Genomic DNA, 72,089 nt, shown 5'->3' on the forward strand with positions numbered 1-72,089 from the left:
TTTTAGTAATTTGATTGGATAATATTAGATTGATTTTAGTGCTTAGCCAATCAAAATTGAAGTATCTACTAAAATTTGGATTTTATCTTTAGTTAAGATTTCGAGAAACAGGGCCGTGGAGGAGGTGGACGTAAACCTTTAGGAACGAACAAACGACTATTTTTTTTTACGCTTCACTAAACATAAATCTCGATTTTTATCTATATCTCACGTGGCCATGATGATACTTATTATTATGGTTATCGAGTATATCTTTTACGTATATATCTCCCTGTGGCTGGATATGAAACATGACATATCTCTTAAGTATATAATTAAAGCGGGGGTTTAGACAAATCATGTTTCTCATTTTGTTTGCCAAATAATATTGAAATAAAATCCACATAGAGGTAGGTGGTAGAGTCACATGTACGGAGCCACGGTGGCTCAGTGAGTAGGACGTTGGATCGCTAACCTGGAGGTCACGTTTTCGGTCCCTGCGTTGGCCGAGAAAGTTCATCAGGATTTTCTAGCCTGGTTCCCCCCTAGTGGGGTAGGACGGAGGGCCAAGCTGTCTCTCAATATATATATATATACAACAATGATTGTATTACCAAAATGTTGATTATCTGAAAAGCTTAATAAAATAAGCGAAAGTGCTATCGACCAAATAATGTAGTTCTTTTTTCAAAAACTTTTATATTTTTTTATTTATTTATGCATTTATCTACCGTAAACAAAGAACTACTTGTACTTTATTTACTTTAATATATATATATATATATATATATATATATATATATATATATATATATATATATATATATATATATTATTCTCTTGGTCTAGGTACGGACACGGACATTACAAATCGTAGATAGTAATTAATTTATCAATGAATATTACATTGTCATTGGTACGAAACATAATAACATATATTTTTTTTAAATATAGCCTACCTATCTTTCCTACATATTGTTACTTATTCAAACTCTAGCCGACCCATGTCCTTGCTATATATTACAGCTTATTCAAACGAAAGCCCATCCATTTCATTCCTACATATTACAGCTTATTCAAACTAAAGCCCACCCATATCATTCCTACATATTACAGCTTATTCAAACTATAGCCTACCCATATCTTTACTACATTACCGCTTATTCAAACTATAGCCGACCCATATCCGCTACATAATCATATTTTAATACAAAAATAAATGTATTTTTATGTAACTTGATCGATGAGAGATTACTTACTTTTTAAAAAAAAAATGAAACTGACAAATTAGACTAATAATTAATTAAAAACTAACCTTTGTAGCCTTGAAGGCAAGAACAAGAATAACTCCCGTTAGTGTTAGTACATGTACCGTTATTCTGACATATACTCTCTTCACATTCATCGATATCAACATTACAGCTTGATCCGGTCCAACCTGAAATTAACGTTTAACGTCCATTCAATTAGCTCATTTCCAGACTAACATGTGGTAATTTGTATTGCTCGTAGGGGTCTTTAGCACGAGAAGAGAACCGAACGACCCGGAGATACACACAGTTGGTAAATGTCAAACTACTTCTTGTCTCGTACAAGTGTGAGATCGAAACCACTTCATGATGTTCTAGGGGGCCTTATATTTACAGTTAGAATAGATTTACAAACATGCGTTGCTCAAGATGGGGTTTAAATTCCAATCGGCATATTTTGGAACAAAGATACAATTTAATTTCAATAATTCGTTTGTGCTTAGGGGTCTGTAGCATTGAGAGAAAACCCGGTGGACGCGGAAATACACGAGGTAGGTCAGACTACTCTACTCCATGTTACGTACAAACTTGGAACCGAAACCACGCAACATGACTCAACGAACCAACCTGTGATCTAATGAGCACGCGTAAGACCACTCACTTATTAATATAAGTAACTTACCTTGTTTACATATTTTTGCACCTGTATCTTGATTACAGGTATAATATCCATTAATAGCATCATCGCTAGGTTTACAGTATATAAAACAATCATGACGATAATAATGAGCATCACACGATACTCTAGCATCGATCTCTAAACTATAATCAATACAAAAAATAAAAAAAAATATTAACAACAAACTATAACACATATTTATGCAAAAACAGCTACTTATTTAATTAGGCGACGCTTCGAAGAGTATTTTCTCAACGTTTTCAAGATGTGGCAGTATCCATTAGCTTGATAACGTTGAGAGAATGCTCTTCAAAATGTCGCCTAAATAAATACTCTAGCATCAATCTCTAAACTATAATCAATATAAAAAAAACCAACAAAATGTTAACAAAAAACTTTAACACATACTTATGGAAAAAACAGCTACTTATTTATTTAGGCGACGTTTCGAAGATTTGGCAGTATCCATTAGCTTGATAACATTAAGAGAATACTCTTCAAAATGTCGCCTAAATAAATACTCTAGCATCAATCTCTAAACTATAATCAATATAAAAAAACCCAACAAAATGTTAACAAAAAACTTTAACACATACTTATGGAAAAAACAGCTACTTATTTATTTAGGCGACGTTTCGAAGATTTGGCAGTATCCATTAGCTTCATAACGTTGAGAGAATACTCTTCAAAGTGTCGCCTAAATAAATAAGTAGCTGTGTTGCCATAAGTATGTGTTATAGTTTATTGCTCTATCCAGTTACTAAATGCCTATCAAAGATTAAAATGTTAACAGTTTTACTGATATTGCCCAGAAGATGTTTGTCAACCACTGATCTCAAGACTGTAATCAATATAAAAACAACAAGTTAACAGTTTGACTAATATTGGTACAACGATGTTGTTCAAATACAATCACTCATTAGAGTGACTATTTTAAGTGATTGGGTAAATATTCCTGCTATCTTTTTATAAAGACTGGTTAATGTTTCTACACACCTGGTTCGTTGTTTAATTAGTTCGGCCGTATAACGTGGGGGGCGCGTGGGTGCTCGATTAATATGTCTTCTGATCGTATCAATATGATCATGACTATTTACGTCATCAACATCCACAATATCAACCTTTACCTTCACCACGCCCTAAATAGACATGAAAGAAAAAAAATAGAAATGAAATGGGGTTTAATGTCCTACGTTTCTTCACCAACTCAGCTCATGAAGACGGTCATCGTCATACAGTGAAATTTTGCCCAGGCAGTGGCGCTACGGTTTACCCTTATATCGAATTCCAACTGTCAAGTTTTTTTTTTAACTGCAAGCCAATGTGTACACGGTATCTCGAAACTTTGTGCCATCCGAACGAGTATACGTTTTCCCGCCATGCCCTCCGTCCTACAGCACTGACAAGGGGAAACCGCACTGGAAAATCCCAGAGAACTTTCTCGCCCAATGTCAAGGTCGAACCCCGAACGTACTGGTTAGCAAGACAGCACCTTACTCAGTGAGCCCCCCGTAGCTCCCGTATACATTACAGCACTATTAGCTGTATCAACATTGCTATTTTTATCGACCAATCAAAAAAATCGTTAAATCCATAAAAACTTACATACTAGGATCAAGGGTAGCTAATTTGAATACGTGTCTTCCCCATGGATGAACACAGGGTATAGTGGAGTAGAGCGGAATGAAACCACTGGGGATACCGAAGATGGAATACACATAGTTTGTCTATAGACATTCGATCATCAAAATGAAATGATATGAAATGGGGTTTAACGTCCTACTGTTCTGGTCTGAAATGCGCTAATAAAGATGGGCATACGCCATACAGTGTGCTATGAGGGCAATTTTGCCCGGACAGTGGCACTACGGCCTACTGTTATAGAATTCCATCTGCCAAAGCATCTTTTACGTGCGCGTCAATGTTTTTCGTCCCATCCGAACGACTAGATAGTTGTCCTTGTCAGGCCCTCCGTACTGCATCACTGACAAGGGGGAACCACGCCGGAAAATCTGGATGAATTTTCTCGGCCAATGCAGGGATCGAACACCCGACCACCAGGCTAGGGAACCAGCGTCAAAGACATTGGAAGTACTAAATGTACTAATTACAATATTGGCTACGTAAAGGAATACATACGGTCCATTGGGTGAATTTAAAGGGGAAGTAATTCCTCATTCCGCCAATATAATCACCAAATACTATGTGGTCTGTATCAATTGTATCCCCTGTTGTATATTTTCCAAACTGACAATCATTCATTGAATCGGATCTGTAAAAAAAAAACAAACATGAGAAACTTATGCTCATATATAAACACACGTACACACACACACACACTCCCCCCCCCCCTCTCTCTCTCTCTCTCTTCCAAGATATATATAAAAAATGATATAAATTATGAAAATTATTTAGATGTGATAAGAAATCGGAAACACAGAAAAGCACTAACAAATCTAAGAATAAGCGCACATAAATTGAAAATTGAAATAGCGAGATATTTAAAATTAGACGTAAACGATCGTTTGTGTAATATATGTCAGGAGGTAGAAGACGAAATTCATTTGATAACAAATTGTAAAAGACATGACGAAAAAAGAAAAGGACTGTTCAGATTAATTCTAGTTGACGAACCAAATTTTTATAAACTGAATGATTTACAACAATTTAAAATACTGATGATGAATAAAAATATAGAAATTTTAAAATGTTTATATTTCTATTATTTTATTTGTATATGCACATAACCTTGTAAGGTTTTTTATGCAATAAAGTTTCTTCTTCTTCTTCTGTAGACTACATCAATTAATAACAGTGGCATTCAGACCGCTGTTAACAGATAGACAAGATATAATTGTATTTTGTGATGCAATGGGGAGAATGCTACGTCTAGAAAATGGTTACCATCTTTCTACAGCTTTTTACTTACCCATATGCATTGTCAACACATATTGTAAACTTAGGATCGCATTTGGTTGGACAGATGAAAAATTTGCCATCACAGCAATGACCATTGGATCCATCACCATCTCCGTAAAACTTTAGAAGCTTTATTTCTAGAATACCGGACCCTACTGCACTCTGAAAAACAAAATGATTTCAGTCGTAATTAATTGTACAGTCTTCGAAAGCAACATGCAATGGTCGCCTGCCTAACTTCGTGTTTTCTGGTTTATATCGCTGCTAAAGATCACTGGGCAAACGGGAATAACTGAAAAATACACAACATATTAAATCAAACTGATCCGCAGTCAATATTCGCTAGGCCGCCCTTAGGGGTTAAATCGGGGCGAGTTAATGAGACCTTGATATTAAATTTTTACTTCTTTGTAAATAGGTTTAAAATGAGTAATAGTCGGACTAGTTTGTATTGCTGTGTCCGATGTTAATAACGCACGTGTTATGAACACCATATTGCAATGTTGGTGAACATTAGGATGTGGCGTCACACGTAGAACTATGCTGGACTTGACCTTAAATGTCACTCATCTTATACAGAGGTAAAAGAAGGCTTTGCAATACCGCTGTGAAACAATTTGATTACGGCTGTGTAACTGTTTGATACCGGATTATAAACTTCCCTTTCTTGTTTTCTTTATATTCGAAACACCTCGGTTTTTCGGAGTGGTTCCCCCTTTTCGGTGGTGCACGATGTATAGGGTGCTCAACATAGCCATAAATGAACTCTAATAACCTGATATTCTCAATACATCTATAAAATAATAAAACACTAAAATCTCTAACGGTAATGAGTAGAGAGAGGTCATCTCGGGACAAACATACGGTTCAATTTTATTTCAATAAGTTGCTTGCGCGTAGGGGTCTTTAGCAGTGGGAGAAAACTGGGGGACCCGGTGTAAACGACCCTTTTTAGTGGGTTGATTTTCCAGTTTGCTATTTTATCATATCAGGGCGGCAGATTTGGCTATTTCGAATTTTACGAAAATGTATCTAAAAGTAAATTTTTTAAACACTGAAAAATAAATCGAACATTATTAAAGGGTCAATACCACTCTTGTTGTAACTGAATAATATGTCCCAATCTTTATTCTGGTCAACAAATTGTACTATTTTACAATATTCCAATTAATTGATGATACAAACTTCATCTTAACACACCTAATTTAAAAAATTGGAAAAATTCAACTAAATGATTTGAAAAGCCTGACGTAAAGCTTTTCAAATGTGACTTGGATTTTAAAATATTTTTGAACCCTCTGGACAAGTAAAATAGGATTTAATGGATAATTTACACAACAGGTAGGACACTAACACATCTAGTACTTAGAATAAGGCTATTTTTTATTTTCTGGAGCTGTCAAGCCAGCAAGAGTCTTATTGTCCCTTTAAAGCATTAAACATAAAAAAAACTTTTGAATTAATTCCACCTACTTATTTTTAAAAATCTCTGTATTTTTAAAATTTCTTTAAGTATTTTAATAAATGTCATCTATTCAACGTACATTCTTGAGAAAGGGTAAACATAACGTCGTTCCCACGTCAACCGCTTGTGTTTATCGTTTAACGATAATTCAACATTTATTGACTTATTTCATGCTCTGATAATCTTGCTCTTTAGATGTATAAAGATACACACCAAACGCATAAAGTAGATTATTTATATTGCAGCATTATTATATACGACTATTATGAATAGCTATTCAATGATATTTGACTGGCCACTTCTAGAATACACACGTTTATCGAGAACAAATTTCCTCGTCAGCGGCTAACCCTGGCAAAGAACAGCGTCTAGCTAGGCGTTCAGATCGAACCACAAACTCAGATCCACCTCCACATTGGCGTACACGTGACAGGTATACAAATTCTCATCCCAAACATTGCACAAGTATCCATAAAATAATAACCATGTGTCAGTCTCAATACGACCGAGGTATTGTGTTGTCAATCAATCAATCAATTAAACACGTCCTAAGCATGGCAAGTATTCAAAATGTTCACTATGGCGGCCTATGAAAGGTTGCTGTTGTTGTTCTTAGTGTTTAACGTCGACTTCCATGGAAGGTGATATCATTTTCATTATCTTAGCGCACGCACGGGCTACATACCCTCACACCAGGGATCGAAACAACAACCGCAAGCCAGAGGTGACCGGTCAGCTAGATGTCGACGCGCAACACTCTAGCCCCCCCCCCCTCCCAACTATGAAAGGTTTTCCCAGCAACATATATTACCTATTAAACTACCTGGACCCCGTTTCACGAAATCTTAACTAAAGATAAAATCAAAATTTTAGTAGATACTTCAATATTATCCAGTCAAATTACTAAAATTTGGATTTTATCTTAGTTAAAATTTCGTGAAACAGACCCCAGATTGGCCACCAAGGTTTAAATAATAACACATGTTTACAGTGGACTGTAACAGACCAGTAACAATGTAGGTTATTTAGAAAGAGATTAATACATTCTAGATCAACACGAACTGGACTGTTTCAAAACAAATAATGTTACAATGAATTGTCTGGTTAGAGTGACAACGACATATATAGATCATGTCGCGTGTGATGCAGTTCACCAGCGACGTATGCAGGATTTTTGAAAGGGGCGAGAGAGAGAGAGCTACACACAATGTTTTGATTATTTTAAATTGATATTAAGTAATTTTATAATTTAAATATGCAATAATAGTCATATTTTATTCCGTTCATGAACGTGTTTGATAAAGTAAAAGTACAGTTTTACACCCCTTGTGGTGGTATTATCTATCTATACTAATATTTGTGACTAACGTTTGTCTGTTTGCTCGGGGTTGGCGGCTACAACTAGGGCTGTCCCGAGGCTGAAATTGGCTGGATAAGCGTATAGCTCAGACCGGGTATTAACATAGGCCGGTTTCGGAGTTAAGGAAACAACCCGGACAGCGCTAGGTTTGTGACAGTCATTTTTCTGTTCAAGGTTGGTGGCTACCACAGGGTTGCTCCGAGGATGGATTTCGGATATAACGGCAACTCGATCCGGGGGATGACATAGGCCTGGTGGCGTTGCACTATCACTTCCCGTTCAGTGATCTACCAGTGAATGCAACACCCGGTAAACAGCTAGTTAAACTATAGGTTTATCTATGATATCGGAGAGAGAGAGAGAGAGAGAGAGAGAGAGAGAGATGAGGTTTAACGTCCACTCGACACAAACTAGGTCATTTCGGAACTAACATATGGTTTAATTTTATTTCAATAATTCGCTTGGGCGTAGGGGTCTTTAGCAGTGGGAGAAAACCCACGAGGTTGGACAGGCGACCTTGTCACGTACAACCGGGGATTCGAAACCACGCCAGTTGACTCAATGACAGGCTTTATGATACAGCGCGCTCGTGCTAAAAATTCGGCCTTCCAACCCCCCTATGATATCAGAAGCCGGCGCGAATGGGGAGAATGCAACATCTAGAAACGATAATCTGCCCACCCTGTCTCTCGGATAATATGTTTACCAATAATCTCTCTCTCTCTCTGAACTAGTTATAATTACTTATATTTTTATTATACCGCAACCCAGTTATATTATTACAAACTACATCAATATATTTATTGGAATGTTACATGTGTATATATTGATTTGGCCTATATTACAGATGTTGTATAAACGATATTTCATCACACTTCAACTATTATAACTTTTCTATCTTTGCCAGGTCAACTAGAAATCCTTCCGTGTTTCTTACAACAATTGATATAATCTATCTTGGATTCGACGCGACCAAAATTCATACAATTATAAAAAGCGACTCCTAATATAAACTTATTCTTAAATATTAATTGTGTGGTGACATCCATTGAAAAATGTATGCTTGGTTGGTCTATTTTCTCACGGGACTTCACAAACTTGTATCATGTTATTCAAATTGTTATAGCCGCGTGTAGACGTTGGCTCGCTTACTTGTAGGTCCCCGTGTCCGATCCCTTTGTTGACAAAGCAAATTCATCGGGATTTTCCGGCGTGGTTCCCCCTTGTCGGTGGTGTTAAACGGAAGGAGTGGCAAGGGAAAGCGTATAGTCGTTCGCATGGGACGAAAAACAGAGGTCACATTTGCGTGAAGAAACCCGTTCATGAGGTCATTATGAGCCTCCATTTTGAAACAATGAGTGGTGTCATTACCATTTTCCCGCCTATTTCTCTTGCCTCATACTTTATTATAGAAATGTTCAAGAATGTCGGATTATGTGATCGTAAATCCACAAGTCTGGACATCTTTGGGACAGATGCATGACCGTGTGAACGGGGTTTTATCTAATATCAAACTTTATCATACAAATGTCAAAGAACGTCGCCGGATCCTGTGACCGTATATCCACAAGTATGGGATATCTTTAGGAAATTGCGCCATCGTGTGGACGGGGTTTTGGGTAATATCAAACTTTATCATATAAATGTCAATAATGGCGGGTCCTGTGGCCATAAATACACATCTTCGGACATCTTTGGGAAAAGGCATCATCGTGTAGACGGAGCTTTTGCTAATATCGGTTGCTACCACAGCAGTTGTTTATTTCAGTTATCTTACTTTAAATAAGGTAACCAAGACAACGTAAGAAAACAATGGGGTAATAATACTACTTTCTTGAGAAAAAATAAATTATGCAAATAAGGCATGTTTTGTTTTAGTTGAAAAAAGAAAAAGTTCAAAATAATGTGACAGATTTACGGTAACTGGTTTTATGAATTTAGTCATGGCAAACATGAAAGATACTAATACACGGTTTCTAAAAGGATAACTAGATTTATTTTAGTTGCAAAGTTCAGAGGTGAGACATGATGCAAAGAATATATTATATATAGATACGTATGGGCCTCGTCATAATTTTTGTTTCGAATCCCCGGTTATACGTCACAAGGATTAGGGTCGCCTGTCTAACCTCGTGGGTTTTCTCCCTAAAGACCCCTACGCGCAAGCGAAGTATTCATATAAAATTAAACCATATGTTAGTCCCGAAATGACCTAGTTTGTGTCGAGTGGACGTTAAACCCCATTTCTCTCTCTCTCTCTCAAAGTGGATTTGTAACCTGGGCGACCTTCGGTTATCGTGATTTCCTGACTATGGTCGAACTAACTGAATCCGAATTTATAATGCTTGAAACAACAAAATAAGAGAGAGAGAGAGAGAGAGAAGATAGAGAGAGAGAGAGAGAGGTATGATACTACGAGAATTGTCGAGTGCTAACTAGGTCATACCTGGCAGAACATATTGTATAAATTATATAAACACCCTTTCAAGTTTGTGTTTTTAGAAGTGGGCGGATACATGGATAGCCGAGAAATCCCACGAGATTAGAAAGACGATCCTACTCGTTGTAACATCCAAGAAGGCATTTAATCCGTAACTCGCATATACAACAGGTCTTGTGAGCTACAGCGAAGACGTTATAGTTAACTGGTTTAACTGGCGGGCAGTACCGAGTTTAAATGAAGAGAGGCCCTAGGTTATCCCACGTATGAAATGAAATGAAATGGGTATAACGTCCGACTGTTTTGCACCTACTGGAATAATGAAGACGTCCCTCACTATTCCACATCTTCACTACGAGAGAGAGAGAGAGAGAGAGAGAGTGAGAGAGAGATGGAGTTTAACGTCCACTCGACACAAACTAGGTCATTTCGGTACTAACACATGGTTCAATTTTTCATTTCAATAATTCGCTTGCGCGTAGGGGTCTTTAGCAGTGGGGGGGGGGGGGGCGGAGGACCCAGAGAAAATCCAAGATGTTGGACAGGCGACATTACTCCTTGTCACGTACAACCGGGGATTCGAAACCACTACTAGAGGAAGGAGAAAGTGTGTTTTAAACTATGTGTGTACGAAAGGCTCATGACATGTCAAAAACATTAAACACCTTGATCAGAGGCCCCCTGACTTCGGTATGCCAAGCCTACGGGTAACCGCGGCACTGCTGGCGGGTCGCGAAATTAAGTGTATCAGTTGAGCTGTCAGTCATTATGGAAAATTCGATACAGTCTATGTCAATAAAACCGGTCAATGTGATATATATATATATACCATCGGGCCTTATTAACTATAGCGTAGAGTATCTTTTCACTGGTCTGACTGGCGGGTCACGAAAACAAGTGTTAGGTTATGGAAAACTCCGTCCAAGATTTGATTTCTGCTCTTTCGGATCAGTCTATGGCAGTGGTTCTCAACCCTTTTTGGCCAACGGCACACCTTGGAACACATGAAAAAATAGCGGCACACCTGACTAAATATATGTGAAAAATATTTGACGGCATACAACCGTAGACACAGACTAGTCATAGACATATAGAATGGCTCAAACTAAATAAAGAAAAACACAGTTATGAACTTACTAGTAGACACCAGTGAATACTCAACTGGGATTACGTGTTTTTTCGCATTGTCTTAGTGTGCCGTTCAAAATTTCGCGGCCAACTTAGGAAGATCTCGCGGCACATTGGTTGAGAATAATTGGTCTATGTCAAGATAAATATAATAATAATTACAATCAGTGAGATAACTAGTATTTCCAGAGACTGGACCTCAGACTACAGCAGAAATATCCATTCTCAGAATAAAAAACCCTCTTCTAAAACCTCCAACTATTAACGCGCTCTTTCCTATGCTGAATCTTGTCCATGGAATAAGCTACCAAAGTCAATGACAGCAGAAATATCCGTTCTCAGAAAAAAAAACGTCTTCTAAAACCTCGAACTATTAACTTACACGTTGGAAAACACTCTTTCCTATGCTCGTCATTTTCCATGGAATAAACCGCCAAAGTCAATCAAACAATTAACCCCGATTTATAAATAATCAGTGAATATAACAACCAACACGGCATTAGAAATTATTCTAAAATGACGATATTATTACTGTTACTATTATTAGAAATCAGAACGTATTAATAATGTATGGCAATATAGACTTTCATTTCAAAGGACTGACCAAAACAAATGAAATGGAATGGGGTTTAACGTCCTACTGTTCTGCTCCGACTGAGCTAATGTAGACGGGCACAAGCCATACAATGTGCTACGAGGAAAATTTTGCCCGGGCAGCGGCACTATGGCCTACTCTTATATCGAATTCCAACTGCCAAGGGAACTTTTACGTGCATGCCAATATATACACGCGACCTCGGTTTTTCGTTCCAGCTGAACTGTCAAGAGAAACCACGTCGGAAAATCCCGATGAACTGTGACCAAAACAGAGAGGTGACCAAAACAAAGGGTTGACCAAATTAAAGACGTTATTTTTGGATCTGACTTGCTAACTATCTATTTTATTATAGAAAATAAACGGAAGAACAATCCACAAAGGTAATAAATACAGACAATAATTTGAGAAGAAGCCAATTATGACAGTTGAGGCTTTGTTCGTCCATATTTAGGTATGTAGGTCAATAAGGGGTGGATAACTGGTCAACATTCGAGTTTACACACCTAGATAAATATAGATTATCCTATTGTATCTTTACTGCTAGAATATCGCTTGCTAATAAGGTGCTAATGGACGAGTGTGTTTCAGTTCAGACAGGACAAATATGTTACCTATCTTGACGATGCATTACGTAAGAGCTAAATCTTCCCATTGTTAGTCTTTATTTTCTATTATTTAAATATTTATTCACATGACACGCTAATAATCAACTATCGAGATTATCGGATGATGGCGGAGATTTAAACGGATTTAAAAACGGTTGCCATTTAATGATTTAATTTCAAAATGGCGAATCGAGGATAAGGCTTGAATAACAAGTAAACAATCTATGCCACATCTTGCCAAAACTTCAAACATTGATAAAAGAGTAAATTTAGCTCTTGAACATTGCATCTTTAAAAATCTCTTATAACTGTAAATATAAGGCCCTTTAGAACATCATGAAGTAGATTTGAATAAATATTAATGTCTATGATAACGCCCTAAGCCAGTCACGATTATAACATTTACCAGACCAATCACAGGTCTCGTTATTATTACCGAAGGGTATGAAAACTGACAAACCGAGGACTGATATTTTCATAGCATACATACAGGTTACTGGATTGACACCTGTGTATGACGTCATTTAGATATATTATGAGAGAGAGACACACAAAGAGAGAGAGAGAGAGAGCACTGTGTGACGTCTGTTAGATATTTGTGTGTGTGCGTGAGAGAGAGAGAGAGAGAGAGAGAGATAGAGCGGTAGACAATGCTATTTTGCTTCAATATAGAGGAGAAATAAAGTGTGAACAGAAAGCCCACAACACTGTACGACGTCGTTTAATTATATTATTGGGAGGTGGATACAGGTCGTTTAGAGACGTGGATACTAAAGAAGAGAACCAACGAGTCAGCAGAAAGTCTCATTGGGATCAAACTCAGATAGATTAACGTAAAACTTTAAGAACATAAAATTATTCCAGCCATCCCGACCTGCTAACAAGATGCATTGCATTCCGGCGGTCATCTTTTACAGATACATTAGAAGACTTTCGTAATCCTCTGTGGAACAGATTAACATAAAACGTCAAATAATAATAAAGCTTCCTCTAGAAACACGTCAGTGTGATTGATGTTCAGTGGGACGCATGCGTACTATGCCTCCTTGTAAACGTCTAATCTGGGTTTTCCAAATAATTTACATAAAGTGAACAAAGCTGTAGCAATAAAATTTAATTTGGTATTTGGTTTGCGTTAAAAAAAAAATTATTTTATTCTAGGTGTTTTGTAGGGTGACAGTCTGTCTTGGTTTAAATTTTCATCCACAGATAATAAAAAAAGCTAGATAAGACCGATTTTGTGTTACACTGAAATTAGTAAACGAAATGAAATGAGGTTAAACGTCCTAATGTTCTGCTCCGTCTAGGCTACAATGAAGACGGAAAATTAATAAACAAGTCGACTTTAGCTTCACATACATTATGCAAGAGCTAAATCTTCCTATTTCAGTTCTTTCTTTAGGCCTGAAATGTTATCTAAATTATTAATTAGACATTAATTAACTTATCCTGGCCATAATCAACTCTCGATGTCATCGCTAGCCTGCGATATTTACTGGATTAGGATCCAATTTGCTGCCCAACTTTCATTCATGATTTAATCATGAAATGGATAATCGAGACTGTTTTTTTATCGTCCCGACTTTCGTAATCATGATCGAGGCTAGGCCGAAAATTCAATCGCTAAATTCTCGGTTCAGAGTGGACCAATTTGACTGAAATTTTCAGCAAATTCCCTTTACATTATTAAAATTCCCTTTACATTATCTAGTTTGTAACTATTATAGTGGGAACTGCCAACCCTTTATCTAATCTCCCATAATATATCTTTAGTGTTTAAAAACAAAAATTAAAATCAAAGCTTGCCCCATCACTAATAACCCATCACGTATACTAAGAAACCAGTCAACCAGTCGACTTTCAGTTCGTCTTTCAAAACAAAAATTAAAACCATAATACAAATAGAGCTTGCTTCATCATAAAATGAAATACCGCATCATGTCAAGTCAACCCAATTCAGTACTTTATTTTGTCCTAAATTAAAAAGGTTGGTTTCCTTTTAATATTTAATAAAAAAAACAACTTCGCTACACCAATTTTCCCACCGAAGTAAAAATAGCAATTGGTGTAATTTTCAACTACATCGTAGATTATATATTCTTTTCATATACAATCTGGTCATATGCATATAGGTTATATTTGAATAATATCAGCTTTGTTAATACACATGGATCTTATTACTCAAATAATAATATAGCAACATTACTATTACTAAAATGTCATTTCATTGTATTCGAAGTTTGATATTCGTGCATCGGCAATATATGACATGGTTCATATTTTGATTTAAGCTAATATAAAAAATATGTTTTAATAAAATAACCCTTCATATTGTACATTACTTAGGCCTTTGTACAAACTCGGGATCCGGGTAGACAAGGGCTTTCCAAAATGTTTGCATTATTACATTGAAAATCATTCAAATCTGATTAAATATTATAAATACAGCGTTGATAAACAACAAATATCAATCTGATTAGAACACAGGTCCTATTTCGTTTCGTTTTTTATCGTTCAAAATTTAGTTTAACTTGTCTTTACCTACACTAGGATCCGGAAGCGTTGTTACATTACCGGCGTTCTGGATTACCCAATGAAACGACGGTCTGTTACGACGAGTTCTTGGCGTGCGATGCATGGAACTGTGGGCTAACCACTTAAAACGTCAACGCTGATTGATTAATCAATGGCTGACGTCAAAGGGTTAAAGAGTCAAAAACCACTGGTACTACCCCTGTCGCGACCTTCCAGTACAACTGGTCAGATCTTCATGTAGTGTAGGCCATCGAAAGTATAAAAAAAAACGAAACGAAATATAGATCTGTATTTTAATCAGATAGATAGTCTCTAAGTTCTATATTGGGATAACCTCACTTGAATCGATGGCAGAGGTTACGACCATCGTTAGACAACTTCATTTATTTTATGATCAGTAGTGGAATACCGCGTTTTATCAGTGAAATAAAAGTGTTATTTCACTGGCTAGTTGTTTTTACCTAAAGTGATTGTAAAATCATAAAATAAATAGAACATTTGTCGTTTTGTCGTGAATAACATATTTTATTTCATCTCTAAGCAAGAAAACATTTATATTATATAAGTTTTCTTGCTTCTCGATGAAATAAAATATGTTATTCACTCTAAAACGACAAATATCCTCTATATATCTCGCCGACATTTCAAGCCGAGAAGGACCAAAAGAAACTTCACTGAGCTGTGGGTGGGGTGGGGGGGGGGCAACTCAGATCGGTGGTCGAACTCAGATAGATCTGTGGCCCGTAACAGCGTAAAAGTTTAAGAACTTAATTACCCCTATTTCTCACCGCTATTTAAAGCCCAGAAGCCATTTTGTTCGTGTAAAATAGTGACGTCATTTCGACACCAGGTGAAATGATTATATCTATCTTTCAGGCCAATAAAATTGTAATAATTTTATGAAATGCTGGAGGATTATTTTGTTTCAGGGCATTATCTTTCGATATCTTGTACTCGTTGATATATACTATTCAAAAAAAGTAGGGGATATTTGATTTTGGGGGCATAATACTAAAATATGCAAATGACTACGAAAAAAGTCACTATAGAACCTAACAGAAGAAACATTTCCATTTACATTTGATGCCCAAACGCACCAATATCTACCGCATGGAATGCAGGTGATGCTTGGGATCATCATGGGGGTCCAACCCAAGATTTGCATGACTCTGACTTTGAATGTTACAGTCATTGTGGCATTGAATTCCAGGGTGGAAACATCAGTTTAATTGTTTTAGTGACCAGAAAACAAATTTTGATATGCGTCGGCTTACCCAAAATGAAAGGTTACGTGCCCTTGGCATGCTACAGATCGGCACAACACAGGCGGTTGTGGCGCGGACGATGAATGTTTCTCAGTCTGTCATAAGCAGGCTATGGTCCAGATACCGTGATACACAATCCGTACCTTGGCCTTGAGAAATCGTGTCATCACAGCAAATCAGATCAGCGCTCGTCTTCAAACAGACACTGGTGTGAGAGTGAGTGGCCAGACGATTCGGAATCGACTGCATAGGGGTCACCTTCGCGCCCGACGTCCTCGCGTGATCCCTTGTTTGAGAGATCATCACATTCAGGCAAGACGTCGTTGGTGTAGGGATCGTCAACACTGGGATAATCGACGCTGGAGCAATGTGATGTTTTCAGATGAGTCAAGGTTCACTGTTGGTTTTTTGGACAGACGTAGGAGGGTGTGGCGTCGTCGAAACGAGCGCTTCCAAGACGTTAACGTCATCAGACATGATCGATTTGGGGGTGGTTCTGTTATGGTGTGGGGAGGCATCACTGTTGCTGGAAGAACGGCTTTACATGTTGTTGCAGGGCGTGTTACAGGCCAGTACTACCGGGACAACATCTTGGCAGTCCATGTTGTGCCGTTCGCACGACGTCATGGCCGCCGTTTCATCTTCCAGGATGACAACGCAAGATGTCACAGGGCCAGGATCGTTACAGGTTACCTCCAACAACAGAACATCACCACATTACCTTGGCCAGCACTGAGTCCCGACCTCTCCCCCATCGAGCATGTCTGGGACATGCTTGGACAGAGGTTACGTCAACGTCAACAACGTCCTGCCAATGTCCAAGAACTTGCTGCTGCGTTGCAACAGGAATGGGACAATCTGGACCAAAATGACCTTAGACGTCTCATTAGGAGTATGCCACGTCGGATCAATGCTTGTTTGGCAAACAGAGGAGGATTTACCCGTTACTGACTTGGTTGTGATGTTGTGGTAACTTTGCTGTTTGACCCCGGGTATCATTTTACCCTTATAATGGTCAGTCTGTGCCTTACTTAGTCTAACGATCATTTGGAATAAATCGATGAATGTGAACTTCATTTCATTTTGTCATTTGTTTCTTCGTCAGTTTCATTAGGTGACTTTAATAACACTTAAAAATCAAATATCCCCTACTTTTTTTGAATAGTATATATTACTTCACCGTTCAGTCGTTGACATATATTGCTGCACCGTATAGTCTGAAATAACCTAAGTCTCGATCAGGTTTGTGAGATAATTTTATATGTCTATCGATTATAACGTCCTATATTTAAGATTTTCGATGTTCAGCAATACTCGAAGGTTTAACATCGCGAATCCCCAAAATAAGGTTATTAACACCGATTCTGGCTATACAAGCTAATAGACATTATGCATGGGAATTTGTCGCCAAACCCAATATTTCGAGTGAACCTGGAAATTGTATACAATTTTTTTTTATGATTGATTTTAGTAGCCTATGGAACCCTCTTTCAGAATCTGCCGGGTGAACCTGGGTCATACTTGAGAGTTTTAAAAAATTTAAGACGATTTCAGTATATTCCTTGACACCCCCCCACCCAAAAAAACCCCCCAAAACATACGGTTAAACGATACTATGGGTTTATCTGAAATGGCGGCCGTTTTGGACGCCATCTTGAATTTCTCAAAACGCTCAAGAGTGACCCAGGTTCACCCGGCAGATTCTGAAAGAGGACACCCTAGGCTACTACAATCAATCATAAAAATACAACTTTGTATACAATTTCCAGGTTTCGCCATAGTTCTGCCGGGCTAACATGTATGTTTGATAGTATTGTTATCAAGTAGGTCAAGATTTGTTATGTTTCGGAAGTAGATATCTTAGTCTGAATAGTATGTATATTGATAATAGGCCTATATATATACATTCCAGATCACTACAACTTTACTATTATATATCAATGACTGATATACATGTATAAATAATAAATACAATTACGTATCCTTTAAAGATACATTCCTTCGATCAGAATTGGGTTATCTTTTTCGACCCTCTTAAACTTACGGGCACATGTTTGTCGAGTTTTGGCGATTATTATTATATTTAGACTGGCCGCGATTAATAGAATTTTAGATCCTAATTGTACAATAGTATTATACTATACATTTTACATCCATATCTGACAAATATAATTTCCTACCCTTAAAGTTACATTCCCTCGATCAGAATTAGGTCATTGTAGTCCATAGAATTGTGACATATCTATATGCCATTTAACAATTTGCTATAAACGTACTTTTATTTGAAAGTATATGTGTTGTGACCTATCTGTATGCCATTTAACAATTTGTTTTAAACATACTTTTATATGTGTTGTGTCCTGTGTCCCTTGTCAGTGATGCCGGACGGAGGGCCAAAAAAGGACAACTGTCTAGTCATTCGGATGGGACAAAAAATCGAGGTTCCGTCTATACTTTGGCGTGCACATAAAATATCCCTTGGCAGTTGAAATTCGATATAATAGTAGGCCATAGTGCCGCTGCCCGTAAAAAATTTCCCTCGTAGCACACTGTATGGCGTATGCCCGTCTTTATTAGCCCAGTTCGGAGCAGAACAGTAGGACATTAAACCCCATTTCATTTAACAATTTGTTCTAAACGTACTTGTATCTGAAAGTATATATTTTGTAATGACCACGAAGAATAAAATATAATAATACATTCTTATTATGTTATGTATTACAATGGATAAAGTTAATTGTGGCTGTCACAAACATTTCAGCGACCAACTCACAGTTTCCGTAAATAAGAAAGCCTCCAACAATGCTTTGAAATTCAGTACAATTTGTTTGTGAAACTATCTTTAAATAAACTTTTAAGCCACTTTGAGATCTTCGCCGACCCGTAAAAATGGTATGGCGATTAGTGACACAGTGGTTCAAGAGTATTTTACATTACTTTCAAACAATGATAATATAATCCTCCATCTCCTACAGTGCGCCAAAACAAAATAAAAAATATCATTCTATATTAGGATGAATCTGTTGATCAAATGGAAGATCTAAACGTCATAGACTGTGTAAGCCCGTGGACTAGTTGTACTTGTAACACTCTATCTTTCAAGTCAAGACAGTTATTAGTGACACCGTGACATTAACACGTTTTAACTAATCTCACTCATCTTTTGTTTCAGAGCACGGTTTAAAAATATAAATGTAATAACGTGGTAAAGCGATAAATGACTGACTTGGACAATCTTATATATTATATGTTAAAGAGAGCGGGTTTCGTGTAGCACTCGAGACACGCAAACCTGGGGCAAAAAACAAGAGCTATGGTTCTAACACACGCGACGTGCATAAACTACAGACCTTATGATCTAAAGCCCACGTGTTAGATCCCCCGCCCCCACTTTTAAATTAAGCAAAATGAACGTCCTGCTGTTTTGTTCAACTTGGGCGAATGAAGACGGGCATACGCCATACAGTGTGCTATGGGGTGACGGAGGAGGGGGGGGGGGTTCTCTTATATCGAATTCTTACTGCCAAGGGTTCTTTTACGTGCACGCTTGTGTAGACAGGACCTCAATTTTTAGTCCCATCCGAACGACCATATACACTGCCAGGCCCTCTATCCGGCCCTACCGACTAGGGGAGACCACTAATTGAGAGGGACAGCAAAACTGGGTTTAACGTTCGCTCGACACAAAGTAGGTAATTTCGGGAATTTACACTTTCATTTCAATAATTCGTTTGTGGGTGGGGATCTTTGGCAGAGGGATGAAACCAGAGGACATGGAGAAAACCCACGAGGATTAGATATAGGCTTGGGATTGAAACTACGCCACTTGATTGAAAGACTTATAACCTTAAGGGCAGGACTGTTGGAAAAAGATAGAATTATTATTACTTTATTTGTAGAAGACACATATAGGGCGTACTCGATTGAACTTTCCGGAATTGAATTCTCTCAATCCCCAAAATAGTGACAATCGAGTAAAAAGGTGGATTTCGGGCTACAACACATGCGTCGACTGAATAAGTAAATATGCAGCCGAAACATATTCGTTGTGTTTAATTACGTCACGATTCTACTCACACCTCCTCCGTTGTCGGGACTGACAGAACTGTGACAGAACTGAATTCCGCGTTACTCGATTGCAATTCTGTCAATTCGGGACTTTCTGGACTGTGAATCGAGCATCCCTATAACGATGGCTGTGTGAAATCAATATAAACTAAACAGTCATAATGTAAGTCGATTTGAAGAATTTCGAATAATTCCAAATAGCGAGAGTTACTCTACGTGCACGCCAACGTTTACACGAGACATCGGTTTTGGTACCATTTCAACGATTAGGCACTGTTCTTTGTCAGTCCCTCCTACCTACACAAGCTGAGAGGCATGATCAAAACACCTTACTAGATAATCTATTCGTTACAACAAAACACCCGACCGATTAACAACCTTTTTTTGTATATTCTTAATGTTTCGTCACGTACCTTAGTTACAGAGGTACGTATAATATTCTACAAAGCTGTGATAAATGTCTTGGCTCGTAATAAAATATGCGTCAGGTTTTCACTTGTTAAGTCATATACATGTAAATATCATTCAATAATTCATGTCACATTGAACTATTCAAACAATACAAGTGGAATATTCATATATGACAATAATACATGCACCTTCCTGGTTGTACACTGTTAAAAATGGGTGTAATTTAAAAATGCTATAAATAATGTTAATTAGGTGTAAACTTTACACCACAGTTAGTGTTTTTAAAATGTAACACTTTCCCAAGGGTAACCAACTAAAAGAGCCTAAACCCAACAAGTGTAACCGATATTCATGATTACTGAACACCTGAATAGGGGTGTTTTGGATGGGCTACACCACTACTAGTGATATACTGCATTTACACCAAAGGGTGTAACTATTATTGGGGAATAAATCTCACAACCGTGTTAATTTTACACCGTTTATTGGGTTACAAATGTGTAATTGATATCCATGGGTACTGAACACCAGTATGGGTGTAATTGTAGCCGCTAAAGGGTGTTTGGGATGAGTTACATCTCTACAAGCGTGTAATTGCATTTACACCAACGGGTGTAATTATTATTAGAGAAACATTCCTCCGAATAAGGTGTCACTTTTACACCGTATCTTGCGTTGCAAAAGTGATTGTGTACTTCAATAAGAGTGTTGTTTTCTTAAACTGTGGCGTTAATTGTATTAGTAAAACAGGTATAACTTATTTCAGAGTGTTTATCCACAACGAATATAAGTTTTACTGAATATTATTATGTATTATAATCTTGATACATTTTTAATATCGCCTTAAGTATAGATTATTTTAGCTTACTTACATTTAAAGACGTGTAAGATATACGCGTAGGTGTTCTTCGTGGGGCATTTTTTAAATAGCTGTTTTGTTTGACATATGCATTCAAACAAACTTTTTTAATATCAATGGGTGATAATGCATATTCTAATATATATTACCTTGCTGTTAACATGAACCTACTATGGTTTTTCCGGTTTTCATAGTTATACCTGCTTTAAGCGTAGGTGTTCTTCACGGGGGTTTTATGGTAGCTGTTTCGTTTTGACATAAAACGAAAACAAATGAAGTACTATCACTCATCCACATTGCACCATTTATATATAATGTTTCACGGGATGTCGTTTGACCCGATGCACGATAAAGGGAAATGTTCTTTTAAAAAAGTTCATTCCTTTGTTAACAGTTATGTTATAATCTATTTAAGAATGTATCCTACACTTACAAAAACAAATTGTTAGTCATAATCTATGTGCATGCCTGTGAACTATTCTTTTTATTTTATTAAAACATTTTGTTCAAATGGATGACGTTGCCGGATATGGATAACTTTATTGTTTCATTAATTAAAGAGTATAACTTCACATAACTATATTGTTTCATTAATTAAAGAGTATAACATCACATGTTTTTCTATACTCTTTGGTGTAGGGCGTAGGGATTGACAAAATACAGCGAGTAGTCGTTCGGGTGGGACGAAAACACTTGACAGTTGGTATTCGATATAAGAGTAGACGGTAATCGTGTTGTAACTTGATGCATTCCGATTAAATCAATATCAATGTACATATGAAATTCAAAATTCCATTGGTTCAGGAAATCTTTGAAAACTTGACACCGGAACTCTGATACATTCCCATTAAATCAAGGCAAAAGATTTCAATTCCGTAAATGCAGAAGTTTACAATTCCCAGTAAATTCTAAAATAAACTTTCAGTTGTACTTATTTTTATTTGCTATTAAATTAACAGTTATTTAATGTTTGATAAGATACATGATAGGGCTTATTCATCAATTAATAAACTATACTAAAAAAACCAAATTATCCCCCCCCCCCACACACACCCACACCCGGCAGTTGTCCATATAAAACATATATTTGTAATGAAAATTGACGTCCACGAATCTGCATTATTTACAGTACTTAGTTTTAAGTTTATCAACACAACATCCTCTAGTTGTTCGGATGGGACAAAAAGCAGAGGTCCTGTGTACATTTTAATGGCATTAAAAGCACCCGTGACAGTTGGAATATGAAATAAGATTATAAGAGTAGGCCATAGTGCCACTGTCGGGGCAAAATGCCCCTCATGGCACATTGCATGGCGTACACCCGTATTTATTACCCTAATCAGTGCAGAACAGTAGGACGTTAAACCCCATTCCATTTTTATTTAAATTTAATGGTCTAGCTGAATAACCTGCCATGACCCTTTGAAATAGTTCAATTGCACTGTTACTGTACGAAGGAAACATGCATTATAAATCATCAAAATACGATTAAGGATAAAAGTTTTTAAAATGCCTCAAGGTATTTGATTAACATTCGAGTAGTGTGCGGTGTTTACACGAATCCATTTATGGTTGTCGTGAGCGTTTGCGACGACTGCAAAATGAAATGAAATGAAATGGGGATTAACGTCCTACTGTTCTGCTCCTAAACTGGGCTAATGAAGACGGGCATATGCCATACAGTGTGCTATGAGGGAAATTCTGCCCGGGCAGCGGCGCTACGGCCTACTCTTAAATCGAATTCCAACTGCCAAGGGATCTTTTACGTGCATGCCAATATGTACACGGGACCTCTGTTTTTCGTCCCATCCAAACGACTAGACAGCTGTCCTTGTCAGGGCCTCCGTCCTGCATCACTGACAAGGGGAAACCACGCCGGAAAATCTAGATGAACTTTCTCGGCCAATGCAGGGATCGAACACCTGACCTCCAGGCTAGCGAGCCAGCGTCTTACCCACTTAGCCACGTGATTCCCCGCGACGACTGCAAAATACTTATTTAAACATAAACACATAAAATGAAAGCCATTTATGAGACCCTAAATTCTGGAATACAATAACTGTTTATTACTGAGAGAAGTTACGATTATGTTTCTCAAGAGTTTATCAAACAACGATAAAATACGATAAGACTTTATATAAAATAGGAGAAAACCATACTAAACTTGCTCTATCTATTTATTAGCCCCAATTTAGAACAGTCATTAAGCTAGTTGACCGACATTTTAAGTCCTAAATCGACGATTTTAGTCGAAAACAACCAGTATACTTTGAGAATTTTGTTGAGTATTTATTCTGCTTCTATTTAATTAAATCGAAAAGCCCTATGTCTGCACGTGTATGACAAATGAGGAACGGAGTAGAAACGCATTACAAAACAATATAACAATTTCTGGATATGGCGGCCATCTAGATCAGAGATCTACAAATGTATTCTCGAAGTATATGAAGAGCAGACAGTTCTCCGTGTGCAGTATTAGAAAACGAAGCCATTAAGAGAAGAGGGGGTTTGAAAGGAAACTAAATATAGGATTTAACGTCCTACTGTTCTGCTCCGACTGGGTTAATGAAGACGGGTATACGCCATACAGTGGGCTATTATATGAGGGAAATTTAACGTCGTACGGTGCTGCTCCGACTGAGTTAATGAAGACGGGTATATGCCATATAGTGTGCGATGAGGGAAATTTAATTTTGTCCGGGCAGTGGCACTACGGCCTACTCTTATATCGAATTCCAACTGTCAATAGATGCTCTTGTTATTATATTGCGGTTCTTTTGGGCGAATCGTGTACGATCGACATGAAACTTGGTATTCTTCTTCTTTGGACAATTGCGAATTGATATGCCACACTTTCACGGTGTCTGCGTCGACGTCATGGTCCATATTATTCGGTTCCTGGTTCGTTCAACTGTACTTGTTTTTAGTATGGGAGTGGGGTTTTTAATTCACCACACGCTTCAATTATGTCCCCGTTTCACGTTTCAGATGATTGATTCGGGAAGATAATTATACCTAACTATTATCTACGTATATCGGGATATATACAACGCGAACATGGCGACAAAATTTTTTTAACTCCGTCTCACAAAGCAGTCGCAATATTGAGTGAATTTTGTTAGGTCTAGAATAAGAACGCGAAGTGAATGACAACTGTTTAGATATTTAGTTTATTGTCACAATAAATTAAATAAAAGTGAATTTTAGTCGACTACCATTTTGTTTTCGAAGCTCAGTTTAGGCCCAGAATTTTTATTTAGCTAATTTTAGAAAAGTAACGAAATCTGGACTAACGATGAGTAAAAAGTGTCTTCTCTTTTCGGGCCTTGTGAAAAAGTTTGTCAAACCCTTACCCTAACTTTACTTGACGTTCATGCGGAATGAGCGAGGTCCCATCTCGCCGCTGTTTAAAATGGCCGCCATTCTATTACAGGTTTCATAAATGTCATAAGTCATATTGTCAAGTATAAAAACAAGTTTCAGGGTTTGACTGAATGAACGAATTAACCTCGTGGTAAGGTATCTCTACAGTATATGTAATTTTAAATTGGTGTAATTGAGCAAAACGGTGGTCTTAAAAGAAATAAATAACTCTTTATATTATAACACTGCCTACTTCGCTAGACAAACAAAATACAACTCAACAAATGTCGTAAAAATAACAATTTTAATTATGTGAATATTTGAATCGTGAAAAACGATCCTAAAATTAATTTGGATAAAACTGTTTGATTTGTATCGAAAATAAAATTGTCTATTTTTTTGTGATGAGTAATATTTTAACAGGAAATAAATATTCAATACTTTTCCGGGTTTGCCCATTACCTCCTGAAAAACTCTTTATTGTTCAAGCAAATTCTTAAAGGGGCATTATGAAAGATTAGATAAAAAGTTGGCCGTTCGCACTATAATAGTTAAAAACTAATTAATGTAAAGGGAATATGCTGAAAATTTTAGTCAAATTGCTACACTCTGAACCGAGATATTAGCGATGGAATTTTAGGCCTAGCCTCGATCATCATTAGTAAAGTCTGTACGATAAAAAAAACTTGGTCTCGATTATCTATTTTTGCATTTAATCATCAATGGGCGTTGAGCACAATCGAACACATAAGATGGCATCGAGGGTTGATTAAGGCAGTGGTTCTCAAACTTTTATTTGCCAAAGGCACACCTTGGACCACATGAAAAAAAAAATTTGAATTTTGCAAAATAAAAACATGGTAAGTCAGACGGAAAACAACCGTAGACTTACCGTAGACAGAGACTAGTGATAGACACACAGAATGACTCGAACTAAATAAAGAAAAACACAGCTATGAACTTATTAGTAGACACCAGTGTAAACTCATTAGGGATCTTGTGGTTTTTCAAAATTCCGCGGTACATTTAGGAAGCTCTCGCGTCCACTGGATTAAGGTATCATCATGTGAATAAATGTCTAATTAATAGTTTATATAACATTTCTTTCTTTGGACCGGCCATTTAATGATTAGTTTAAAAATGTTGAACAGGCGACCTTACCCGTTGTTACGAACAAGCTAGGAATCGAAACCACACCACTTGACTTAAATGACAGACCGTATGATGTAAAGCGCACGTGTTAGATATTACAATTAAGAAAGATGGTATCTAGATATTGTTTAGCCGCATAACAATAAAGAAAAAAGTGTTCCTGTTACAAGGAAAGGGTCTGTTATATAACAGTGCTATAGTATCACTTAATTTAGTATAAAAAGAACACTTTCAAAACGTGTGTATCGACAGGGAAAGTACCGCATCTATCTTCAAATAAAAAAAATCCTTCGTGAATACCAAAGTTATAAAACTTACAGTGTAAAGTAACGGCTTTTCAAAATTTCGCGGCAGAACTTAGGAAGCTCTCGCGGCCACTGGAGTAAGGTATCATCATGTGAATAAATGTCTAATTAATAGTTTATATAACATTTCTTTCTTTGGACCGGCCATTTAATGATTAGTTTAAAAACGTTGAACAGGCGACCCTACCCGTTGTTACGAACAAGCTAGGAATCGAAACCACACCACTTGACTTAAATGACAGACCTTATAATGTAAAGCGCACGTGTTAGATATTACAATTAAGAAAGATGGTATCTAGATATTGTTTAGCCGCATAACAATAAAGAAAACAGTGTTCCTGTTACAACCAGGAAAGGGTCTGTTATATAACAGTGCTATAGTATCGCTTTTATTATAAAAAGAACACTTTCAAAACGTGTCTATCGACAGGGAAAGTACCGCATCTATTTTCAAATAAAAACAAAATCCTTCGTGAATACCAAAGTTATAAAACTTACAGTGTAAAGTAACGGCTATGTAAAAGTGATGAAGATACGTCAGTTGATCCCCAGAAATAGAAAGAATATACTATGCCTCATCCACGACATTTTAACAATTGGGTGCGGTGAAGGTAGATGGTCGAAAGACCTTACGCGTGCGCTTTAGATGGCGGTATCTGCCATTGAGTCAAGTGACGTAGTGTCGATATCTAAGGCTTGTACGACGTGACAAGTCGTAGGGTTGCCTGCCCGACGTCGTTGGTTTTCTCGGGGCCCTCCGGTTTCCTCCAACTGCTAAAGACTCACACTCGCAAACGAATTATTGAAATAATACTGAACAATTATGTTAGTTCCGACATGACCTAGTTTGCGTTGACTTAAAAATGGGAAAGCTAGGCTAAGTCTCGAATATATCACTATGGGGATGCTCGATTCACAGCCCAGAACGTCCCGAATTGACAGAATTGCAATCGAGAAACGCGGAATTCAGTTCTGTCACAATTCTGTCAGTCCCGACAATGGAGGTGGTGTGAGTAGAATCGTGACGTAATTAAACACAACGAATATGTTTCGGCTGCATGGTTGGTTGAGATATTTACTTATTTGGTCGACGCATGCGTTGTAGTTCAAAATCCACCTTTTCACTCGATTGTCACTATTTTTGTGATTGAGAGAATTCAATTCCGGAACGTTCAATCGAGTACCCCCTATCAGTGCCCTGGTTAGCACTATCCATACATCTTGTCGAAACTAGAAACAGTGATAACTTGGCTCAGAATGAAGTAATTTGAATGAAATTTTCATTTTATGTTATCTATTTTTGAGCTATTAAAGAAAGAATCAGCTCTTTATCTTAATCTGATACATAATGTATCTTTAACTAAGTTGGTGCTATTGAAACAATTTATTTTACATTCAAGCAGGTACAAATCGACTTTGTATCCAGTCATAAACAGCACGGGGGAATTTTGATCGATGGGTCTGATATATTGATATTGTATTTAAACACAATATTCCAGTTAATACATGACGAACCACGTGAACTAATGTATTTAAACACAAGGTTAATAGATACATCATAATAGTCCAGTTAATACCATGACGAACCACGTGAACTAATGAGGGCAGGTTATTGTTGTAAGTGACATGGTCTGACCTCGGGCATTGTTCGTGTATTAAGCCAGTCATACTCTTAAAACCATTTAAGCACTTGTCTGTCATATCACTCCGGTGAACGCGGACGTTGCAATAAGGCTATTTCACACTCATTTACTTGTAAGGGGTCGGGGCTATTCGGCCAAAATTTGAAATATCTGTTATGAAATGAAATGGGGTTTAACGTCCTACTGTTCTGTTCCGACTGGGTTAATGAAGACGGGCATACGCCATACAGTGTGCCATGAGTGAAATTTTGCCCGGGCAGCGGTACAATGGTCTACTCTTATATCTAATTCCAACTGCCAGGGGATCTTTTACGTGCACGCAAATTATACACGGGTCCTCGGTTTTTCGTCCCATCCGAACGACTAGACAGTTGTCCTTTTCAGACCTAACTGACAAGGGGAAACCATGCCGGAAAATCCCGATGAATTCTACGTTGTCAAAGGATATGGTTTCCGACTGTATTCGTTCGTATGTACGTAGTTCTCTTTTTCCCGGTGTGGTTCCCCCTTATCAGTCGTGTGGCACAAGGGTGCCCGGTAAGGACAACGTATATTCATTCGGATGGGACGAAAAATCTAGATCCTATTGATTTGCCGAAGTTTACCGACTGTCTTGGCTGCACATTTAGTATTAGTATGCGTGTGGGGATTGGGAGTGGGGATTGGGGGTGGGGAAGGGTGGGGAGTTGCTTTTTAATTCCTCATTCACTAATCCTAAAAAGTACAAACAGGGCTTCGAACCCAGGACACCATAGTCGTTTATATTTTTTGTTGTCCTTTTTGTATTCTCACAGGTTTTCAGAAAGATGTTTTCAATATTCAATCCAACTCGAAATTTATTTGGTTTCCATATTATCTGCCTCTAATTAATTCTCTTACAATTTAAACACCGAAATCGACATTAAAATAGCACACTTTCTTATCAAACAAATGCCGAAAACTTAACCCAACTTTGAAAGTTAATGCTAAAATGACAACCCCGAGCCCATGCTAATAAAAGAAACCAATGTTTACCAAATAAACTTCGTCGCTCAGCTTACCCAGTCTTTCAAACAAAGGTTAATAATAACACTCACCTGAAATACAGCCAACATAAATATAACGGTTAATCCAAAATATGAGTGAAAACTCATTTTCAGTGTTCTAGATGAAAGCTGTCCCTTTAATAGTTTATACGGACAAAACACAAATATTCCAAGATGGGGGATCAGCGGCTGTATATAACGTTCTTCCAGAGACAACCACCACTCAACTAAGTGTCACGTCGTTTACCTGCTTGTATATATATGAAACGGTGAGTTCAAACGCCAACTTCATGCTCCTCGACAGCTAGTTGTGTCCTACTGACCAAGTTAAGTTGACTGGAGAAAATGTTTCGGACATGCGCTGTAAGTATTTCCCCTGTGACAGGTCCTTCAGGCTGAACGTGAAAGTAGGTTATTGGTATTCTATGCTGATAAATCATGCGTGAATTCTCACACCGCCTTCTGTTCATGGGGTTATTAATCTTTAAAGAGAGAGAGAGAGAAATGGGGTTTAATTTCCACTCGACACAAACTAGGTCATTTCGGGACTAACATATGGTTTAATTTTATTTACATAATTCGCTTGCGCGTAGGGGTCTTTAGCAGTGGGAGGAAACCGGAGGACCCGGAGAAAACCCACGAGGTTGGACAGGCGACCCTACTCCTTGTCACGTACAACCGGGGAATCGAAAACCCGCCAGTTGACTCGATGACAGACCGTATGATACAACGCGCGTAATCTTTAAAGGACTAGTGCCCCAGAAGAATGAAATGAAATTTAACGTTGTTTAATGTCCTACTTATCTGATCTGCACCAACCGGGTTAATGAAGACAGATATACGCCATGCAGTGTGCGCTAAAACCGCAATTTTGCCCGGGCAGTGGCGATATGGCCTACTCTTATTTCGAATTTCAACTGGCAAGGGTTCTTTTACGTGCCCACCTACGTGTACACGGGACTTTAACGGAACACAGTTTTTATGGGAAACAATCACTGTTTTGTTTATTATGAAAGCACGACGTTTCGACAAGTATCCTCTTATCGTTATAGTCGTGATTTCAGAACAAAAATCAATGATTGTTTCCCATAAAAATTGAATTGTGTTCCGTTAATGTTTTTCCCAATCGCTAATGGCCACTTAAGATGCACACGGGACCTCCGTTTGTGTCCCACCCGAACAACTAAATGTCCTTTCCTGTCAGACCGCCGACCTACAATACTGACATGGGGCGAGGACATGTCCACAAATACCGAGACATTGCCCCGGCAAACACTGAGAACGAATCCGAGACCCAATAGTAATCGAGCCATCCGAACAATATTATCCGGAAATTGCAAATGACGAGTAGCAACTTTAACCCCTATTGCACGGTTAGTGCTAAATGATAAGGCTAGCTCAATTTTTCATGTCACGAGATGTAAACAGGGCTAGCGCTAAACCCAACATTAACCCTAACCCTGGACCTAGCCCCAATGCTTACCCTAACCATATCCTACAATCTCACTAACAATCACGTGACCTAACCTAATTGCTATAATACTTTAAAAATAGATAATGAAACATGAATTATTTTATCACTGTTTAAAGTTTTGACAAGATCGTAACAACGGTACTTGTTAATCGAGACTGAGTCCCGATTTTTAAATTAAATCATTTCATGGCGACCATGTTTCAATCCGTTTAAATCTCTGCCACCCGTTGGTCTAGGGAGTTGATTATAAGCTTGCCTTGTGAATAAATGTTTAAATAATAGTTTATATAACATTTTAAACCAAACGAAATGCCTGCAATAGGCAGATTTAGCTCTTACATAATGCATCTTTAAAAATACCCTGCACTGTAAATTCCAAACTTCATTTAGTATTAATATGACAATCGCAAAAATGTAAACAGTTAGCCATATAATGATCCAACGATGACTGTAACCAGTCGTATTATTCCACATTTTTTAATTCCTTTTTGGAAATAATGCAAATAAAATTAAATGGGGTTATACATCCTACTTTTCTGAACTGACTAGGAAAATGAAGACGGGCATGCGCCATGTGATGTGCTGTGGGGGACATTTTGCCCGGACAACGGGTTACGGCCTACTCTTATTTCAAATTCCAACTGTCAAGGGATATTTTACCTACACGCCAATGTGTAAACGGAACCTCATTTCTTCTCTCCATCTGAATGACTAGACAACTTTCCTGGTCATGCTCTCTGTTTGCCACCCTGCACCCCTGACAATGAGAAACCGCACTGGAAATTTCAAGGACTTTCGAGGAAATTGCTGGGAGTGGACCCGAAAGCTCTTGCTTAGCGTGCCATCGCCTTAATCACTGCGCCACCGCGCCCCCCCCCCTTCATTTAGTATTATTGTGACAAAAACAAAAATATTAATATTGATAATTAAAGTTTAATTCCATACCTTTGGATTCCTTTTTTGAAATAATGCAACGTTGATGTAAATATAGTGCAAAGAATTTGAATAATTTTTAAAGTTTATTTTACGAGACTCTCGTTCGTTCGTTTGCTTTGTGTGACTTCGAGTAAAGTTCCAGGTAACTGTTTCAAGTGTTGGGACTCCATTGTGTTTGTCAGTGGGTGATCGGTAGACAATGGTGGCGAATTATTACCCCAATCATCATGGTACGGACTACTGGTAGTTAACGACGGCGTGAAATAGTTAAAACCACAAAAAAAGCTTAAAACCCATTATACCGTAAATAAACATTAACATTGACACCATTTGTTTTTCCAAAACGTAAAATAAACAATGCGGACACAAACTCAACTTTTTAGTCTATTGTTTTAACTGTGGTAGCTGGAATTTGTCGGTTAATCTGTCCTTTGTTACAACTGTTCATTGCTTTATGTGGCTTTGAAGGGTCCAATGGTCATCACATAATAAATTCCTATTCTAAATTGAATACTAAATTGAATTATCAATCCCTAGGTTCCATAGCGCCCAACTAACAGTACCGGATCTAGGGAGTCCAAAATCGGCGAAATATCGATACGATTGACTTGGGCTCGTAACGTAGTCGGCCTTTGGCTAAAGTCTTTTCATATAGCTTTTCTATTGAAAGAACTGACTGGGATTCGTAGCTTGATCGTTCGTTCGTTCGTAGGACTTAAATGTCATCTTCCATCGAAAGTGGGGGGTTGGATGGCTGAATGGTTAGCGTGTGCGCGCTGTATCATAAAGTCTGTCATTGAGTCGACTGACGTGGTTTCAAATCCTAGGTTGTACGTGGCAAGGAGTAGGGTTGCCTGTCCAACCTCATGGGTTTTCTCTGGGTCCTCCGGTTTCCTCCCACTGCTAAAGACCCCTACGCGCAAGCGAATTACTGAAATAAAATTAAACCATATATTAGTCCCGAAATGACCTAGTTTGTGTCGAGTGGACGTTAAACCCCATTTCTCACTCTCTCTCTCTCCATCGAAAGTAATGTCGCAGACAAGACTGCTTCGATCGCTGTCGCTTATTAATCCTATTGTCGACCAGTCAGAAATCCCACTTATTATTTGGAACCACATTAATGTCCAGTCCGTAGTCGGGTTTTCCTGGGTGCCAGATTTACTGATATTTCGAAAGAGTGATAATTCGCCTTTAAATACATCTATGGTCTTCGTGAAAGAGAGAGGGAGAGAGAGAGAGAGGGAGAGAGAGAGAGAGAGTAGTACTTCCCCTTTACCTTCGTCTATTTTGTTTGTGAATGTGATAGTCGCCTTTAACTACGTCTATTTTCTTAGTCAGCGTGATAATTCCCCTTTAAGAAGCTGACCAAAGAACCGATGTCAAAGAACACATCTTGAGTGTACGATGACTGATAATATTAGTCACCAGCACATGATAAATGTTTTTATCCTTCCTAAGTCAAAATTGATGTTTTACCTGTAAATTAACTTGTATCCTACTCACGCCCCCAAATACATGTTTATCCTGGTTAGTAAAACGTAGTATGAAGTCGCCCACCCGGAATATGTCACAAAAACGACATCTACTTGTCATAAATTACACGTCTATGTCTTGTCGTAGGATTTATTCATCTAGAGACAACAGCCTGATTGTCTGGTGATTGCTTTATGGACAGTCGTATTCTTTTATTACTGTATTAGACACGTCATAGATGTATTCTTTTATTACTGTATTACACACGTCATAGATGTATTCTTTTATTACTGTATTAGACACGTCATAGATGTATTTCATATGAATGGAGAGAGATAGTGAAATGGGGTTTAACGCCCATTCGACATCAACCAGGTCATTTCGGGACTAACATATAGTTTAGTTCGATTTTGATAATTCGCATGCGCGTAGAGGTCTTTAGCACTAGGCCGAAACCACCGGAGGACCCGTGGAAACCCACGATGTGAGACAGACGACCTTAGTCTAAGTCACGTACAAGCAGACAATCGAAACCACGCCACTTGACTCAATGTCAGACCTTATGATGCAATGCGCGCGCGTTAACCATTCGCCCACCGAACCCACATCACATGAATGGTATAAAAGACAAAGGTAGTATCCACCAGTTTGTGGAGCCGCGATGGCTAAGTGACTCGCTAAACTGGAGGCCTCAGGTGCGATGCCGGTGATGACCGTCAAAGTTCCTCGTGATTTTTCGGCGTGTTTTTTTTATTGTTAATGGTACAGGGGGCCTGGTTCAGAGATAGGACGACAAAGAGAAGCTCCTTGTACACACTGGTGCATGTAAAAAATCCTTGGCAGTTGAACTCGTAAAAAGAGTTGGCCGCTGTCCGGACATACTTTATCTTCAGTATTCCGGATGGAGCAGGAAATCAGGACGTTAAATCACAATTCATTTCATTTCATCTAAACGGTTCACGCGTGCTACATAGTGCACATAGCTTACAAAGATATAAATGACCAAGGCTAAACATCCAATATTTAAGAGAAAAAGAAAAGTTTTAAATTGGCAAACAAATCGCGTGCCAGAACATTTCGAGCGCCATTTGTAATGAAGCGACTCGATGAACGAGGCTAAACATATCCCACAGGAGAATACTACCGGTGCAGACTGGAATAACCAGACGCCAAAGACTGCCATTCATTTTGGACTCTTAGCTTATTTCGCCGAACATTACTGATTAGAAAATACACATTCATATTACATTATTATATGCGTTGCGACCTATTTGTGTCCATTTCCAGGTGCCAAAGAATAGAGATTTAGTCCCTTTAATGTAAATAAGGATATAAAAAGAAGCATAGTCGTTAATAAGAAATACTGTTAGAATTTACATAATTAAACATCTTGACATAACTTAACATCTAGTTATAACTCGACATATTTATTATTCATTATGTTTAGGGGGCCGTTAGAAAGTTTTCAAAACAAGTACATAATTTATATAAACGTCTGAAATTTAACAAACATTTACGTACAGTTATTTAAATTTGATTTGAAGACTGGAATAATTATTGTGTGATAAATATATCCTTTGAAACAAATTAAATTAACTCTGCGTTTTAATTTGGCATTGTTGAACATTGAAGACGACAGGAAACCGAGTTTTCTAATGTCATTGATTCCTTTAGTGCAGTAAAAGCACCTAAGCAAATAATTTGATTGAAATTTACTGAACAACAATTTGATATTTGACATACATTGCTTATAGCAGCCATTGGGCATTTAGTGATTTTAGGTAGTGCTTTTCTTTTTAATCTACATTGTGTTTTCAAATCACAAAATAATTAAACTCAAAATTTGAGGCAGGGCCTGGCGCCCCAATTAACCGTAGCACTTCAATGCGTCTTACTCCAGCACTGGCACGAGCGTATGAAAGCAACTGGGAGCCGAGCATAAACGCATTGCAGCTATCGTGGATTTATGAAGTCATATCAAAATTGTCTAAGTTGTCTAAGTTTCATGTCGATAGTTCTAGAGCACTGCCTCAAGAAAAAACTAGATGAAGATCGCGAAGTTCCTAGTTCAAAGGCATATCTAATCTTATTAAAACACAGATCATATTTCGTTTCGTTTTTTATTGTTCAAAATTTCGTTTTACTTGTCTTTACTACACTAGGATCTGGAAGGGTTGTTATCATTGACGTGTTCTGGATGATGACTTTGATGTGATGGATTAGCCAATGAAAAGGTCTGTTACGGTAGGCTTTTGACGTGAGGTGCACGGAACTGTGGGTAATCCACTAGTAACATCAATGCTCATTGGTTAATCAAATATCTGACGTCATAGGGCCAAAAGTCGCTCGAATGACCTCTGATGCGTCCTTTCAAAACAACTGGTCAGATCTTCATGCAGCGTAGGCTATCGAAAATATAAAAAACGAAACGAAATATAAATCTGTATTTAAAGGAGCTAAATCGCTAATATTTGGTCGCAACGCATATAATAATGCAATATAAATGTATATAAACCAATTTACATTAAATCGTTTCTGTTTTTACTGTAATTTCAAATCAGTTATGTTCGGCGAAATGCGCCAGAAGTCTCACTTGAATGACAATCTTTAGCGTCTGGTTATTCCAGTCTACACCGATGGTATTTATTGCGCATGCTCTCCAGATAAGAATAGTACGTCTCCATTTGATATGACTTGTGGAATATGTCTAGCCTCGTTCTTTGAACCCCTTGTTCCAAACGGCACTGAAACTCATTATGGTACACGATTCGTGTACCAATGGTAAAATGTTTATTTTGTCTTGAATATTGGATATCAGAAGCCCATCTTTACCCTGTAAGATCCCAAGACTAATTTTGATTTGAATTGACAAATAATTCGTGTTTTCAATGTCGAAGATTTTTGATGATATTGAGTTAGAGACTTAGCTACTTTAAATTAGATTAATACATATCAGATGTAGGCCTACTTCGCAAAAGACCCACATTTCCTCTTTATTCTTGAATTTGGTTGGCTTGGTCTGTTGACTGACTCTGCACCCAATTCATCTGTGTAAACATAAACCGACATATTTCTATACTCATCTGTTTACTTCTCAGTTCGTGTCGATCACATTTTTAAAAATCTTTGTGCACATCAGTTAATTGCTGTGTTATATATACTTCACATTTTTAAGTCTAAAGGAAAGGTTGATAGGGGATAGGAAAACATGTTCATTACAGGTACTTGAAATACCCTCTCCATGACTTCATAATCAAAATTCATAGACCTGATACAATCATAGGATTGTTTTTTTTGCTTGTTAGTAAACTCAGCACGGGCTATCAATATTTGTTAAACTTGTTTGAAAATCCCGGCGATCGTTAAACAAATTTGTCGCCTAAAACGCTAAGGTGGGCAATAAAAATTCCAGAAATCCCAGACAATAAACCCCAGCTCTCTACCTGTCTTCGAGAAGGTTGTTCTTATTATAAGCTTGCTTATCTTAGCCGTTCCCATTCACCCATTCGTGATTACGAGGACAGAATCGTTAACCAGGGTTGTCTTATAGTATATGTTGACGCAGGGGGGTAGGGGCGAGGGAACTAGTATAAATGTAAGCGCCTGAACATCCTCTGGCTTGTCTACAATATCACCTTGGTGGAAGTGGATGTTAACTCCAGGAACGAATGAACTTCTTCTGGTTTGGTAGACGGGAAAGCAACGCAACGCTTATCGTTGGCAACAATCGCATCAAGTTGAGATGTCAGGAACCAAGTACGGATCAATTTATCTGATCTTGATACTCAACGGAATAAATTCCGAGAAAGTTCATCTGTCTAGTCGTTCGGATTGGACGAAAAACCGAGGTCCCGCGTACACATTGGCGTACACGTAAAAGATCCCTTAGCAGTTGGAATTCGATATAAGAGTATGCCCGTCACCATTTCATTTTATTTCTGTTATCTAAAATGAATCATCCAATAATAAATATTTACATACATTTTCACCAAATCGTTTGCCCTTTCAGTTAATGGCTACTTTTTCAACACATAATTTTATTCTAAACAAATTAACGGAATTGAACCATTTTAGGACTGATATTATATTCGTTTTACAGACTCGATTGTGATACCATATTAGTCCCATTTACAAGGAATTCAAAGTCCTTTGCAAGTAGCATGGCAGATATGAAAATCAGCCGGTTTAACCATACTCCAATCTGATTAAAATACAGATCTATAATTCGTTTCGTTGGTTTAGACTCAACCTCTCCCCCAAATTCTTAAACCTAACCCTGAACCAAGCATAACCCTTACCATAACCCTAAAGCACAATCTACATATGCCGACATATGAGCAGGACCGTCTCCGATCTAGTGTTCTCCTCCACTAGTGCTCTTTAACGAAGAAAAGTGAAATGATATTTTAAACTACAAAAACGAAACGAAATAGGATCCGTGTTTTAATCAGACTGAAGTATAGCTCGAAAGAGAGAGAGAGAGAGAGAGAGAGAGAGAGAGACGCGAATGGGGTTTGACGTCCACTCGACACAAACTAGGTCATTTCGGGACTAACATCTGGTTCAATATTATTTTAATAATTCGCTTGCGCGTAGGGGTCTTTAGCAGTGGAAGGAAACTGAAGGGCCCGGCGAAAACCCGGCCCGAGGTTGGACAGGCGACCCTACTCCTTGTCACGTACAACCGGGGAATCGAAACTGCGTCAGAATCTGGTTGATAAAGACGGGCATTCGTCATGCATTGTGCTAGGAAGGGAATTCTGTCGAGAGCGTGCATCAAAACGTGTTTTTGAGACCTCGAGATTGTGTCACATTTGTCTGATTTTGTCCCTTGTCAAACCTCATCCCCTGCACCACCGACAAGAAGGGGTGAGGTGTGTGTGTGTGTGGGGGGGGGGGGGGTGGAACCAGAACGGAAAATTCCAGAGAAAAAGTCTACGTTATTTCGGATGATGCAGAAAGTAGGACGTTAAAATTCCATCTCATTTTATTAACGCTGGAAAAAGTCGCCACGGATCACAACTCTTGAAATGAAATCTAGAACTGTTTCACTTGACTCCGGGAGGATGAAGCTAGGGCGGCCTTATAATGTGCAAGCTTCCAATTGAAGTTGAGATTGATAATAGGAAAATAAAAAGATATACATTATATTTCGTTTTTTTTTTCATTTTTTAATTCAAGACAATATAGTGCAAAAATCAGAAAAAATAAACGAAAAGAAATTGTAGTGATGATCCATTGTTTGTTCTTATCCTGCCACGAATAATGGCTGAATCCATTGACCGATTGTTTGTTTCAACTCTATGGGAAATCGCTTTGCAATTTTAAATCAATTCACCGTTTTCTATATTACATTAGATTATGCATCGACATATCCACAGTAGTTTAATAAACAAAATATAAATATATTTCTTGAAATCTGATGGTATCTTTAGCTTTAAGCAAACATATCTGGAGCACTAGCAACCCACAACTTTTCGATTCAACTGTTTTTGTGGCATATTTGAAGAGTTCACAACTACTTCAAAATTTCGCTAATTAAAAATGTTTCAAATTTTAACTTTACACACTCGCAATCCTTAACCCCTCATCCGAACTGTCATTTTCGTCTTGTGGCATAGATTCCAAGGAAGAGTTCGATTCTAGGTCACCTTCGTCTCCAGATGAGCCTAGTTCTGATTCAGAAACCACTGGGGATGTGTTCACAGACGCTCCCATCGTTGATACGCCTGAAGGACGACGTGAATCAAAAGAATCGGTCGTCTGGGACGGATTAGGAATGACAGACGACATATGTACGTATTGCCCGTCTACCTCTGTGTCGCTCTGAGAAGAACGTTTAATGTTTATGGGAATGTTTATTTCCACTGAAGAGTTACTAGAAAGTGATATCTCGTCATGAGAAGGCGCCATTCTGTGGTTAATGGGTGAAGGTTCAAACAGTTCGTATGCTGAACGCCTCCTTTGATAATTGCTGTTCGCGTAATCGGGTTCAACATTCAGCCGCGTTAAATCAGTGTCTGACTTATTCAGATTATAGGAGCTCTTGTTGCGCTTAAGTCCGCCGCCGGCTAACTCCCCATTTTCCGGAGGTTTACATGCTGAGGACGATTTTCTAGAACGCGGTGACCACTTAATTATGTCGTCCATTAAGAATCCCACAGATATTTTTCTTTTCTCACAGGGGCTTTCTTTGGGCGAAATTTGTGCTGAACTTTTCTTACGAAATCGGTTCACGGAGAATAAACTACCCGTTGGTGAAGACGAGACGAGGTCATTTCTAAGTTCTGAAATCGGTCGACTGACGGCATAATGGTTCGACAGTTGACTTGAAACAGGTTCGTGACTTCTTGTTGGAGCAGAAAGATCATTTTCGGCCATCTGCTTTGACTCTTCCTCTTTCTCAGTATGGCGTGCACCAGGCGGAACCCATGGCACGTATACATTGCTCCTGGGTTCAGGTACGCGTTTAGATTTTTTTACTTCAGATTTAAGATCAACTTCCGTAAAATCATCTTTTGAAGCTCCTGTTGCTCCGACTGGAGTGGCCGACCGGGCGCCATTGCTGTCAGCCTCTGGATCTTCTTGGGGTACCCCAAAGCCAATATTTGAAAATATTCCATTGCCAAAGGGTATCGGACCCGAAAATGAAACTTTATGATCGCCGGACATATAGAGGTTATTTTCATAAGATGGTGCTCGCGGTGGCGGTGTGGGGACTGGTTGTTCAGGAAGGACGGAGTTCACTCCCTTGGTTACTTCATACTTCTTTCTGTGTAAACAAACAAAATAATTATCTTAAGAATGGTGTTTTTAAAGATATTTAAAGATACATTATGTAAGATTTAAATAAAGAGCTAGCCATTCTTGCTATAATAGTTCGAAAATAGATAATGTAAAATGAATAATTTGAAAATTTCATTCAAATTACTCTATTGCGAACGAAGATATTAGCCTTTGAAGGTTAGGCAAGACATGTGACAATAATTTCAACCACCGTACTGGTTGTTCGAAGCTAAGTCTCGCACCTCCATTTTTAGCTTAAAGCAAAATATGGCTGAACTGTTCTAATCTATTTAATATCTGATAAATCCGATGCCATCGAGAGTTGATTATGGCCTGAATAAGTTAATTAATGTCTAATTAATATTTTCGATAACATTTCAGGCCCAAAGAAAGACCTGCAATAGGCAGACTTAGCTCTTGCATAATTTATATTTAAGGAAAAGAAGTGAAATGAGCATACTAATAAAGAAAACATTGTATTTGATTTTTAAATTGATATATTGAGACGATAAAGAAGTACTAACCTTCGGCTACCCCAAATGACACAAATAATAAGAAGAACTGCCACAAGCGCCGTTACAACTATCGCAATTACTATTATATACCAGTGATTCTTGCCTGTCTACAAAGATAGTTTCAAACAAAGTATCATAATAGATGATTATTATTTAGATGTTGACAAAATAGAATAGAACTAACAGAAATGAAATGGGACCAATAGGGGTAATGTAGACTGACATACGCCATGCAGTGCGTGCTATCAAGAGGAAGTTCGTCTGGACCTCATCGTCATCGTATTCCAGCTGTAAAGGGTTCGTTGACGTGCACGTCAACGTGTACATGGAGTAAAGGGGTTTGCTCTCCATCATACATCTCTCACCAAGAGGAAACCACGCCGGAAAATCCTGATGAAATTTCCCGGGCAACACCGAGATCAATGCCCAGACCTCGATATTTCCGCCAAATCGTAATCGTATTCGAGCTGTAAAGGGTTCGTTTACGTACACATGGAGTACAGGGGTTTGCCCGCCAGCCTGCATTACTGACAAAGAGGAAACCACTCCGGGCAACACCGAGATCAAACCCAGGATCCCCTGGTTAGGTTAGTGAATCAGCGCCATACTCACAGTGCCACCCTAGCTCCAGAACGAATATAATTAACCGAAGGATGTACAAACTAAATCAGTCTAATTTACAAGATGTAATTTAATTTGTCTTAAACATGCATTATGGAAGAGCGACATATGCCAATTGCTGGTCTTTCTTTAGGCCTGAAATGTTATCTAAATTATCAATTAGACATTAATTAATCAACTCTCAAATTTCAATTGCTTAATTTTCGGTTCATAGTGCATCAATTTGACTGCAATTTTCAGCAAATTGCCTTTATATTATCTAGTTTTTAACTATTATAGTGAGAACTGCCAGCTCTTTATCTTAACTCCCATAATGTATCTTTAAGTTACATGTACAATGCGAGTTTTGCCAATAAACTCCAACTTGTTTTTTTTTGTTTTGTTTTTTTTCAAATTTAAACTGCCAATGAAGCGTTTACGCGTATTGTCAATGTTTGTACGCAATCTCCGTGTTTATACCACTTATACGATATGGCACCCTTCCCCGTCATCCCCACATGAGTAACACCAGATTTGGTACATTATTATATATATTTATCATAAATGATGTTTGATTTGTTTTATATCCCCTCCAAATTCCCCCACAAAGTTAACAGTTTTCTACTTACTGAATTAGAATCCTTTTTGGCATCAAAGTTTGGAATCGAATCTATAAATAAAGGAAGAGGAAATGGTTTATCGTAATGATGATAAATAAAAACCTTATTAAAATATGAAAAATAATAATAAATCAAGTAACATAGCATATACCGGGAAATATAAACAGCCCATTTGATCAGATTATTGGCCAAAGGACGACGCGTGAACATAATACAGCAATAAACTTATGCCAAATCTGTATGCTTACCATAGAGCTCAGTGAGCGTGTTGTACCAACTATGTCAGTTCCGGTTTTAATCAAAATTAATTTCTCGCTTACAAAAACCCTTTTGCTTATGCTACTGAGGGGATTATTTATCAATATATATTTAAGGTTTATGGAAACCTTGTTGAAAATCGTTGATCTCCCCCTTTAAGATTTCGAGAAACAGGGCCCTGATACTAATAACAAGTGAGATTATATTCGATGGAAAGGAAGCATTTAAATTTAGAAATTCAAAAAGCATTCACCGTAATAACTGATAAAAAGTTGTTTGGGGCTTTTATCACATCAACACAAGATGTATTTCTAATACAAAGACAAGTTTTGCCCCACCCCATCCCACCCACGCGCATATGCCTTTCCCACTTCAATAGATACCGGGGTTGACATTGGTACCATGTAGCGCCAACGCAATCCAGACTGACTAGTATTTATTTACATACGTTTTGGTATGTTAATTGGTATCGGTTCTATGGTGGTGGTCGTAACGTCATTTTCACAGTTGTTTCCAGTCCACGGTTCTGAACACACACAGACATAACCGGAATCTGTATCCATACAAGACCCATTGTTCTGACACGGATTACTGGGACAACCTGGAGTCCTGTACTGACAGAATAAACCTGAAATATTCAAATGATATGGACTGAAATAAAACAATGTAAAGGAATGGTTGACGCTTGGAAGGAATCCACGTGTTCGTAGTAGCAGTTGCGTAGTGACCGCTGATTTGCCTGTGAAATAAGGTTCCGTGGGGAGGCACCTAAACCCAGTATTTAAAGTTTTTTTTATATCGCTAGGAAGACCTGGGGAGGAGGGGGTACTTTCCCCCGGCGCAGGGAAATTGTGGATTCGTAATCTGAGCATGATTACGAAGTAATAATGGCCTGAATATGTAGCTGAATACCGCAAATACGACAGAAATCCTCACGAGATCACCATGGATATAATACATAAAAAGGATAATTACAATAAAACGTTGTTATCACGCAGGGAACCACGGTGATTCGGTGAATAAGACGTTGACTCGCTAACCTGGAGGTCCAGTGTTCGATCCCTGTGTTGCCCGAGAAAGTTCATCGGGATTTTACCGCGTGGTTCCCCTTGTCAGTGGTCAGGACGGAGGGAATGGCAAGAGACAAAGCATTGTATTTAGGATGGGACAAATCATAGCACACTGTATGGTGTATGTATGTCTTCATTAGCCCAGCATAGGAGCAGAAAAGTAGAACGTTAAACCCCATTTCATTTCGTTTCGTTATCACCCAGACTTGGATTATATCTAAGTCAGATAGCGTTGATTATGGTCTGGATAGGTTAATTAATGTCTAATTAATAATTTAGATAGCATTTCAGGCCTAAAGAAAGAGCTGCAGTAGGCAGATTTAGCTCTTGCATAACGCGTGTTTAATCAACTGTACCTGTAAATCCTGGTTTACAAAGACATTCATATTTTCCTGGACTATTGGTACAACCAGCATCATTCTGACAAACACCATGAGTACATTCATCTATATCAATATCGCAGTTCTCTCCCTCCCAACCTAAAAATAAAACAAAACAATGAACAATTCTCTCCTTCCTAACATGATATAAAATAAAACGGGCACGCCAGCTGTGGGGGCGTTTGGGCACCGCTTCTTCGGATATAGAGAAATACTAGGCCATTGGCTAGATTATTCGCCTTGAACAAAATCTAAGGGAGGTAACTAGCTCTAAAACAAGATGTCGACGCCCATGAAATTAATTTAAGAATTACAATTATATCAGAAAAATCCAACACTCTTAATCTTTTTATTGTAAAATTTCCCTCTTCAAGAACCATATTTATATTGGTTTTTTTTTATCAATCCTAACACGTAAAGGTTTATTTTACGTGTACACCCACATACACGTGTAACCGGGACCTCGGTTATTTCGCCCCATTCGAACGACTAAACACATTTCCTGCCAGGGCCGCCGTACTGCACCCCTGACAAGAGGAAGCCATGCTGGTAATACATGAATCAAATTCGGGAACCTTAGTGAGCCAGGGCCATACCCGCTGAGCCACCAAAATAATGGACAAAAAAGAAATAGTTTCAGATTACTTTCTTGTAATACTACTTACCAAATGTGCATTCTCGTTCGCCAGTTAAATGATTACACATAAAATGTTCAGTAGGATCTTCAATAGTACAATGTGTTGAACAATTATGACCAAAATAATTAGCGTCACAATACAGATTCACTTGCAACCATAATCTGTAAAGCGAAAGTAGAACATATTTTTAATAATAAAAGTGCAAAATAAACTGTAAAGGCCTGTGCACACTATATATAAGGACTATTTGTACCTAGAAAACTATATAACTAGTTTTCCATCACAGTTTCTTCGGCGATTGAATGTCGTCTATCGATGTCATGGTTATGGATTTTTATAAGTGCCCACACCTACAGCGAATTGCTTAAACAAAACTAAATATAGTGACATCCATCAAAACTAAAACAAGCCATCTCCACTATCACAGCATGTATTTGGAAACATTTCTATGTACTGACTAGTTTTACCCAATCTAATCCTATTTCGCTTTGTTTTTATAGTTCAAAATTTAGTAAACCACTAGAAACGTCTACGCTGATTGATTAATCAATGTCTGACGTCATAGGGTCAAAAGCCCATCTCGTTTGACCCCTGACGTGAACTTCCACTATAAGTTGTCAGATCTTCATGTAGCGTAGGCCATCGAAAGTATAAAAAAAAAACGAATGGAAATATAGATCTTGGGCCTGTTTCACGAAATTTTAACTAAGATAAAATCCAAATTTTAGTAGTTTGATTGGATAATATTACATTGATTTTAGTGCTTAGCCACTCAAAATTGAAGTATCTACTTAAATTTGGATTTTATCTTTAGTTAAGTTTTCGAGAAACAGGGCCCTGTATTTCAATCAGATTGAGTTTTACCGCGAACTACTACTGTCTGCTAGTAATGCACTTTACAAGAGGAAACTATGCGGACAATCTGTTGAGCTGAATACTTTACCACATACCAATGACGTTTTGCCGGTGCTTCTGACAAACGGTAGTATTAGGGTTAGTGCTAAATGATAAGACCAGCTCAATTTTTCGCGGAGACTTAACCTCTCCCCCAAATTCTTAAACCTAACCCTAACCCTGGACCTAGCCCCAATGCTTACTCTCAACCTAACCTACAATCTCGCCAACAATCACGTGCCTTAACCTAATTTACATTTTACACATCGACGACCTTGACAAAAATTGAGCTAGCCTTAACAAATAGATTTAGCCGTAGCATTAGCTGTTCTAGAGAGAGCAGCATATCCTTCTTCAAAATCAACACCCCCTTTAACTAATATAAAATGGGCGCCAGTTTGGATTGAAAATGATATTTTCAAAAGTCACAAAATAGTACAAAAATAAAAAATAAAAAAATATCATGTTTTAGCTACAGGCTAATTATAATTTGCATAAGGTCAAAGGTAGTGAGTTTAAGTTAGGGGTGAATGATCATTGGTTATTAACAGTGATTGATTGGTTGACGATATTAGCGCCATTAGTAATTATTAGCAGGTATATTTATTTTATCTCCCCATTAATAACTTGGCTCTCTTTTCCCGCTATTAATGTGTGATGATCCTGTATGTTTATAACATGCCGAGACATTTTTGAATTGGCTGCTAAATAGTGTATTTTACCAATTGTCCGCACAGCTGTCATGTAGCGCACTGATTTGTGTTATGTTTCACAATTAAAGCATAGCATGTATGAAGTGCGGCCATTATGTTCAATCAGATCTGCACAATAAATGACGTCAATTGACCTACTTGCTTCGTTGACGTAACGACACATCAACCGGAAGTGACGACCAGCGGTCAGTACCAGGTTCTGCTGTGTAGTTCACCATAAGCTCTTCCCGACATTCATCTTGTAATCTGGGTATTAATGGACAGCAAGAAATATACACCTTCACACGAATACCGCCCTGGAGGAAAACAAATCAATTAACATAAACTTGACAGCAATTTAAATTAATTAAAAACGATCAGTTATGTACGAAACGTTATGTATATTTCTAAATCCCTTTAAAATCGCGACAGGTCAACTGCATTGGACAATAAATAATAATTCACGCTTTAACACACGCTTAAATGTATTCAAATTTGTTATTTGACATTGAATTACGAAAACAAAATAACACTATCAAAGGATCTAAAAACGGAAAGTATCTAGTCTTTCTGATGGAACAAAAAACGCGAGATCCCGTTTACACATTATTAGATGGAATTCAATGGGGATTGCAGGTCTTTCTTTAGGCCTGAAATGTTATCTAAATTATGAATTAGACATTAATTAACTTCTCCAGACCATAATCAACTCTCGATGTCATCGGTAGCCTGCGACTGGATCTGAATCCGATTTGCTGATCAACGCTCATTGATGATTTAATCCAAAAATGGATAATCGAGACTATGTTTTTATAGTACCGATTTTGGAAAGATGATAGAGGTTAGGTCTAAAATTCAAAAGCTAAAATCTCGGTTCAGAGTGGATCAATTTGACTGACATTTTCAGCAAATTCCCTTTACATTATCTAGTTTTTAACTATCATAGGGATAATTGTCAGCTCTTTATCTAATCTCCCATAATTCCCCTTTAAGGAAAGACAAACACTAATGGACTAAAACTTACTGGCCAATCGGGGAAGTTAAATGGCATCGGGTTAGGGATAACATTTGGAGGTTGACCGAAAGCAGAACCAAAGAAGATGGTGTCCATGCCACTGTTCATGGGTGAACCGCTATCTACGGATACTGCTCCAGTATCCACACGACCAAGACTGCAGTCATTACTGGTGTCAGGACTAAAAACAAAAACAACAATGTTATGAAAGCATTTACATAGCTAATCAACATACGTAGGGCTTAATGATACTTTCAAAGCTAATGCAATAGAGAGAAAGAGAGAGAGAGAGAGAGAGAGAGAGAGAGAGAGAGAGGGGGAGTTTAACGTCCACTCGAAACAAACTAGGTCATTTCGGGTCTAACATATGGTTCAATATTATTTCAATAATTCGTTTGCGCGTAGGGGTCTTCAGCAGTGGGAGGAAACCGGAGGACCCGGAGAAAACCCACGAGGTTGGACAGGTGACCCTACCCCTTGTCACGTACAACCGGGGAATCAAAACCACACCAGTTGACTCAATGACAGACCTTATGATTCAACGAGCTCGCGCTAACCACTCCCCCCCTCCTAACCTATGTATAGGTAGCCATCATGTTTCCCAGACTATATTCCTATCATAATATTAAGATTTCATTTACATGAAATAATTAGAGCTTAAACAATATTTTGAAAGCATTTACAAATGTAAATGAAATCTTAGGATTATGATATGATTATAGTCTGGGAAACATGATGACTACCTATACATAGGTTTAACTAATCAGATATCCCGAACCAAAATATCATGGGAGCCACGGGGGCTAGCCTGGAGGTCACGGTTCGATCCCGGTGTTGACCGAGAAAGTTCATCGGGATTTTCCGGCGTGGTCTCCCCTTCTCATTGATGTAGGACGGTAGGCCTGACAATGACAGCTGTATAGTAGTTCGGGTGGGATGAAAAACAGATCATTTGGCAGATAGAATTTGATATAAGAGTAGATTGTAGCGGCGCTGTCCGGGCAACATTTCCCTCACACACTTTAAGGCGTATGCCCGTCTTCATTAGCCCAGTCGGAGCAGAACAGTGGGACATTAAATCCCATTTCATTTCATTTCAAAATATTATTTATAAAAATAACAACAATTCTTTCATTGTTACGCGAAATAACTCCCAAATTAAATAATCATTTATTTACAGTTGGTACATTATGACATATAATTTGTTTGACCCTAGACTTTTTGAACCAGGAAGTGAATGAAGTTCAATCAAACACACATTGAGGCTATACAAAAGTTTATGATCCAAATGAGCTAGACGAGGAAGAATATTTTAACGCCCATTTCATGATCAACGATTGCTAAATTATGAAACAAAAACCAAAAAAAACCAAAAAAAAAATAACCAAAAAAAAAAAACAAACAAAAAAAAACTTATTATCGAAGGATTACGATTTTATGGAATGACGAGGGAAGTTAGACAGCTAATTATGAAACATAATTTAAAACAATAAAATACTTAAAATCGAAGGATTACGATTTAATTGAACGAAGGGGGAAGCTAAACAGCTTATCATGAAATCACAACTTAATCAAACAAAATACTTAAAAACCAAGAATTACGGTTTAATTAAATGACGAGGGAAGCTAAACAGCTAATTATGAAATCACAATTTAAATTACGATTTAATTGAACGATGGGGGAAGCTAAACAGCTTATCATGAAATCACAACTTAATCAAATAAAATACTTAAAATCCAAGAATTACGATTTAATTGAACGACGAGGGAAGCTAAACAGCTAATTATGAAATCACAATTTAAACAAATAAAATACTTAAAACCCAAGAATTACGATTTAATTGAACGACGAGGGAAGCTAAACAGCGAATATGAAATCACAATTTAAATAAGAACTACGATTGAATGACAAGGGAAGCTAAACAGATAATGCATTTTCTTTTTACAAAACTTCTAGATTCTTTTGTTGGAATTTTAAAAAGCAAATAAAACAACAAAACATTTAGATCGGTATTAGCGCCGAGTTAAAATTATAAGCCTTGACGTTTAAAAAATACCATTCATATGAGTACTATAAATAATTCATTTAACACTTTACTTCTCATGAAGTAAAAAACAACCTGTTTATATAAAGAAGATTATATCTTAGGATTGCGTTGACACTTTTAAACGTCAAATTGGCAGAAAAGGTGGTCTATGTAGTGGTTGCAATACGTGCACATTAGACTGCCATTGGTATATTTATAGTATATAATATTTGGTGGGGGGGGGGAATGGATCTGGGTTGGGATGGCCTAGTGGTCTAGAGTATCGCGCTTTGACCTCTAGCTGGTCGGCCACCTCTGGCTTGCGGTTGTGGTTTCGATCCCTGGTGTAAGCATATGTGGCTTGGAGATAGGGCCGCCTTCTCAACCTGGTGGGTATACTCCAGGTACTCCTGTTTCCTCCCACAGGAAGGACCCCAGCGCGTCTGCATATCACCTTCGGGGGACGCGGACGTTAAACATTAAGAATAACAATAACATAGATCTGTATAGCTCCAGGTCACAATACATTTCTCCACTGACTTTAACGTTGACCGGTCCTTTGAATTTCGTTGGATTCAACGTTTTCTACCACAGCACAGATGGAGCAGCATGTGGCAGCGTGTAGCTCAAAAGCATTGCCTGAGGCTGTCCATGGAAGTCTTGAGAAACACAAACCTGATGTAGCATATTAGTAAACATGCAATTTGTCGCCCTACATTTCAACTTAACCAAGCTGTCAACTTTGTTATCTTTCCACCTTAAAGTCACATGGCAGAAAATGTAAATGCAAACCCGTCTCGCGGCGCCTTTTCTACAAGAAGTTAACGAAAAAGGTAATAGTAAATGGGGAGAAAGGAACATAATTATATGCCCTGTAGTTACGTATATGTTTCTTTGTTACATATATTCTCTTTTCTTAAATATGGCCCTATTATATGCTCCTCAGTTACATATATGCCCCTGTGCTATATATAGCCCCTTTATTACATATATACCCCTTTGATACATATATACCCGTTGTTCCATAATAATATATGCCCCATTGTTAAATACACTTGCCTTTCTAATATATGCCCCTTTGTTAAATATACTCCTTAATTAAATTAGAAAATATACCCTCCACTGTTACATCATGTTTCTTTGTTACACATAATATGATCCTTAATTATAAAATAGATAGATGTCTAAAAACCATGTTATCGCAGTATCACAATTCCAATTGGTTGATTCGTAATTTGGATACACAATAGCAATAAATGCCGACAAGACAACCGGTTTCTTCTTAATTTGCATAATAATAATAATAATAATAATAATAATAAAAAGAGTAATGTAACAATTGTTTATTTGTTTACTTGAATAACGAATAGCATATTTTACCATACGGGTATTTCGTTAAAACAGCCAAATTCCAAACGATCCAGACATAATCTGACAATTGTTTACTTTGTTATTTGGATCTAGAGTAAAGAATAGCATATTTTACCATAAGGGTATTTCGTTAAAACAGCTAAATAAATAACTTACTGTTCTAAACTATCCAGACATAATATAAATCGATAGGCTGGTGGGCCTGGACACGGGACTCTCGCCTGCCAGGGTGATCCAGTGGTATTATCAGGAGGTGTTTGTGTAGATGCTGGCAGATCGTCATTTGGAAAATAGGTAAACTGAAAACGGTGGAAGCGTATTTCCATGACACCACTTGATTGTGCAGTCTGAAAGAAGAAATTGAACATTGGTAAACTCGAAAAAAAAAAATAATGACCACATGTATGATTTTAAATATGCGAGTTGGGAGGAGGTCGGGGTGTGTGTGATATTTAAATCCATTGTAGACTGCAATTTTTGGACTGTACCTCTCTAAAGGGAATATATTTTAAATATTATTTTTAAAAGCCTAATGAAATGAACATTTCACAACATCCTGTTCATATTTCACCCAATTAAATACAAGCTGGAATGTTGTTTATCGTTGATATAACGGTTTTCTTATTTTTAAAGATGTGTTATGCAAGAGCTAAATCGGTCCATTTCAAATCTGTTCTTTGGCTTTAAATGTTATATACATTATTAATGAGACATCCATTCATATGCCATTAGAAGGGATTAGAACATCAGTGCCCTTTAATAATATAACGTTAAACTGGACAATCAAGACTTTGTTTATTATCGTAGCAGTGGTACTTGACAATCGGGAATATGATCTCTAGATCTTATCAAATCTTTAAACCCTCGTAACGTCGCCCATAATAAAGTAATATGATTGAAAGTCTCAATATATTCGATTTACAATATCACTTTTGAACTATTATAGCAAGCAAGACCTTCAAACACTTTATCTAAATCTTACATAATGCATCTTTAATTAAACGTTGAATAACTTATTTGAGTACATTTTTTTTTTAATTTTAGGAAATAGTCTATCATGATATAATTACGTACCTGTACATTGTAAGTAATAAGAACACAAATTAAACAAAAACAATATTTGAGTATACTGGGCGATAAATCCATAACGTATGTCTCCTGGTCACGTTTTGTTTACAACGTCAAATATTCAGCTGAGATTAAATTTTGTCAACATCCCAATATGATGTTAAACTTCGGTTTGCCAACCTGTATCACCGAGGCTAATCAACTGCCACTAATTAATCATCGTATTACCTCGATGGCCGATTGCCGCGGGTTACTTCCGGTCACATGTTGTCGTTTTGCGCCAATCCGCGTCCATCTTTATGGTTGGCAATGAGTTAAGGTGTTTATCTTGTGCCGGAGGGAAACCCCTCGCTTTTACAGATAATATTTAATTATTGTATAATTTGATATAGATAAACATCTTATGATTAATTCAGGGTGCTAATTTAATAGTAGATTTATCACTAATTTAATGAGATGTCAAGTTACTAGCATTTAATGACGTGATGATTTTTACAGTTTATGTGAGAATTAAAATTATGTTTAGATATGGTTGAGACTAGGGACAAGTTAGTTTGATCTTTTGTATATATAAAAATAAAATTACTGTTGTCGATTTCAGAAGAAGTTTACAAATTACAGATTCACAATTTATGGAAAGAATGAAAAGCCAGCGTCTTACCCACTTTGTCAACGTGGCTCCCTACAAAACAAACATATATTAGTATTATTTCTTAAGTCTTAATATCTAAACTTCGATATGCATATTGAATAAAAAATTAATATGTGTGAGAAATTTGAGCACTGACTTTTAATAGAACCGCATTAAACATTATAGGTATTTTGTTGGTACTAATTCATACAGACACGAGTTTAATAACAAAATGTTAAAGCGGACAAATCCCACCAGGATGTCAGAATACAAGGTTCAATGCCAAGCAAAATGTGTCTAGTCTTTCCGATAGAGCGAATATTCTGGGTCCACCTGACAAATCGAATATCATTAAATTTATTTCAATAATTCGCTTGCGCGCAGGGGTCTTTAGCAGTGGGTGGAAACTTGAGTGAGGACCCGGTAAAACCCACAAAGTTGGACCGGCGACTCTACTCCTTGTCACGTACACACAGAAAACCGAAACCACGCCACGTGACCCAATGACAGACGCGTTAACCATTTGGCTACCCCCCCCCCTCATTTTCTCAGAATTTCAATACGACCAATTACTTCCTTTTGTCCAAATATTATGTTCTCTTGTCCCAATATTATGTCCTCTTGTCCGCGATATTACTTCCTCTTGTCCCCAATATTGTATCATCTGTTTATGGTTAATTATTTCTGCTTCTTCTTCTCGGAATTGGTGATTTACTGTTTGTTGATATCTTGATCTAGATTGTTTTGTAATTTGCAGGTGGATGTATAAGAAGGTAAAACTACGTGACCTAGAAGAATTCCCAAGCGAAAGTGATCGACGATGGCTGGCCGGAACTCGAAATGTAGATAGAAAGGTCCATATATAAGTCTGATTAAAACAATACCGTATTTAGACGATTTAACAATAACGTCACAAAGACAATGAAGGGTGGACTATATATATATAATTGGCTCCTCTTTCGTGCCGCTGTCCGGACAAAATTTCCCTCATAGCACACTGTATTGCATATGCCCTTCTTCATTAGCTCAATCGGAAATAGTTGTTGGCTGTTTGGGCCAGATTCGATGAAGCCTGGTTGAAGTTACATTGTCAGGGTTAGGTAAATATTCATGATTTTAAGAGATGAATTATAGAAATCACCTACAAAAATGACGTCATAGATATAGCTTCCATTGACTTGGCGCGGAAAAAATCAAGATGGTCAACCTCCTACAATAATTTTTTTCTTCAGATGATTGTGCCATGCTGGACTCTTTGTGGCTACAAAGATTTAGATCATCGATATGTTCAATAAAATGTTACAGTGCTAGAAAGTGCAATATAATTTGCAGTAGTGGGTCATTTCCCTATGAAAAATACATCTATTGGGAATTATGGGTTGGGATAGTATAAAGTAATCAAAATTCCTGCGGGAATTAGAAAATGTCAAATTTTAGTCTGTGTCATTACTTAGAGTTGCCGTCCTTTAAGAATTACAGATATTAGATGGACACAGATCACCAAATATTCCTACGCCGTCACCCTCCTCCCCCTTTTCCTTTCCCCCCTATTACATGGCGATTTTTGTTGACTTTTTGGTGTAGAATCGAAGAAAAGGGTTTGAAAATACATTAGCCCCGAAACCGGAAGTGGTAGACTAACGCCACCTGGTCTATGTTACTCCCCTGTCCGAGCTACCCCTACACCCCAAATTTCAGACTCGGGGCAGACCTAGTGTAGCCGCCAACCCCGAACAGACAGACAGACAAACAGACAGTCACAAATATTAGTATAGATAGATAGATAGATTAAATCATCACGTGTAAGAAGTTATACAGCATTAGAAATAGGTTTTGCTACAACAACAAAATAAAATAATTTTTAAGTAAAAAACGTTTAGGCATAATTTATGTTTGCTTTAAATACCATAAATGGATACTACATTAAATAGTAATGTTTACTTACAGCTTTCGGGGACTGTAAACATAATACACTATTGTAACTAACGAAGGAAAACACAATGAAAACTCAGCATTTTAACAGAAATCAAAACATACCGGCACCTTTAACAATGACAGATTGTTTAAAGGAGCTAAATCTCTGTTCTTTGGCACCGAAAAGTGGACACAAATGGGTCGAAACGCATATAATAATGTATTATGAATGTATATAGACTGATTTACATTCAGTCGTTTCTGTTTTTACTTAATTTCTAATCAGTTATGTTCGGCGAAATACGCGAAGAGTCCCAATTGGATAGCAGCCTTTGGTGTCTGGTTATTCCAGCCAGTCTACACCGGTAGTTTTCTCCTGTTTAACCTCGTTTATCGGGTCGCTTCATTACAAGTAGCGCTCAAAAGCATTCTGGTACACGATTCGTGTGTCAGTTTTAAAATGTTCATTTTGTGTTAAATATTGGACAAAAGCTCGTCTTTTCATGGTAAGATAACAACATCATTGTTGATTTAAATTGACCAACAAGTTGTGTTTGCAATGTCGAAGACCATGGATGATATTAACCAAAACATCCTAAGGCAATCGGGCACATTCAATTCCCGCCAGTATCCACAGTAAATTCTAGTACTCATATTATTAGTAAAGAAATATATTTTGTTAATAAACTATCAGCCCCCATTAAATCGAAAAATTGGATAAATATGGTATATGCTATATTTTAGTATCGAGAATGTTATTATTAAGATTTGATATCTAATATATTATTTAAAAAGTCATAATAGGTGAACTGGAGTAGCCTTTGCTGGTCGGCTAAACTTATATCAAAAATCGAGAATGTCGATTGGGGGATTTATTTAAAGCTAAACGAATTGATTAAAGAAACACGTTAAGTCAGTAAAGCACACTAATAAAATTTCATGCGGATCTCAAAAGCATTAAATGGTTCTGTAACCGTAGTAGTAAGATTACCATTGCCTGCTAAATATTTACAGGCAGTTACTTTACAAGTAAGCCATATTGGGTAACGTTTTAATTATGAAGTCGTTACAATATACGCTGGGTATAAGTTTTGGTTTAATTCTTACCATCTCGTGTAAACAGGATTTCTACAGCAAATATAATTTTGAGAATCCCGTGCCCATGTCGTATTCTCTTGAAATACATTATACTGCTTGTACTACGTGCGCACGATTGTGTTTATCTACTGAAGGTTGTTCGTATTTCTCCTGGTACAACAGATCCTGTTATATACCAAACACAGCCTCACCTGGTAACAGTTCAGTAAATGTTACATCTACTTACGTTAACGATGATCTCAAAGGTAAGAACTTACATTAAATAGATATTTGACAATCTGCTTGATGTCTTCGACTGCAATATCAACGTCAATGAAAAGTTAGGAATAGAAAGATATCATACTTTAGTACATAACTCCTTCCAAATTCATGCTGCCATTGACTGTGTGATCATCGAGAATATACCTTTATTATGTTTATACAGATAATTGTTATTTAGAAGGGTATATTACCATATTAGGAGTGTATTTAGTCGTCAAAACCATATTTAAACACATCTACGTTCTACCGCCAATAATGAACACATTTAATTTTGTAATCCCTTGCGTTGTCATGGTTCCGCCAATTAGAGTTTGATCGCCATGACAGAATGATGTAGTTCTTGTTCTGTGGAGAACAGAGAATCGATTGGTTGGCTTTTATTTTTGATATGATGTCAAAATTCTATGACGTCATGGCCGGTTCCTGTTTTAAAGATGGATGTATATTACGTTTACATATACTTGTAGTCTAGATGGGTATATGCCCATATTTCACATGTATGCGTTTTAAAGATGGGTGAATAGAATATTACGTTTACATTATATACTTGTAATCTCGGCTGGTATATGCCCATATTTCACATGTATGTACATATAATTGCAGTCTAGATAGGTATGCTGCCATATCCTGTTTACAGATATTTGTAATCTAGATGAGTATTGTATCATATTATGTTTACAGATATTTGTAATCTAGATGGGTATTGTATCATATTATGTTTACAGATAATTGTAATCTAGATGGGTAAATGTCCATATTTCACATGTATTTACAGATAATTGTAATCTAGATGGGCATTGTACCATATTATTCTTACAGATAATTGTAATCTAGCTGGGTATACGGCCATATTTGGTGGAGTATTGTGTGTTAAGGTATATGGCACACCAAAGAATTGGACAGACGCCAAGACAACTTGTGAACAAGATGGTGGACAGTTACTTGTGATGAGAACGAGTGTCTTCTATTTTAAATTGGAGGCATTGACGTATTTTCAACCAGGTAAGGGAATGTTTATTTATTACTTTCCTTGGCAAAGATCTGTATCTTATTCCGTGTTTATTAGCAAGGGTTGGTGCAAAAAACTAGGGGTTAAATCCTTATTTTATTTCTTTGCGCTTAGCAAAATAATACCCCACCGCCATGTAACCTTCATCTCCTTCCCCCACCTTGTTTACTAGTAAGGTGTCATCGCATTCCACCTTTTATCTTCGGTTTTATTGGATATTTTATTTTAGTTTCTAAGCATATGAAAAAAAGACAAAAATTATATACACAAATGGCGTGGTTGTGTCCTTGAACACGAAACAATATGAATTTGCCGAGTATTAGCATTTCGTTTGCGTTTAACAATCCATCATATCCCTGCAATTTTGTCTAAGACTTCATTCACCGCCAGCTAGTCACATACAAACGACAAATGCAGTATTCCACCCGTGTTCTAATTCATAATCGATCCGATTGGCCTACCTTGGATTGGGAAATCAATATTGAAAAGAGTATAAGATAATAATGCATGTAGGTTTAGTTACATCAACCATTAGCCCGGTTGGTTCCCTCTGTAATCATATGAATTTAGCAACTAAAGTGGAATTAAATACTAGCACCGATTCGAATTTATATGTTTCTGTTTACATAATACTGGTAGTAAAAGCTTAAATTGAAAGTAGAATTGCCTGTCCCTATTTACATATTACGGTTTCAAAAAGAAGATATAATTATCTGTCTCTATTTACATATACTGTTAGTAAAACTAAAAGTAAAAGTGCATGTCTATTTGATAGGCATACCAATAATATAATACGTATATTGATGAAAATAAGCGATAAAATAGAAGTATAATTTTTGTTTCTGTTGATATGAAAGATGTTGCTCGATTATGACAGATGTATCAAATAGATTTTGTGTTATATAGTTTTAGGTCAATATTGGATTGGTGGCAATGATCTTACTACAGAAGGCGAGTTTACATGGATAGATGGATCAGATGTAACCACCAAGGGATGGGCAACTGGCCAACCAGATAACTATGGTAACCAAAATTGCTTACAATTCAAAAATCTAGAGTTGCAAGATAACAGTTGTAAAAACGCACGTAATTTCCTTTGTGAGAAGTCGTTAATATGAACCTTCAATAATTATAAAATGAAAGTCAAATTAATTTTCTGTATTTATATAATACAGGTTGCAGAACTATAAATAAAAGTCGTAGTATTTGTCTCTGTTTACTTATACTGGTGGTAAAACTAAAAAATGAATTTATGTTTCTGTTTACGTAACACTGGTAGTAAAAGTATAAAATAAAAGTAGAATTATCTGTTTCTATTTATGTAATACTGGTATTAAAACATGTAGAATTAATGTATAGTGATCAGGTTGTCCATGTGTCCGTCGCAAGTCCGTTCTGTATCTTGAATATTGCTTGGAGTTAAATGGGACTTGTTCACCAGTATGGACGTCTGGTTCCACAAGTGATATCGCACACAGTTCATCTCTAGAAGCTTTTCACAAATGAGATTGAAATCAAAGTTTAAGTTTAAAGACTCCCAAGTCCTCATGTTCATAAGCTGGGTCCGCTCTATTTCTGGGCTCCACAGGCTGCCAATATGATAGTTGTCTCCAGTGGCAAGGTGCCTCAGTGTCACTGCCAGTTTCAATCCACAGGGGTTACCTGAAACAGATGAGTTCAATTGCTGGAGCCACCCGCTGCAAGACGTCGCCGAAGAGCTGTGGTGTTAACCTTGTGTAGTTTTGGAATACTACTGGATCATCCTGCGGTCTCAAATGGCTATCTAGGAGGCTGGAAAACTGGCCAAAGTCTTGTCTCCTCTCCTCTGTGAACTATGGGTCGCACCCAAAACTGCCTTACTGCAGCTCTTCTGACCCTTTATGGTTGGGGTTGCTGTTGGCGTGGCTGCTGCTCGTCTTCTCTGGCGATAATAAAAGCATACAGCAATACTTCAAATGTCACGTTACCATCATCATCAACTCCTGCCATCATCAGGAAGATCAGGAAACAAAGAAGTCTATTATCAGTCGGGTTGTATATACTATATACCCGTCCCGATCGTGAACAACATCGCGGCCAGTCGTATTCTGTGGCAACAGAGCGCATGGACTTTTCATGATGGTATCGGAACGTATCGCACGTACCAGGTCGTCCCAAATCGGGAACCCCGATCGTGGAAAAAATGGGACAATCCTATAGGTACGTATCTGATCGTATCTGAAGGGGTTGCCAGATCGTGATATCCCGATCAACATTATTTTGAAGCAGAGTTAGATGCGATCTGTCGCGCTTTGTTACGACCCAATGCGATCTGAAGCGATGTTCACGCTTGACAATTAATCGTATTGATCGTAGAGATGGGCGACACTTGGGTTACTAGCCCAAATAGAAAGTATGGCAGTGCAGGTGGGTGCATCATTAGTGTTGTATAAACGCGAATAAATTTATGATATTCGTGATGTGTGGATTTAGTCTACTGTTAGTCTCTATCATCCAGAACAGTATTCTATAAATATTAGTTTGGATGCATTGTCAACATTTGAGAATAATAGGTCACTGGCTAGAGAGGGAGAGAGAGAGAGAAGATAGCAAAGAAGATTGTTCACAATACATTGATCTTGGGCATAGCGATTACATTTGTGACGCTGACCTTTTGTTCCATTGCGAGAAGCCATTAATATGAGCCTTCAATAATTATAATCCTTGAGTGGCATTTAGCGAATGAGCACATTAAAGAACACAACATAATATATATGGGAAACAATCACTGGTTTATATGTTGTGTTTTTCAATAATTATCTTATAATCCGCTTGTACGGGTGGTAAAGGTATATTTCGAAAGAATCTTCTGTCGATTCTGTTAATATATACTGATAGTAAAAATCTGAAGTGAAAGTAGAATTGTCTGTTTCTGTTTACGTAATACAGGCTGTAGAACTATAAATAAAAGTCGTAGTGTTTGTCTCTGCTTACTTATACTGGTGGTAAAACTATAAAATGAATTAATGTTTCTATTTACGTAATACTGATACTAAAATTATAAAACGAAAGTAGAATTGTATGCTTCTATTTACGTAATACTGGTATTACAATATATAAAATGAACGTATAGCCGTCTTATAAAAAGATGGCGTGACGTTTCTATTTACGTAACACTGGTAGTAAAAGTATAAAATCAAAGAAGAATCGTTTGTTTCTATTAACGTAATACTGGGTTAAAAAATATATAAAATGAACGGCTCAGAGAGATTGTTCGCCACCACTGTGTGGTTTAACATCTGTTTCCACAAGTAATATTGCAGAAATTCATTTCTAGAAGGTTTGTCGCGAATACGGATGGAATCTTAGTTTATGTTCATAACCCGTGTCCGCTCTATATCGTTACTATTGCCTTGATTTACATGGTTGTTCACCACCACCAACAGCTTGGTTAAAGGTCAAGGTCAGGATTTTAGTTTGTGACCCGTGTACGTTCTGTATATCCGCACTGCTAATTTGATTTAAATGATGATATTGGCACATGTCGGACGGAGGGCCTGACAAGGACAGCTGTCTAGTCCTTCGGATGAGACGAAAAACCGAGGTCCCGTGTATACATTGGAATGCACGTAAAAGATCCCTTGGCAGTTGGAAATCGATATAAGAGTAGGCGATAGTGCCGCTGCCTGGGCAAAATTTCCCTCATAACACACTGTATGGCGTATGCCCGTCTTCATTAGCCCAGCATAGGAGCAGAACAGTAGGATGTTAAACCCCATTTCATTCACTTTCATTGTCCAAGGCACCAACATGGGTGTCTCGAATAAGGATCTTCTCAGTGGTGCAGGGCGGATTGTCTGGCACGGAACATCGTCTAGTCGTTCGGACGGTTGGAACTCGAAGTAAGAATAAGAATTAGCCGTAGCACCTCTATTACTGGAAAATATTCCTCACTGCACACTGAATGGAATATGCCCATCTTTATTATTCCGGTTGTGTTAGGACATCCACTTTACAAAGAAAATATGTATTTGCCCTTTCGTTTGCCACAGAAGGTTTGACAGTGCAGGTGGATTTATTTTGATCTCGTACCATAGAGAGAGAGTGGGGTTGGGGGTAACGTCCACTCGACACAAACTAGGTCATTTCGGATCTAACATATCAATTTTCCGACAGTAATACGCCTGCGCGGTATAGTCTTTGTCACTAGTAGGACCTGGAGAAAACCCGTGAGGTTGGACTGGCGACCCTTTTCCTCGTCACCTACAAGCAAGGAATCGAAACCACGCCAGTTGACTCAATGACAGACCTTGTGACATAACGCGCACGCGTTAAATTATTCGGCCATTCCCTCTCTCGCACCAAACCAGCAACAGACTCATGAATCATTTTAGGGCAACCAAACACAGATGGTTCCTTGCCGTGGTTTACTAACCGCCAAACTGCGTTTTGTACATGTATTCGCATTTGTATAAATTAATGATGGATCTCAATTTGCAACTTATGACGACTATATATTAAACGCATGTATGTATGGTAGATCTATATTCGTGGTTGATTCAAACAATAATTAGACTGGAGTGTGAAATAGCTTTACTTGACGTCCGCTTCCACCAGCTTATATCGCTGAATGGTTGTACGTATGTGGGTTAAATATAGTATCAGCGTCATTCAGTTTATTCGCTGTAATTTATTACATAAATTTATCTTTATATTACATATTGTATATTTATATTACATATTGTATCTTTATATTACAAATCATTACATAACCCAGTTATAGCGAACTTCTCAATATTGATTTTATTTATAAATAGTTGTACGAATAGACCTTATTAGTCCATCAACTCATTCTTTGGGACTGAAGTAAACAGATACACCAAGAAAATATCACATCCAAAATAACACCAGTCTCTCCTAATTACATGTAACTAGCACTGATCCAAGGACCCCCAGTTCATCACATCTTTGTAAATACTGAACTGAACTGAACTGAACCATTTTTTGACTGATATTTTCAACATCGAACGTAGTCAAGGTATGTAATGAAACCATACTGCGACATTCACCCCTCTTAGAATCAAAGTGTTCTTGTTTCAAAGTCTCATTTAATAAAATTGATTAGCTGCTTAACCTTAGTGGAAAATGCTAATCATCTGACCCCGTCAAGATATTCGCCTAATGACCACTTACACCAAGTTTGAACATTTTACCTCAATTAGAAGGTGAATTATTATGCCTCGTCCAATCAGATTGAAGTCTCTACTCTGCTCATCATCGACCACAGTGGCGGTATTGATGCACGTTTCACCTCTCTCACTGAAATTGCATCCAATTTATCGAGCTACGAAGTCACAGTCAATCAAATTGTATATTATTGCTCTGCACAAAATGCGTACTATCGAACATAGTCAAGGTATTTATTATAATGAATCTTTTTACCATGGTTTATCATTCTAGCCCAATAGTTATTGTGTCCAAAAACGTGTGACGAACAGTTGGACATACCAATTTTAATAGTTTCCCTTATAATCTCTTCGAAAGGCAGGAGACACTTTATTCTATTTTAGATGTCCATAAAAAACACTTTTATATTACCAGCATCTTTCACAAATTGTACACGCGGAAAACATACAATACAATCTAGTACACGCTTTAATGAATGTGGGTGGGTAGAGATTTCAAAGCTTCGTCTTCTCACATAGTAAATTCTAAAAATGTTCTTTTATAGGCATATTCAAGAAGCAATATGATTGTTAACAAAAACAAACCACCCCTAACTTTGCACGGCATATAACACTTCTCCATTCTGCATTATAGAAAAATGCATTATAAAACTTAGCATATTAGAACATACATGTATACCTTATATGGAATCTACATAGGACTAGACAATAATTTCAGTAAATCAATATATCGCAATATATAAATTTTATTGATAATATTTTTCTTACCATTAAAAATACATGTACCACAATAATCCAGTATATCATATTACTTTAGTTTTTTGTCATTCCTCCAACTTGTTTTTTTTTTATTGAAACAAAGTATAAATTAAAGAAGCAATACATGTATTATTGTTTATAAAGAACACGTCACCCCCAGCCTTTGCACGGAATTAAAACATGCTATATAATGGCTATCTGCAAATTTATTAAATCTGATAAACCTCAAAATTTCTCAAATTGGTAGGTTACCAAAACCAGGTCTGGGAATGGGAAGTCGAAAAGCGAGAAAGCTAGGATTTTCAAACGCAAGAAAGAAAGAAGTGGAAAAATCGTGGATGATGTAGTAATAAGTTAATTTTGTCAAATTTATATAGTTTACACTTAGCAGCATTATAGACAGATAAACGAAATGAAATGGGTTGAACTTCCTACTTTTCTGCACCGACTGGGATAATGAAGACGAGAATAAGCCATGCAGTGAGCTATGAGTGAGGGACATTTTTTCGTCCCATCCGAACGACTATACGTTGCCCCCTGTCAGGCCCTCCGTCCTGTCCCACTGACAAGGGGGGAACCACGCCGGTAAATCACGACGAACCTGCTCGCTCTACACTAGGACCGAAACGTGGCTACCAAAGAGAGATAAAAAAAAATGGACACTACTAAAGAAGAATACAATTATCAGAGCTTAATTTGTTAAATGATTAAAAGCTCATTTATGACGACAAATTATTGTGGATTACTGCTTTAAGAAAAGGAGGATTTATTAAAACAGAAAACAACATATAAGCCCGACTTAAATCCAAAAAAAAAATGTATAACGTTCTACTCACTAAGCCACCATGGCTCCCAGAGATAGAGATAACCATGGACACTACTAAAGAAGAATACTACAATTACCTGTCCCCCGAGTTCACAAAACATTCTCATACTTAAGTTAAACTGTTGGAAATTTTTAAATCAATACATATATATACTCTTCAAAAATAGTAGGGGATATTCAGAAACAATACAAAACTGTGGAAATGCACTGCTGTGTATGTTAATAACAGGCCAATTGCCTACTCATAAACAGTTCATATGGGTGGCTTATCTGACTGCCCCATTTCACTTGACGTTTTTGATTTTTGTCTTAATAATGAGTATTTGCTCCACCAAATTCTCAGATTTTCAGACATTCGTCGTGGCATGCTCCTAATCAACCGTCCAATCACGATTTGCGACAAAATGACCCACTCCTCTTGCAGTGCCACGACCAATTTTTGCAGTGTTGTCGGTTGACGTCGACGAACACGTCTCCCGATCAAATTAAACGTAACACACTAAAGCAAAGACACGCTAAACAGTAAATCTTATGCAAGAACCGATATGAAAACAAACATGGATAGATAACCCAGCACGCGGCAGTTTTCATCAACCCTTCCTTGAAGTGTCAAATTTAACAATGAACCCCTCACACGTGGATGACGCTATTACGTGTCGCATGTGCAGCTCAGTGGTTCTGTTGCGGCGATAAGTTCTGCATCTGTGAGCATACTCTCAAAGCATGTTAAGTGTCCATGACTATTTATCATATCACAACCTGCATAGTTATTTGCATTTCCCCTACTTTTTTTTGAAGAATATATATATCAACAATTGGTATGATTAAAAGCTGATTTATGACGTCAAATTATTGTGGCTTGCATACATATACTTAAAACCGCTTTAAGAAAATGCTTTATTTTAAAAACAAAAACATATAAGCCCTTCTTTAATCCCCCAAAAATGTATAATAGAAAATAATGTTATATTTTCTTATCGGGAATTGTATTTATCTATGGTATATATTCAATTTTTGTTATCAATAATTCCATTTATTTAGGATATTTGATCTATAATATACGGTGGCCGATATTATTTGAAAAGTTTATATCGAATGAGTATTCAATGGAAACTAGCAGAATTGATTTCGGAGAAAGTTTATTATAAAAACACTTTAAACCGTAATAATAAGACGTTCCATTGCCTGCTAAATATTTACAAGCACCTCATTTGAAACTAAGCCATATTGGATAACGTTCTAATTATGAAGTCGTTACGATATACGCTGGGTATAAGATTTGGTTTATTTCTTACCATCACGTGTAACCAGGATTTCTACATAGAATATATTTTAGAGAATTCTGTGCCCATGTCGTATTCACTTGAAATAAATTATACTGCTTGTATTACGTGCGCACGATTGTGTTTATCTACTGAAGGTTGCTCATATTTCTACTGGTACAACAGATCCTGTTATATCGTAAACGGAGCTTCGCCTGGTAACAGTTCAGTAAATGTTTCATCTATTTACGTTCACGATGATCTCAAAGGTAAGAACTGACATTAAATAGGTATTTTGCATTTTACTTGGTCCCTCAGGCTGCAATATCAACGTAAATGGAATGTTAGGAATAGAAAGTTATCATACGTTAGTTCATAACTCCTTCCTAATTCATGCTGCCATTGGCCGTCTTACCATCGAGAATATACCATTATTATTTTTATACAGAAAAGTTATTTAAAGAAGGGTATTTAGTTTTCAAAATCATATTTACGTTCACGATGATCTCAAAGGTAAGAATTTACATTATATAGATATTTGACATTCTACTTGATGTCCTAGACTGCAATATCAACGTAAATGGAAAGTTAGGAATAGAAAGTTATCATACTTTAGTTTATAACCCCTTCCTAATTCATGCTGCCATTGACCGCGTTACCATCGAGAATATACCATTATTATTTTTATACAGAAAATTGATATTTTAAGAAGTGTATTTAGTTTTCAAAACCATATTTAAACACATATTTACATTCTACCGCCAATAATTAACATATTTAATTTTGTAACCCCTTGCGTTGTCATGGTAATCGTCTCTTTGTTGAAAGGCCTAAAATTCCGCCAATTAGTGTTGGGTCGCCATGAAAGATGGACTTCTTGTTCTGTGAAGAACAAACGAATCGATTGGTTGGCTTTTATTTTTGATATGATGTCACAATTCTATGACGGCATGGGCGGTTCGTGCTTTAAAGATCGGTATATATTAGGTGTACATATTTGTAATCTAGATGGGTATATGTCCATCTTTCACATGTATTTACAGATATTGGTGAATATAGGGCGAAAATAAAAAAACCCAATTATATCTCGTTTTTCAATATTTGCTACTCGTCTTTCGATATTCAAACTTGAATCTCAAAAAAGCAGATTTGATGGATGTATTTCTACAGAATGTCTCTAGAACACATTTGATTAAGTAAGTTCTCTAAAATGAACTAAAGATATAAATGAGAAAGCTGTTGTAGTGAACTGACATAAAAACTGCAATTTCTCCTTGTTTTATAATATTCGCGAATGTCGAAAAACATGTTTTACGTTAATCGCCATATTAAAAAACCAAAAAAAAACCCAACCAATATCATAAAACGAAAATTGACTTTACTTCACACTGTCTAATCTAAATGGGTATTTTGCCACATTCTGTTTTCAGATAATTGTAATCTAAATGGGTATTGTATCATATTCTGTTTACAGATAATTGTAATCTAGATGGATATAATGCCATATTTGGTGGAGTATTGTGTGTAAAGCTATATGACACACGAGAGAAATGGACAGACGCCAAGACAATTTGTGAAGAAGATGGAGGACAGTTACTTGTGTTGAGAACGAGTGTCTTCTATATAAAATTGGAGGCGCTGAAGACACTTCAACTATGTAAGGGAATGTTTATTTATTACGTCTGTTCTCTCCCATATACAACGAAAACAGTAAATAACACAAAAATAATATACATTAAGCCTTTGACATTAAATCTGTCACAACGTTTGATGAGACGTTTATTATATTATTAATTCATAATTGTTAATACAAATACATAGGTATAATACATACAGTGTATAGGTATAACTTGACATTCGGTCCTGAAAAAAACCCCAATAAATAACACAAAAATAATATGCATTAAGCCTTTAACATTAAATCTGTCACAACGCTGGATGAGAAGTTTATTATAAACTCTTCAAAAAAAGTAGGGGGTATTCAGAAACAATACAAAACTGCGGAAACGCACTGCTGTGTTTATTAGAGGTAACCAGTGTATGTTAATAACAGGCCAATTGCCTACACATGAACATAAACAGTTCGTATGGACGACTTATCTGACGGCCCCATTTCACCCGCAAATAGATAGACGGTCCACAGTAAGGTCTAGGGCAATGGATGTTCTCTCTGGTGAGACGTCGGCGTACTGATGGGTCTTCCGTGTGTCCCCACCGTCTGACGTGCCGTCTCAGACGCCTGTGTGAAGGGATTCTGCACGAGCTGTCACACAATATGGCGGTCTTGTCGCCTTGTGGTAACCTTTGGTCTACCAGTTCGGGGGCGATCATCCGTGATGTTGGTGGCCCGAAAGCGTTGCTGAAGCCAGTAGATGGTCCGACCATTGACCTGGAAGTGATTAGCAACGGCGTGGGTAATGTGGTCAGCGTCGAGTCTTCCAAGCCCCCGGTTCCTCTGAGCTGTCGTCAGTCGTGGCACGCTGCTAACGTTGTAGTGTGAATGATTCAACCAGGTATGGGGCTGCATTTTATAGGACAGGTCACGGTGAACAGCAAGTGCAGCATGAGTTACATGAAAATCATGGAGAACACATTACCATCTCAGAAGTCGGGTTGCGTTTTTGAGAACATTTCCTGGGTTCAATTCTGTGTTTGGGAAGGAGCCTTATTGCTCAGGTCAAGTTGGAGATTTGGTCACAAATATACAATAAAAACATTTGGCAACCTGACGTTTCCTTTGCTGCTTAGTATATTAGTAAATTAGTATTATTTGTTGCTCGATTTGGAAAAGTTTATCCAGTAGATTTTATAATTTTATAGCAGCTGTAGAGCATTGGGTTGGAGGCAATGATCTGACTACAGAAGGCGAGTTTACATGGATAGATGGATCAGATGTAATACCACAGGGATGGAGAAATGGCCAACCAGATAATTACAATGGTAACGAAGATTGTTTACAATTGAAAGATCCTTTTGTGTTGAACGATAACAATTGTGGCTTCCCTCGTTTCTTCTTTTGTGAGAAGTCATTAATATGAACCTTCAATAATTATCTTGTAATCCTCTTGTGTCGTGGTAAAACTATAAAACGAAATAATTTTCTGCTTCTGTTAATATACTGATAGTAAAACTAAGAAATGGTAGTAGTATTTTCTGTCTCTGTTTACATAATACAGGTTGTAAAATTTTAAAATGCATGCCGTAGTGTTTGTCTCTGTTTACTTATAATGGTGGTAAAACTATAAAATGAATTTGTGTTTCTATTTACGTAACAGTGGTAGTGAAAGTATAAAATGAAAGTAGAATTGCCTGTTTCTATTTACGTAATACTGGTATTACAATATATAAATTGAACGTATAGCTAACTTATAAAATGATGGCGTGACGTCACGCGACTTCATCCGGGAAACTTTCAGCGGAACAGATGCATGTACAGACCTATGTTATGTTGGGATAATATTTCTATATCTAAAACAGTTGATTATAATGGTTTGTCAATCTTGTCATATAAGTGCGTGTGATGGAAGAACATACAAACACCCACAAGGTGTAAATATTTCTATCTTTGGAACTTAAAGGGACAATAACACTCTTGCTGGCTTGAAAGCTCCAGAAAATAAATAATATCTCTATCTAAGTACTAGATGTTTAGGTGTCCTACCTGTTGTGTAAATTATCCATTACATCCTATTTTACTTGTGCAGAGGGTTCGAAAATATTTTAAATCGAAGTTTCATTTGAAAAGGTTTACGTTAGACGTTTCAAACCATTATGTTGAATTTTTCAAAAATTTTAAATAAGGTGTGTTAAGATGAAATTTATATCATCAATTAATTGAAATATTCTAAAATAGTACAATTTGTTGACCAGAATAAAGATTGGGACATATTATTCAGTTACAACAAGAGTGGTATTGAGCCTTTAAAAGATAATATTAAACAGTTGATTATAATGGTTCGTCAAGCATGTTCTATAGGTGCGTGTGGTGAAAGAAGAAAACACAAACGCCCACAAGGTGTAATTTTTTTTCTATCTTTGGAACTTAAAAGATAATATTAAACAGGGCAAGAACAAAATGTGCTCGGTGATCACGTTGCAATTTGTAGTAGACATTTTGTTGATGGAGAAATTTATTGTTTCTGACGACTTTGATGAGAGTGTTTCTGGCACTTTAAATGGCCCGAAGTCTAGTTGCTGTTAATTCGCCTACCTATAGTTTGTTTTGGCCAAATAACATCTCCAATTACTATTATTGTTGGCAAATGTCCTTTGCCTCCGTCAATAAAATGTATACTACAAATTGCAACGTGATTAACGAGCACATTTTGGCATTTCCTTGTTTCCATGCCTTTTTAATATCATCTTGTAAGTTTCGAAGATAGAAAAATTTAATACCTTGTGAATGTTAATATGTTTTTTCTTCACAAGAACCTATAGCACACGATTGACGAACCATTTTAATCAACTGTTTATGTTTAGAAATATAAATATTAGCCAACGTATCGTAAAACTGTACCAGAATCTATACCGCTGGAAGTTGTCGCCATCTTTTCCTAAGATCGCTATAGTGATCAGGTTGTCCATGCGACAGTCACAAGTCGGCTTTGGGCGATTGTTCGGCACCACTCTGGTCTTTCACTTGGTGGTTTAACGTCTGCTTCCACAAGTGATATATCGCCGAAAATAATTTCTAGAAGGTTTTTCGCGAATCCGGTTGGAGTCGTAGTTTATGTTCATAAGGTGGGTCCGCATTGCTAATTTGGTTTAAAGGTACAATTTCATATTTTTAAGTTATATTTTTAAAATGTATTAAAATAAAGCCTTAAAATCTATGCTATGTATAAACAGCCCTACCTTGATAAAGAATAATCCTATTAATCCTATAATTCTTTATTGCCAGTTGAGAAAGTGGCATAAATATCATTTTCAACTTCCAAATTCAAACGTTTGAAGTTAGCTATTCCATGGTAGGGAATAGAAAAACAAGGGAGGTAATTGTGTTATTATTTCCGGTGTGAAACATTTGTGAGAATGATAAATATGATCGTATAATAGTGAGTTGACAACCTATTGAGCAAAAGACAGAGAAATAATTATGTTTGGACTTTCTTAGAATATATGAAATTCTCGCTTTAAATGATGATATTTTGTATTATTGCCCATCGCCACCAACATGGTTGTCTCGAATAAGGATGTTTTCAGTGGTGCAGGGCGGATTGTCTGGCAATGAACACGGTCTAGTCGTTCGGACGGTTGGAACTCGAAGTAAGAGTAAGAATTCGAAATAAGAATAAGCCGTAGCATCGCTATTACTGGAAAATATTCCTCACTGCACACTGAATGAAATATGTCCATCTTTATTATGCCGCTTGTGTTAGGACATCCAATTTACAAATTTTGGCTAATGGTTTGGATTGTTCGTACTTGGTTTTATTTTATGACAAAGAAAATAGCTATTTCCCCTTTCGTTTGCCACAGAAGGTTTGACAGTGCAGGTGGATTTATGTTGATCGATTTATGTTGATTTCGTACCAGAGGGAGGGGCGGGGTAACGTCCATTCGACACAAATCAGGTCATTTCGGATCTAACACATGGTTCAATTTTCCTACAATAGGAAACCCGCGAGGTTCGACAGGCGACCCTTTTCCTCGTCACCTACAAACAGGGAATAGAAACCACGCCAGTTGACTGAATGACAGACCTTGTGACCTAACGCGCATGCGTTAAATTTTTCGGCCATTCACCCTCTCGCATCAAACCAGCAAAGGACTCATGAATCATTTTAGAGAAACCAAACACTGGATGGTTCCTTGCCGTGGTTTACTAACCGCCAAACTTCGTTTTGATACATGTATTTTCGTTTGTACAAAACTAATGATGCATCTCTGATTTGCACCTTATCAATGATATATAGAGAATCTTCTACTCGTCTTTTTTGATATCAACACAAGTTGATACTTTATCAACCATTGCAAAGTCCTTCATATTGACCCAGCGTTTCTATCAAAGTCAATTAAATAAAAATAATTCATTTTTAATAAAAGAAAGAAGTTACTTTTAATAAAAAATGAACTGTTCTTTGAAAATACAAACCAGTGGCTGCCAGGCAGGATACGCCCACATTTTCGAGAGATGGATAGAGAACAAGCTAAAAAGAAAGTGATTTTTCGTACAATCAGGGGTCATAATTCAGGAAGTTACGGTCCGATATGCACGAATATCGAAAGGAACCGAGATCTTTGGGTTATAAACTTACATTTCAAGTTTCAACAAAATCGGATAAAAAATTGTGACCTCTATAGGGTCCACAACCTTGATATACCATATTTTTACGCTATTTGAGAACGAACGGCGGCCATTTTGTCTGTCAGTTTTCGGCCGATTTTCACGAAATTCGAACTCAGCCGTCCTTAGGGTTTAACGGTGATATAATAATACGTTTTTTGAAATCGGATAAAAATTATGACCTCTATAGGGTCCACAAGCTAAAAACTTGATTTTTCGAACAATCAGGGGCCATGAAAATGTGGGCGTATAAAAAAGTAGTTCCTTTTTAAATGACCAATCAAATTCATGTAAAGCCATATCAGCTAAGGAGATATCGCAGTAGATTATGAAATTTATCACACAAGCGATATCTACTGTAGAATGTATTATTGGGTGATAAATAATATATATATATATATATATATATATATACTCTTCAAAAAATGTAGAGGATATTCAGAAACAATACAGTGTATGATGACCGGCCAATTGCCTACACCTGAACATAAACAGTTCATATGGGCTGTGAAAAGTGAAAATGGACGTTTTTGATTTTTGTCTTAATAATGAGTAATTGCTCCACTAATCCTCAGACATTCAGCAATTCATTGTGGCATGCTCCTAATCAACCGTCAATCACGATTTTGGGCAATCTGGCCCACTCCTCTTGCAGTGCCATGGCCAATTCTTGCAGTGTTGTCAGTTGAGGTTGAGGTGCTCTATAGGGGAAAGGTCAGGACTCAAGGCTGGTCAAGGCATATGGACAATATGGCGTCGCTGGAGGTAGTCATTCACGACACGAGCGCGGTGGGCACGGGCATTATCATCTTGAAAGAGCAAAGGGCAGAACTATCGGTGCCAGGATGTGGCCACGGTAGTACACACCAGTGACCCTTCCTTGAACAATATGCAAGTCCATTCTGCCAGTCATGATGACCCCCCCCCCCCCCCCCGACGATTACTCCATTTACTACGCTGCCTACACCATTGACACCTGTTTGTCTTGTGCTGGCGAGTTAATGGAAGCACAACACGTGGTCGTAGCGCATGCAAATGGGCTGCATGTAGCCGATTTCTAATCGTTTGGGGTGTAACTCGAATTCCTGTAACTTGGTACAAGTTTACAGAAAGCTGATTGGCCGTTTGTTCTCGATTTCGCAAGACCTGTGTACGAATGTATCGATCCTGGGCTTGTGTAGTGGCTCTAGGACCGGTTTGTTGGTACCGGTTCTACAGTCTGCTGATCACAGACTGTGACACATTAAGCATGTTGGCTACTGTTCGCTGTGTAGAACCCACTTGAAGCATGCCAATAGCACACATAGGTTTATCATGTTGAAGACGTCCCATTGCAAATTAAACGTAACATACTAAAGCAAAGATACGTTAAACAGTAAGTCTTATGCAAGAACCGATAGGAAAACAAACATGGATAGGATAAACCAGCACGCGGCAGTTTTCATCAAGCCGTCCTTGAAGTGTCAAATTTGACAAGAACCCCTCCCACGTGTATGGCGCTATTGCGTGTCGCATGTGCAGCTCAGTGGTTCTGTTGGGGCGATAAGTTCTTCATCTGTGAACATACTCTCAAAGCATGTCAAGTGTCCATGAATATTTATCATATCACAACCTGCATAGGTATTTGCATTTCAATATCCCCTACTCTATTCTCGCGGTTGATTCAAACAATGATTAGATTGGAGTGTGAAATAGCTTTTTTTACGTCCGCTTTATTTGAGTTTATTTGCTGAAATTTATTATATAAATTTATATTACATATTATATATATATTTATATTACAAACCATTACATAACCCAGTTATAGCGAACTTCTTAATATTGATCTTGTTTATAAATAGTTGTACGAATAGACCTTATTAGCCCATCAACTCATTCTTTGGGACTGAAGTAAACAGATACATCCAAAATAACATCAGTCTCTCCTAATTACATGTAACTAGCACTGATCTAAGGACCAAACAGCCCATCACATTTTTGTAAAACCTGAACGGAATTGACTGATATTT

At 37.4% G+C, this 72,089-nt stretch overlaps 1 protein-coding gene and 2 long non-coding RNA genes across 3 annotated transcripts; all 3 read right to left on the bottom strand.

Annotated features, from left to right (window-relative positions):
- Positions 1–1,289: 1,289 nt before the first annotated feature.
- On the bottom strand, positions 1,290–29,314 carry LOC126827529 (delta-like protein 1). Its single transcript, XM_056102321.1, has 6 exons — positions 29,101–29,314; positions 4,838–4,989; positions 4,048–4,180; positions 2,905–3,047; positions 1,912–2,051; positions 1,290–1,417 (listed from the first exon to the last, which is right to left on the bottom strand). Exons 1-6 carry the CDS (start codon positions 29,155–29,157, stop codon positions 1,290–1,292), a joined length of 753 nt encoding a protein of 250 aa, XP_055958296.1. The 5' UTR covers positions 29,158–29,314.
- Positions 29,315–40,251: 10,937 nt separating this feature from the next.
- Positions 40,252–42,329, bottom strand: LOC126827637 (uncharacterized). The gene is made up of 3 exons (XR_007682813.2): positions 42,163–42,329; positions 41,466–41,506; positions 40,252–40,343 (listed from the first exon to the last, which is right to left on the bottom strand). It is a non-coding gene; the product is annotated as an uncharacterized LOC126827637 (long non-coding RNA).
- Positions 42,330–45,625: 3,296 nt separating this feature from the next.
- LOC126827642 (uncharacterized) lies at positions 45,626–50,121 on the bottom strand. The gene is made up of 3 exons (XR_007682818.2): positions 49,958–50,121; positions 46,413–46,584; positions 45,626–45,705 (listed from the first exon to the last, which is right to left on the bottom strand). It is a non-coding gene; the product is annotated as an uncharacterized LOC126827642 (long non-coding RNA).
- Between the last annotated feature and the right edge of the window lie 21,968 nt (positions 50,122–72,089).

The sequence above is a fragment of the Patella vulgata genome, chromosome 7 (genome assembly GCF_932274485.2).
Source record: "Patella vulgata chromosome 7, xgPatVulg1.2, whole genome shotgun sequence".
Classification (NCBI taxonomy): Eukaryota; Metazoa; Mollusca; class Gastropoda; family Patellidae; genus Patella; species Patella vulgata.

Bases quoted from the DNA above. Each gene is read 5' to 3' on its own strand.
- LOC126827529 (XM_056102321.1), bottom strand. From the start codon at position 29,157: ATGAGTTTTCACTCATATTTTGGATTAACCGTTATATTTATGTTGGCT. The intron at 4,181-4,837 runs GTAAGTAAAAAG...TTTTTTTTACAG, and splicing joins TGTGTTGACAATGCATATGG to ATCCGATTCAATGAATGATT. The intron at 2,052-2,904 runs GTGTGTAGAAAC...TATTGATTATAG, and splicing joins CTAATTAAACAACGAACCAG to TTTAGAGATCGATGCTAGAG.